This window comes from Ammospiza caudacuta, chromosome 3 (assembly GCF_027887145.1).
Source record: "Ammospiza caudacuta isolate bAmmCau1 chromosome 3, bAmmCau1.pri, whole genome shotgun sequence".
Lineage (NCBI taxonomy): Eukaryota > Metazoa > Chordata > Aves > Passeriformes > Passerellidae > Ammospiza > Ammospiza caudacuta.
In genome coordinates this window covers 9772063-9843602 of record NC_080595.1, presented here as the reverse complement: position 1 = coordinate 9843602, position 71540 = coordinate 9772063, and the positions used below count along the sequence as shown (strand labels likewise).

Here is a 71540-nt window from a genome sequence, read left to right as displayed (position 1 = left end):
CTTTGGTGTGTGACTTTCTCCTTCAGAGCCAGATATTCTAGACAGGGTGGGGTCTTCTCTTCAGTGGTGCCCCAATGACAATCATGAGGCAGATGAGGGAAAATTCGGACAGACTCTCACACACTGCTCGCCACGGTGTCTCTGCTGGGGACAGTGACGCTGCTGTCCCTCCATGGGCCCTGGGGGTGCAGGACAGAGCTGGCAGTGTGAGCCAAGCAGGGCTGCAGCTCCAGTTTTCAATGCAGGCTCTTGAGGTGTTACCAGCACACAAGGGGTTTGCAGGCAGCAAACAAACACGTCCAGTCTTATGTAACCGGTCCTGAGGGGGGCTGCCAAGCAAGCACAGCTTAAAATCAATCAGGCAACAGCATGAAATATTCCTTGGCTGAGTGCTTTCACTTACTCCTGCTCAGCATCCAGGCTGGGACAGACATGGGCCTGTGGGAAGGGTGAGGGAGACTGAGGAGCTGCTCTGGCACAGCCTCCCATGCTTGGCCAGGGCTGTCCCAACTCCAGGGACCCTCAGCTTTCAGCTCAACTTTACCCAGCACTGGGGACAAGTCTGCAGCTCTGACAAACTGCTGTGACTGTGGTTACAGAAGCTGCTGCTTCTCTGAGGCCCTGCATTTCTTGCTGGGAGCTACAGCTCTCAGTGTCCCAGTGGAAACCATCTCCCTGCCTGGAGGGGTTGGTGCCAGCATCCTGCACTCTGCTCAGGGGCCAGATTCCCTCCTGGTGTAATGCCTTTACCTCTGGTGTCCATGGGCAGCATCTCAGCTGGACCTGAAGCTCCTCTGAAGCCTTTCCATATCAAGCCTGTGCTGTCACTGAGGTGATTTTTATTCTCCCTTTGCAGGAAATACAAAGCTCTGAAGAAATCATCTGCCCTAAAAGAAGAGAGATTCTGATTAGGTATAAGGAAGAAATTTTTGATGGTGAAAGTGTTGAACCACTGGAACAGGTTGCTCAGAGAGGTGATAAATGCCCTATCCATGAAAACTTTAGAGGTCAGGTTGGATGGGGCTCTGAGCAACCTGGTCTGGTGGAAGATGTCTCTGCTTACTGCAAGGGGTTGGACTAGATGGCTTTTATGGGTCCCTTCAGAGACCAGCCATTCTGTGATTCTATGATTCCCGGAAATTCTAACTTCAGCCAAGAGCTGGAAATGCTGAAACATGCAGTTAAAAACTCATTTACTTCCCTTGGTGAAGTTTGCTTTGAGACTGAAATGCCAGACGACCAGCTGGGATAGGCTGGAGATGAACCCAATAGTCTTCCCCAATGACTGCATTTGGAGCAAAATTATGCTCAAGGGTCCTTGTGGAGCAAAGTGCCGACCCCCAAGTCCAAGGGAATTAGAGGATTTCATGATCCTTCAATGGGGGAATTATTGTGTCCTACCAAGACAGGAGTGTTAGGAGTGATTTTAGGAGAATACTCCAGATGATGCTTGAGACACTTGGAAAATCTGTGTTTGAAAAAGCCAAGGCACAACGTTGTCTAGCAGAAAAGCAGGGGTGGGAGGAGAAAGGCCAAGGCACACACTCCATCACAGCACCTCAGCAGTTTTAAATTTGCTTTGCAGTGAACATCTTCCTTGAAGGTTCAGATTTCAGGGATCAAAGACAACAATCCCCTCAGGATTTTTCCAAGATGCTTGAATACTTTCTCATCCCACCTGTTTAACTGCCCTAAAAATGAGACATTGGGGTTTCAGTGGAGAGAATTATTCCAGTGAAACTCCTTAACTTCATCCACAAAAATATGAAGCAGTGATAATGATGACAGAAGATGTGTTCAGACAGAGAAGAAAGATGGACCAAACATAAACCCTTACTAAGCCACCTGAAATCACAGCTTCTGCAGCCTGCACCCAAGTCTTCTGGCATATGAAAAACTGAGATTATAGGCACACTTTTGTTTCTGTTAAGTATAGATCCAACTGTTCATGTTTTGTACTTTTGAAAAAGTAGAGTTAGGACAGTAAAACCCATAGGATCCTTAGGGTTTTACCTAACGAATTTCAGTCTAATCACATCAGCCATGCCAATTCACCCCAGCTGAAGCTGGTTTACACAAAATGCAAACATCTCCTTCCTTGCCTTCTCTGTATGCATGTTGTAGCTGGAAATTCCAATGGTTGGTGGTGGCAAAGCTTTAACTGACCACCTCTGAGGTCAGTCCAGAACTGTGCTGGACATGGCAATTCAGGTCCAGTAGCTCTGCCTTGTCCACTATCTTCAGCAGCCTGGACTGATTTCTGCATTTTATATGCTCAGCATCATTTGCTGTAGGTTTTCCTCTTGGTGATCAGTAGACAATTCCCCAGTGGAACCCTGCTCTCTATTTCCCTGGAGAAAATGAAATTTTTGGACTGAAAAGAGGAAGGAAAAGCCACTTTTTCAATATTCTTATCATTTATTAATTATGAACTGCAGTGACTATTGTAAATCCCAAGTCTTAGATTCTCTCTGCCTCCCTTGTGTTACACAGAAATGTAAGAAAGAGGAGGTTTCCTGCCCCAATGATTCCAGTAATTTGTAGAACAGGTAGATTGCAAGAGGTGAGTAAAGCTGGCAGACTAATTGCTTGCAGGTAAGAGGCATTTAAACTGGAGGCAAGTTATTGTGAGAGAGAGAATCTGTACTAATCAAGCAAAGAAAAATTTCCAAGACACTCATAAACACTGGTGTAACATGGTGATATTTTGTCAGTAGAGAAAGAAAAATATTGGCAATGATCTAGCACCAAAAATACAGATATTTGGACTTCAGAAGTATTGGGTTATTCATTCAAAGTATCTTTAATTGGATAGCCTGCTGTGGAATGTGGAAAGAGCTGTGAAATATGGAGAGGTTCTTAATCAGAAGTTGTGATATTTCTTCCAAAAATATGCCCCAAAACAAAACACATCCTTAAACACTGCAGTTCTCTATAAATGAAAAAATGAGGACTTGCAACACCTAAACACTGTGGAGAAAAGTTAAATTTTCATTTTGGAAGTTGCCAAAGCTCCCAGTGAGAACAAAACACCTGCTGAAAAGAAAGAAAGGGAGAACAAAACCACAAAACCCCCCCCAAAACCTCAAAGAATTTCTGCTGAAAAGCAATTTTAATGGAAAAATTCAGGGCCAGATGGTGCCTGTAAAAATCAGCCTTGACTAAAGAAGAGTGTGGAAAGGAAAGGAAAGGAAAGGAAAGGAAAGGAAAGGAAAGGAAAGGAAAGGAAAGGAAAGGAAAGGAAAGGAAAGGAAAGGAAAGGAAAGGAAAGGAAAGGAAAGGAAAGGAAAGGAAAGGAAAGGAAAGGAAAGGAAAGGAAAGGAAAGGAAAGGAAAGGAAAGGAAAGGAAAGGAAAGGAAAGGAAAGGAAAGGAAAGGAAAGGAAAGGAAAGGAAAGGAAAGGAAAGGAAAGGAAAGGAAAGGAAAGGAAAAGGAAAGGAATCCCCCAAAATGCCAAAGAAGTTCATCTGGAAGAGGTGGCTGTTGAACATGTACACATTTTGGATAACCCTAAAATACGATGATGAATGTCTGCTACCTCTGGCATTTTGGGATGCCACAGGAGCTTAAGAATTTGTGTCACACTGAAGGAATGACTCCAAATGTGGCCAGGAAGGCAGGCAGAAAGCTAGAGGGCTTGAAAGGGGAGAACAGGGGGAATGCTAAATCAGTTTTTTTCCTGCCCACATAATGCAGCATTTCTGCCATAACAGATTTGTGAGTATTTCTGGTAGGTTTGGGTATAAAAGGAATAGGATACAGGGTGTGCCAATTTGGAAGAAACCACTAGCATGTTATTAAATATTTAACCTTCCAAATTTAATTCATTAAATCCACTGGGAGCCGTTTCCAGATTGTGCTCTGGGAGAGGTTCCAGGTGAGCACTGATTTCAGCCCTGCTTGCTTACCCTCCCTCTGGGGCAGAAGGGACAACATGGAGTGATGAAGGGTTTGAGCTCTTTTCCAGCTCTCCCTTTTTAGGATGAGTGGCTCTGTTTCCCAACTGGTTGTAAAACCAAGTTTCTGCTCTGATTTACACCAGCTGAAGGCCTGGCCTCCAGTTCAGAGGAAATGGGCTGCCAGTTTAATTATTTCATCCCTGCTATGGTATTCATAATCTGGGAGTAAATTTTATGATGCTAAGTAACAGCAACACTGAAGATTTTGTCACATGCATGACAATTAATGTATGGTGCATGGTATTCCTGTTACCCCTGCGCTCCCTTTTAAATGATGCCCCTTGTGATTTGAATTTCAAAGAGTATTTCTCCCAGTATTTCTTGTTATTGATGGTGACTGCTCTCAGGAGCAGCTCAGTGCTACTTTGTTGGCTCATCAGTTTTGATTCCATGCCCAGATGCTAAGGACAGAAGCATGCAATTAATTTGGAAGCACAACCCTTGACTGATTTCAATTGGGAGATTTTTCTTGAACACCAGAGCTCTGACATGTCCCTGATCACCTTTAGTATTGTCTCTACATGGAAAATGTCTCCCTTTTCCACTACAGATCTCTTTCCTGAGAAGGCACCTCAAAATTCTGCTATATATGCAAATATATATTGTAATATACAAAGAGACCAGGCGAGAATTACAGGCTGTAGGTGATCCCTTCATTGTGGGGAAAAAAAAAAAAAATCTGAATTTTTGGGACTGATGAGTAAGGTGAAAAGGAAAAGGAGTTTGGGATCCAGACCGCTTCCCATGAAGGACAAGAGATAAAAAGCTGCCCTTTTTCCAAGATCATGCTTAAAAAAAAAATAAATTATTTCCCTGGAATGATAAGGGTCTTTGAAACTCCAGACTTGCTGAGGAACTTCCCTGTACTCATCCCAACCCATGCCCTGGTGCTCTGAGCCTGGAAGTTCTGGCTAGGTTAGGACAAGAGGAGCATGCCTGCCTCAAGACATCTCCATAGTCAGAGCAGGATTCCACCTTGGCAGCTAAGGCACTAGGAACACAAACTCCTAGGCTTTCTGCATCACACAGGACATGCAGGGAACCTCCAGAGTACCTCCAGGGTATTTGTTAGGACATCTGCTTTGGGAAAATCCTGTCCTCTCTCTTAAGAAGTTGCTCCATGTGAACAAAACCCCACTCATCATATATTAAAGACAGGTAAGCACAGGGAAATTAATAAGAGAAATAAATTTATGTTCCTCTCTGCAATTCAATCAGTTAATTCAATGAGCATTCCTGGCAGCCAGGTATTTTTCAGCCAGATGGATTCATTCTTTTAGTGGATCTAGTGAAATGTTGTGGGGCCACTGAAGAGTGTTCGAGCCTTTTCTCCTCAGCTACACTCCTTACAAGCCATGATGTCCTATTCTTCTGGCCTGTCTCCTCTCCTTTGCCCTTCCACATGTTTTCATATCAGGATCTTTCTCCTCCCCACCTGGGAAATCTCACTGGTTCTCATGGAGCTGTCTGGAACTTTCCTCAGCTTCTCGCTCTTGTTCTCTCTCAGGTTCAGGACCCTCCCTTGCTGTGCCCAGTGGTTTTCCATGGTCTGTCCACGTAGACAATGCTGAGGCCAGGCCCTAAAACTGCCTCCCTGCCTTAACAGGTCTGCAGGCTCTTGTCAGGCATCCTGAGGAGCAGTGGCAATGTGTCCTTACCCGGGGAGATGCAGCAGGAGACTGGAAGTGGGAATCTGATTTCCCCAGAATTTCTGTTCTTCCAATCCTTCCCTCCTGGGATCCCTGATCCCATTCCCAAACACAAATCCCAAATCCCAATCTTGATCCTGGATCCCAATTCCTGGATCTCAATCCCAGTTCCAGTACTGGACTCGATCTTGTTGACGATGGTGTGGGGGCACTTCAGTTACACCAAAATTCCCCAAATTCCTGATTCCCAGGGATCCAACGCCTCCCTCCTTGGATCCCTGATCCCAGATCCCAGATCCGAATTCCCAGTTCCCAAATCCCAGATCCCAAATCCCAACCCCACTGGTACCAAACTCAATCTCATTGAGGATAGTGTGGGGGCACTTCAGGAACACCAAAATTCCCCAAATTCCTCATTCCCAGGGATCAAACCCCTCCCTCCCTGGATCCCTGATCCTATTCCCAATCCCTGATCCCAAATCCCAAATCCCTTTGCCCAGCCCTATGGCTACCAGATTCGATCCCATTGAGGATGGTGTGGGGGCACTTCAGGAATGGCAAAATTCCTGATTTCCCCAAAATCCCGGTTCTCCCAAACCCTGCTTCCATGGATCCCTGATCCCAAATCCCAAATCCCTTGCGTACCAGCCTCCTCTTTATTTTCACAGCCTGTTAGTGCAGAAAGAAAAAGGAATTTTCTTTTGGTTTTGTCAACACCAAAGCATTTTTCTAATGTTACAGGACAGGCACTGTCTAGTTTGAATCTGAAGGGTGATGGAGAATTTGGAACACATCAAGTCCTTTGTGCACAGCTGCTGTTGAGGCTTCTGAGCTGTGGGGCTTCACCCACACTGTGTAGGCTGCAGGCAGCCAGAAAGAGCTGGCATTCTCCTGAAATCATAGTTGCCAAGGTGGGAATCACACACAGAAGACAGCTCAGCATCCTCCTGCTTCCAGCTGCTGCCCCAGGGTGTAGCATCTCCCACAGACGCCTTGTGCTGAGTCCCTTGGCACTGCCTGGATCATCCAGGCCTTCTCCACATGCCAAGTAATTTCTTTAAGGGGGTGAACCAACTCACTGTGATGATCTGAAGTCCATTTAATTTAACTTTACCCATCAGCAATTAATTTAACCCATCAGCATGTCCAGATATAAATTCAGGTCTGAGATCCCCTACAGGACAGGATGTCTCCAACTCCTGCTTCTACTGTCCTGGCTACAGAAAGCATCAGATTTTTGGGGACTGTCTCTTACTATGTTTATACACAGGTTCCTACACACTGGGTGCCTGAGCAATCCATAATGGGTCAAATTTCATGGAACTCAGCTCCAAAAAAGTGTCTGATTTCAACAAAGCAGTCATGGCTGAAAAGACATTAAAGGTGAGATGCTAGATAACTCAGGAGATCCTTAATTGTGGCACTCGCATTCTCTGAACATGATTCCTTCACCCAGGATTCTTCTCCTGGGAAGCTGAAAGGCAGCGAGAGGCCTCAGAAGAAATAAAAGCAATTCTTATCTCATTTGCTTCTCCTGTGTTGTGCCGCTTTGGAATGTGTTTGGAGATTGTTTACCCACAGGTGATTGTTTCATTGGATTCTGCTGTGATTCTCATTGGCCAACTGGGGCCAAGCTGTGTTGGGACTCTGGAAAGAGTCACGAGTTTTCATTATTATCTTTTTAGCATTCTGTAGGTATCCTTTCTGTATTCTTTAGTATAGTTTAGTATAGTATAATTAATATAATATAATATAATATAATATAATATAATATAATATAATATAATATAATATAATATAATATATTAGCCTTATGATAAGATGGAGTCCTCCTTGTCATTCTCTCCCCTTATCGGGGTTGCCTGAATTTACAATACTTAATAACTTAAATATCTTTATAATCTCAGATATTTGGTTGATATTTGACTCAGTTCGACGTCTGCAGCACCTAAATATCTCACCAGTGGCTGGTTCCTTCCTTTATAAAAAAGTCACAAGGTGGCCCTGGCATGTTTTCTGTCTGACAGATGGCCACATCTCAATTAGCACTAAGCTGTGCCTTTCCTCTCTACCTCCAAAGGCCAGTGCAAGGCAGCACAGAAATGACACAGCTCCCTCTCCCTTGGAAGTGCCCATTCTGGTCAGAGAGCCACCTTTTGGACAGGAAAGCATTGCTGCCAGAACTTGCTGTAAGGCTTCCTGGAAGAGTCCCAAAAAGTTCAAGCAGGAGGGCTGTATGCAGAGAGGCAAGGCACAGATGGCAAAAGAAAAGCAGTGCAGGTTTTTTTTTTTTTCCTGAGCCTCTGAGTCCCCCAGCTCCTGGACAAACGAGAAACTGGGCTGCTTTGGCTGAATTCAAGCAACTTGTCTAAGGCAGAGGAGATGCAGACAACTCTTCCTAGAGACTGGAATATATAAAAGGTTAGTGCTGTCCCACTTTTCCTAACAGGTCCCTCCAAATTAATTTAGCACCAGATGCAAATACCTCCTTCATCCTCCTGGCAGATGATATCTAGCAGCCACTTCTGGTTTAATTAGGCAGACAGTGATTGTGTTGAGATTTTTCCTCTGTTGCAAGTAAGTATGCATATCCAGTTTATAAAGAAGAGTTCAAAGCAATAAAATATTTGATCTTGAGCTAAGCTGCATCATTCACTCAGCCAAAAAATTATATCTTTTGCTTGTCGATTTGCTGTGAATACAGAATAAGAAAAAAACGTGCTCAGCTTGGCTTAATCCAAACTCTCATTTTTATTCGGGTTTCAGAACTACCAGCAAACAAATCAACAAGAACCTCAGCACCCACACAGCCCAGCCACTCCAGCTAACCAATTTTTCTTTCTCAGAAAGTTAAAAGCACTCCTGGCTATGCCTTTGGGGTTGGATCCAATTACATGGATTGGATTCTTTTTGCCTTTGGCAAGAAGAAATTACAGATTTTGGGCTACTTCCTGATTGCTCTGTTCCTTCACTCTGAATTATAATCAAGCTACATATGGTTGAGACCATACCAATAATTCTGGTGCCAGGATTTTTGACTGACAGCATGAGACAAAAGCCCTGCACATCTTGGAGCACAGGGTCCACAGTTGCGCCCTCTGACTGATGAGCAGTTCTTTGGGTATTGTGGACCTAAAGGTCATTATTTTTATTCTGTAAATTCCAGCTCTCAGCCCTTCTCCAAAACCTTCACCTTTCCATCCTATCCATCTCCTTCTGCTAGCTGTGTACCACAGGAAGATTTAGCAGAAGGAGTGCAGTGAAAGATTTAAGCCGGGTTCCTCTGCTAGAAAAAGGAAGTTTCTCTGTGGTGATCCCGAAAATCTGGGCTCCAGTCTCGTACTGAGGACAGGCAGGAGGAGCAGCACCTGGTGTGTCCTCTCTCCTTCCCTCTCTGGTGATAGGTGGTGCTGCTGCTCTTCCTACAGACCACCAACACACTTGCAAGGCTCTGCCTTTCCTCTTTCTCACTCCTGGTGTCCCGAGCATGCATCCTGTCATCCCAGATTCTGCCTTTGGGCAGCTGAGGATCACAGTGAAACATGACTCTCCCATTTTGGCACATCAGTGGGTGCAGCAGTTAATGGTTCTCTGAAATCCTGGAATGGTGGCCTCCACAGAGCTGTTCCTGCAGCACTGGGTGTGTGGCTCCCACACCAGGGCTCTCTGCTGCTCTCACTCTGGGCTGGTTCCCACCTGGTTTGGCCCTGGGGCTTTCAGAGCAGCTCTGTCTCCAAGGACTCTGCCAGGCTGTGGTGCAGGGCACCCAGGGCACCAAAGATCAGGACTGTGTGCTGTTCCTTAGGGTGCTGCCACTGCAGGCAGTGGCCAATTGTTGAGTCAGCACTAGCCCCGTAACAGCCCTGCTCAGGGTGAAATGATTTCCCTGAAGCTATAGTGATATATGCCTGCAAAGTCTCCTCCCTTCTCTGCCTCCTACAAACCTCCATTTCGTAAGAAAAGCTGTTTGTACATCTCTGGTCATTTCTGCTTCCAGGTGGCATTTCCTTTTTGACATCCTGCCTTGATGGCTCCCAAACCCCTAGCTCCTCACAGGCAGAAACTGAAGGACCATGGAGGCTCACAAGCCATCATGAGCGGCCCTGCTCCAACAGCCATCAGACCCAGGGAGGTGAACTTTCTTCCTCCCCACCTTTGCCCCTTTCAGATATCTCTTTTTGTTCCTCTCTGCTGCTTCTGCCTGCACAGCAGCTTTCCTGCATCTCCATCAGCTGTGGAGGAAAACACCTTTAGAAACAAAAATAAAGAGTTAATTACCACTGCTAGACACATGAACCCCCCCAAGTTCTTGCCATGAGAAGCTGTGAAATGTGCTGGCACAATGCATTGAGGATGCATTGCACAACCTGGTGTTGAGGAGCACTCTCAGTGATGCTGCTGCACCTGAAGAGAAACCACCAAAACCACAAACAAGCCTGCTGCAGTTCACCTGCCCCCCCACAAGCCACTTTCTGTTGCTATTTGAAGAATTTTCTCCAAAAATCTGCAGGGTACCAGTGAGCTGCAAATATCAAAATCAAATCAGGTGCAGTCATCAGCTTTCCAGCAAAAGGAGCAGGACAATTTATGGCAAATGTAGTACCATAATTAAAACTAGTTAATTATGAGTTAATTAGTGTATTGGTAAATTCTTTGATGGTTTTGGGCAAGAGAAGAGGTTAACTAAAAGAAAGGGAGAAGTGTACTCTGGTCTGTAGCAATGTTTGCAACCCCTGTCATTGTTGGATTGTGATTGCTCCTCTACTTAGATTTTCTTGGTTCTGCTGAAAAATTCAAGTAAACCAAATGAGACCAGGTTTCCTCATGGACACAAAGTGCCATGGTGTACCCAGACTGAAAGAAGAATGTGCCTAGTTTGATTCAGGGAGAATGGCAAACTCAAAGGAACAGTGTTGGAGGAAATTATTACTTCCCTGATGTCACTGAATCTCACTTTGATAACATTATGGGAAAAACCCCATATTTTGGGATTTTGGCCAGAAGGAAACAAACTGCCTGGAAGCAAGAAAATTTGATTTGATGATCCGGAAATCCCTTCCCCAGTCCATTCTGCATAAATGAAATTTTTTCTTTAAAAAAAAATCCCAACAAATGTTTTTGGATTTCCCCCTATTTCACAAATACATTTGGTCACTGAAAAATGAATTTCAGCAGGAATTCACCATCCATCCAAAGCAGCTGGTACCTCCAATCAGTAGCAGTGATGACTGATGAATTTGCACTGTAGGAGCTGAAATACCTTTGGCTGCAAGCCAACCCCCCTTAAAGCTGTGTCCCTGTACAAATAGGATGGAAAGGCCTAAACGTGTTACTTGATAAAGGCATAATGATGGTGATTTAGAGACTTCTATTCACAAGAAATTAAAGGTGAAAAACACTCTGGAGAATCAGGGTGATCATAATTTGGGGCTATTTCTTTCTGCTGATTATGTATGAATTGTCTCCCAGTGCCTATTATATTAAAGAAGAAACTGTTTTCTCTAAGATACAAAACCTCTCTGCACTCCAGATCAACTCAGGAATGAACAAAGGACCAGATATTTAGAAGGAGAGAAAAATCTTCTGTGAATACCACTAGGATATGCTAAACACAAAGTGAGTTTGGAACACCAATAAAATTTTGTTGAAGAGCAGAAAGCAGGGCTGGAGAAAAACCCTAAGATGGGATCAAGCGAGTTAACTTGTGTTTTGAATCTTGAACATTCTCCTTCAGCAAAGATTTGGCATGCCTGCTTTGGGGACTATGAATAACAAATGATAAATAAGCTGTGAGAAGCAGAAGCCGTATCCCTGAGAGATGGAGGCACCAAAAATGCACCAGGCTTTCCATCCTGGTGTCTCTGTCCCTGTGGAGGCAAAGGGAAGCAGTGATCTAAACGGAGCATGTGATTTCCCAGCAGCGTTTTGAGCCGCGGATGTTGAAGCATCTAGAAAGAAGTGGTGACAGAGAAGCTTTTAGGCAAATGACTTGGCTAGCAGGCCTGCTGGGGATGGAAAGAGGAGTGGATGAGGGATGAGCATGGCTTACCCCTGTCGCGCAGGATTGTTAGGAGAGCGGGGAACACCCCTCGATGCAGCCCAGTGCGCTCGGCATTGCGCTGTAAAAATAAACCACAAACATTTAAAGTTCTCCAGAGCTGCTGGAGCTTCCCCACGGTCCTGGGGAGCTGTGCCCGGGTGCTGGCAGTGCCTGGTGGCTGGGGCAGCAGTGCCGGTGTCCCTGGGCTCCAGGGCAAGGCGTGGGGCAGCGGGGCTGGGGTGAAAGGAGCGGTGCCCGCCAGGGCTCGCTGAGCCCGGGTGTGCGGGGAACAGAGGAGAATGGATGGGAAAAAGGCCTGGAGAGGAGGAGGAGAGAGAGCACAGGGGGGTCGGAGAGGGGAGGGCTTTGCCGTACTCACCCGGGGCGGGGGTTACACACCGAGGGACGGGAGGCTGTTCCTGCTGCGCTGCAGAAGGAAAGTTGGCCGCGCTGCCGCGCAGGGCTCCTTCTCCTCCTGCCTCTCTCCCTCCGCCTGCCTCTCTCTCCCTCTCCCTCCCTCCCTCCCTCCTCCTTTTCCTCCTCCTCCTGCCGAGCGCACAGTGCCGCCGAGGCGGTGCAGGCGGCGCAGCCCCTTCTCGGCGGGCGCTGTGCATCCCCCGGGCCCGGTGCCCGCCGCCGCCCCCGCCGCGGGGATGCTGCCGGGCGGAGCGCCGGGGCGCTGAGCCGCCCCTCCGGGAGCACGGCGCCGCGGTCACCTTGCAGCGAGGTGAGTGACCCCCAGCCCAGCCCACCCTGTCCCATCCCATCTCATCCCATCCCATCTCCTCCGGGCAGCGATGCGCCAAACGCCAGCTCCGCCTCATCCCCCGGAGCATCCATCCCCGGAGCATCCATCCCCGGAGCATCCATCCCCGGAGCATCCATCCCCGGAGCGCGGAGCGGAGGCGGGGGCACCGCGGCTCCCGCAGCCTACGGGGCAGCGCAGGGAAACGCGGGGGCTGAGCGGGGCCGCCCGCAGAGTGCTTCCCCAGTGCCCTGCGGAAAGCCCAAATTACCGTGCCCGGTCTTGCCCGGCGGGGTCTGTGGGGAGAAGAGGCTTTTCCAGTGCGCGGCGAGATTGGGAACATTGGAAGGGAAAGTGCGCGCGGGTTCCTCCTTTTCCCTTCCCTCCTCTTCCCCGAGAGGAATCCCATCTAGCGCACTGTGGCAGCTTTTCCTGCCAGCTCCCGTCCTCCCTGGCAGCCCAGGGAAGGGGGAGAGGGGTTGTGCAGGGGTCTGCGGGGGCAGGCAGAGCTCCGGGGATGCCGAGCTCCTGGCGGCCGCATCTGCCCGCTCCCCTCGCTATCCTGCTCCGGAGAGGCGCCGGACTGAATTTCTTTTCCTTCCCATGGTCTAGTTAGAGAGCAGTGAGAGCTAAGTTGGGGAAAGGGATGGTTGAGGCACGGAGGCAGCAGTGGTCTCTGCCACCGGTGGCAGTGAGGTGACATTGGGGGAGTTCCCCGTACCTGCCCTGTTCTTCTGGATGGAGTACCCGGGTACCACTAAAGCATCCCACAGCGGGGTCAGTTCTGTAGGAAGAGGCTGGCAGTGCACTGAGACCTTTCTGGAACTGACATTCCAGGAGTACAACCCTTCCTGGAGCAGGATGGGCAGCGCTCCCCAGCCAGGAGTGTGCTGCAGGGGGAGAGGTGCAAGGGTCTGTGTGGGACTGGCCGTGGTCGTGGGGCATAACCAACCCCCCCCAGACAGAACAGGGAGCAGGAGTGGCAGGAGTTGCTCCAGAGAGCAATCTGTTGAACTGTGCCTTTAAAATCACTGGAGGGAAACTGTAGCCTCTGATAGAATAAAAAAAAAAAAAAAGTCATCTAAACTGTGCAGATAGATTAAATATTCAAATTACAGTTAATTAGATATTAATCTGGTGTAAACAGAGCATTATCAACAATTAAAAGATGCTTTGATGGTCTTAAACTCAAGATGATGCATTAGCTGGCAGATTGAGGGGGATATTTGGGTATTCTAAAAAGCAGTCAGGACAGAGAGTACACTTTCCTACATTCATGTATTTAAATTACTTAGTTTTAATTATAGTTAATTAACTGTCATCTTTAAAGTAGCTGCAAGTTGATGGTCTGTATTAATTTCAAATTACCTCACTCCTAAGACAATGACTGATTTTACTGGACAAGGTGACATTTTATTGGCAGTTTTGGTAACTACAGATCATGCCAGGGTGTGTGTATGATAAACTCATTTGTAGGAATTAAATGAAGTCTCCTCTCATTAGCTGGGCAGGCAGATGTCTCACACCACTGGTGCCACACTCTGGAATAAATCTCACACACAGAGCAGGGCTCTTCCTTATACAAATGCAGATGTAATGCAGCATTGGTGTACACAGGCACCACCACAACACATTTCACTTGAGGAAAGGATGCTCTCAGGGTTTAAAATGCTTTTTCTTCTGAGAACAGTATTAGAGAAAATGTGCAATGTGTTTGGATAAGGCTTTTTTTTTGTCTTTTTTTTCTCTCTACAGCAAATTTGTATCTGCAGACAGCTGTAAAATGCTTCCAGTAGAGTTATTTAATACTGTCCATGTGGCTGTTAAGATTGCAGATTACATGTGTGGTTATTAAGAGCCCGAATTTTGTTGTCTTCACTTTGGAAACTCGAATTTTCACAGGTTTTGGTTTGTACTGTGAAATTGGAAAAAAAAAAAAAGGAAAATAACTGCAGAGGTGCGCACAGGAGAAAAATACTCAGCGTGTTCATTGGCTTTGCTTTGACAAACATGAAGAGTGGCTGTGTGTAAGTGTCTGAATACACATCCTCCAGCTGTCATGTCAGATGTTTCTGAGTGCCCTTTCTCTGGCAAAAAAAGCTGGAAACTACTTTGAATAATAGGGTCACAGCAAAATGTTCCTCTTTGCATGTAGATGCCTGTGACCCTGAGGTTCACGTGGAACTGCTCTAACCTGTAGCACCTGAGAATCAAAAGATTTTGTGATTTCAGTTTTGGTGCTGTAAAATCAGAAGAGTGACAAACTGGTTGTTTTCACGGCACAAGCAAAGACTGCATTTTGAAGCAGTGGTGCAGAGCGTGAGTGCTGTGAGTCCATGCATGCCTTTAGCGGTGCCAGTTTTATACCTGGCATCCCTATGGATGTGTATTTGTATCTGTGTCCCTATAAAACCTGCATTTGCAAAGTTCCCTCATTTATCAATAACTCTCCAAATCCGTGATGCATTTCTGTCCTTACACTTTGAGGCTGCACAGCGGCACGAGAAGAATGAACCGACTGTTCACACCCAGCTGGCTAATTCTGGCTGAATTTTTATGGGGTTTGTGTGATTTGATTGACTGCTCAGATACCTTAAAAATCCCCAGGCAAAACAAAGAACTCTAAAATGGTATTTGCTAAAGGACAGGATCATAAAATGGTTTGGGTTGCAAGGGATATTAAGGTTATGTAGTTCCAAACCCCTGCCATGGACAGGGATACATTCCACTAGCTCAGGTTGCTCAGGGCCCATCTAACCAGAAAACTTCCAGGGATGGGGCATAATTAAAAAGTTCAGCTACTAGAGAAAGGACCTAGGAACGGCATCCAGCCTGGTGTCAGGTGCTGCAGGGCAGCTGTGCTCAGTGTGCTGCTTCAGGACATCTCCCACAGCAACTGTCCCTTACATGCAGTGATTTATCCAGTCCTCTCCCAGTGGGTGATGTCCCCATGTCACCCACCCACCTTCCAGCTCCTGTCCTGGTGCTCTGTGCAACAGAACAATCTCCCCTCTTCCAGCTGCACGTGGCTCACAGGATCATGGAGGCAAGGTTGTGGCGTGGATATGCTGCCAGCCCAAACCTGTGCCTCCCATACACAAGTCCCTGAGGTCCTATATCCCTTCTCCTCTCAGAGAACAAGGAGGACAGGACTTTGTGTTCAGACAATGCCCTGACTCTAATGGGCACCAGCATTACTCATTTCCATTTTTGTTTCTGCAGGGAGGGGTGAGTGTAGGGTTAATAAAGGTCTGTAAAGGTCAAACTGTGCCCCACTGATGCTGCTGCTTCATTTTCCCCTGCCTGCCCTCTCTGCCTGCAGCTACCACTCTCACCATGGCTAAATCACTTACTCTGTAAGGCTTTTGTCCCATGGTACAGTCCTGGCTCTGCAATTTTTCTGTCTTATGGAGCACAGCTGATTTTATGGCCCCAGAAGCATCTGTTTACTCTAATCATCCTTGCCCAGATGAACTGACTACAGTAATTTTGCAGTGTTTTTCTAGCAAAGTGACTTACAGCCCTGGGGTGCTTTGCTTGGGGCAGGAGGGACAGAAACTTCCATTTTTCACCAAGTCTGCACCAGCACACTGTCTTCCTGTTGTGTCAGCACTTTATTTCCCATCTGTGCTTCAGGAATACCTCAAGCCCAGCCTGGATCACAGCACTGGGGGTTCACATGCAGAGAGAGTGTGGGGCAGTGTCTTACCCTGCTTTGCTCCCTGCCTGCAGGGTGGGAAAGCAAGCAGAGGCAGATGAGCAGGGTGTGTGCAAGAACTGGGCTCTGGGGGCTTGGCTGCCCATCAGGAATGAGGCTGGAGAGAGTTGGCAGGGCCAGTCCTGCATCCACATTGGGTGCTCCTGTCTGTGTCACAAGTTAAACAGGGATTTTAGGTCCAAGGGAGGAACAGGATTCAGCCAGCAGGCAGACCAAGAGGGCCAGGGGATGCTGTGATGTTGGTATTCGTGGGAGAGACTCCCAAATTCTCTTTTGGAAGCTCTTAAAGTAAGAATTGCTCCTCATGGCTCAATCTCTCCAGTTTGAAATGGAGAGTTGGAACAGGATGCTCCTGCTCTGCAGTACTGGGGAACCTCTTGAAAACACAGCAGGAAAAAGACAGCCAGACTTTCTGACTACTTTCACTCTGCAGAGTAATTGCCAGAAGTGGTGCAGGTGTCAAGGTGTTTTTACACCAGTGCCTTCCACAACAGCCAGGGTTATTTACACCAGAGCAAGACACTCTTAGTCAGGCCACTTATTTATTACCTGGAAAGTGCAGTGAATGAAAAAAGTTGTGAGTTCAGACTGAACCCCACTAAGAATTATGGCTGAAAAATTTGAGTTTTGAAGGAGAATTACTGGAAAAGTCTGAATGTGTCTTTTTTTTTTTTTAATTGGAGGCAACTTGAAGCATAATGAATTAAAAGCCAGCTTGTTCAATTAAAAATAAATAAATGAAACACTGCATTTCATTTTAGCTCGGGCAAAATACTTCCATCTGCTCAAAAGGAAATACTTTGTTGCAGGAATAACATTATTATATATTAGGTCAATGCAAAGTAATTCCTCCTTTCTTCCCCACTCCATTCTTTAGTTCAGATACTGAATTAAGCAATCAATTATTCAGGCAGATATGCAGATGGTAATTGTTTTAACATATATCTCTGCACAGGCAATCAAGAGACCTGGATTTTATTTCCAGCTCTGTCTTGACATGACCTTGGGCATTTCACCATTCTCCAGGTTCCTGGTTTTCAGGAGGACAGATCACATCTCACAGCAGATTTGCTGCATATTGGTAATACTAAAATAGCATGGAGGTCTTTTTAATTCCACTGTTAGCAATGAAACATTTAGCTATCACTAATGCATGCATTCCTAATTTTCCCAGTGTAAGTTGCACTGCCTTACAAAACTCCCTGTAGTTTACTTAATAGAGTAAAAGGAATTCCAGCTGCTGAAATACAGCATTCCCTTGAAACAAAATCTACTTTAATAAGCCCAGCTGAATCAAAGAAGGAAAATACAAGTGGGAAAGGGATTTTTCCCCTTCATTTTGTTAAATATTTCACTTTGTAATCAGCACTCCAGATCCATACATTGCCTGTGATTTCTCTCATTCATAAGGTCTGTATTTGTTGTTGCAGTTTCTAAATGTCTGGAATGCCTAGAACCATGCTAAAGCTTATTGCACTGTGCTGTAGAAACCCCCTTTTACCTGAGAGCTCATTGCCAGGGAATCTGCAACTTATGTGGGGCTTGACTGCTCTTCAAGAGAGATTTCTCCCCTCTCCTTCCTCTGCACTGGCAGAGGAGGGGAAACCAGATTCAAACACAGGGGCATTTTGTTCAGTCTGAATTTTTGATAATCCTGGGGCTGAATCACCTTCTGCTGGTGGCACAGAGGGTCACTGTTGCCACTTCTTGCCATTCTGGTGATGTAGCATCACGGAGGGATTTGGGAGCAGTACTTTTGGGGACCATGGGAGACAGGTGGGAATCTGTAAGGATCAGAGGGATTAAAATCATGGCATGATCAAGTGGAAGGACTCTCAGGAGGTCTGTAGCTCTATTTCCTGCTCAGAGAGGTCAGCTCTGGGATCACACCACAATCCTCAGAGCTTCATTCAGTTGGGTCTTCAAAACCTGCAAGGATGGAGATTGAAAATCCTCATTGGGCAGCTTTTTCCCAATGTGCCTGACTGCCTTCATGGGGAAAAGGTCTCTGCTGATATCCAGCAGCCCCGTGCAGGAGCACACGAGTTTTTGATGCTTTTTTCCTGGCTGATGACCTGCCAGATCTGCAGGGAATGGCAGAGGGTACAGCCTCAGGCTTTGACAGCAGATGGGGACTCTGCCTTCAGCCTCACTTGCCTTCATCTTCCAGTTTTCTTGCCAACAAACCAGTCTGCAGGGCTGGTGGTGCTTGGTCTGTGAGGATGAATGTCCTTCTGGTCTGCTCTGAGTAGGTGCCTGGAGCTGCTCAGCCACAGCTCAATGTTCCAACTCTATGGCTTGCTCAGAATTCAGGGGTTTGCATTCAGAGTCTCCCAACTGCTTATTCACACAGGACACTGGGTGCCTGGCAAGGGTCTCCAGAAGGCTGAAGAGCCCTCAAGCTGTGCAAAGTCCCATGGAGAGAGGAGGAAAACAGCATCCTGCCAGGTGCCAAGAGAGCAAAGGAGTTTTGGGATGGTGGGCAGTAACAGAGCTGGCTTCTGCTCAACAGCATTTAGCTGTTCTCTCCCTGCCCTCCCTACACCTGGCATTTCTCAGTCTCACACCCTGTGCTTAATTAGTTTGTCAGGCACTGTCATCATAGCAGGAGGCTGCAGAACACCCAGCAGAGCGTGGCTCTCAGTGCAGCTCCTCATTGTAGCTGGGCTCTGCTGTAACACCACTGATAGCTTAATAAACCACAGCATTGCAGGCTAGAGATCTTGGCACTGCTCGCAGCTCCTTATTAAAATAAGAAAGGAGGAGGGGGAAAATCCAAGAAATTGGAAAAAGTGAAGGTTAAAGTAATTAATGGACTCACTTTTTATAGTAGACTGGGATAAAAATGTCTAACCACCAAGGTAAACATTAGATTGAAGGTTGATATATTGATTATGTATCTATCTGTTAATAACTTGAACTTGGCTTTTCCTTTTGGTTCCAGTCTCAAGTATGAAAATGCAGAATTATTTCTGGTTGGCCTCAGTGCCATTGAATGATTTGTGGGACAATTAAAACCATGCAAAAACAGAAGAAACCTGAATCCAACCAATTAAAATTAACTCTGCATCTTGGAGCAGACTGAAAAGCTTTCTTATTTCAAGAGCTCTGATGAATTTCATTTTCCTGTCAACATAATTCTGAAACCTCACTGTGGTCATAGGTGATGAGAGCTTTTTCTGCTTTGAATGTTGGCTTCCTGCAGAGAAGGCACCCTCCAGTTTCCTCAGGTGGTCTGTCAGGGGTTACCTGCTCTGGCACTGCCATCCAGGGATTCTGGGCTGCAGGGGACCTGGAAACTGGGGCAATCTTAATTTTGGGACAGGCATGTGAGCTTGGCCCAGGCCATGTCCAGGAAAGCCCCTGGTGAATGTGGAGTGGCTGGATCCATGTCCAGGGGTCCCTGCAGGCAGGACAAAGGCTCTGAGCCACTGCAGAGGCACAGGTGCATTTTCCCCTAAGCATCACTCTAAGTGACCATGTGCCATTCTCTGTCACACCCCCATCTCAACCTGGGGGATCCCATTTCAGGAGAAATACTAATATAATTATTTATTTCTCTTTTTTTCCCTCCTCTTAATGTATTATCCTGAAAAGGCCTGAGTCTCATCCGCCTCTTCCCATCAGGCAATACTCTTGCAGGGCCAAGAATGTTGGGTCAGGCTCTGGAAGGGCAGGCAGCCAGCTGCAGATTAAAAAGCACCTGGGGTTAAAGCATTTACCCTGATTACATGCTGCCATCCACATCTCCCTGCAGACCTTCCCTGAGGCACACTGCCTGCCCTGCTATGTGGGACTCCTGTCCTGAGCAATGGACTATCCCTGTTATCAGAGGAGCTCTGTGAGGAAAGGATGCTCCCTGTCTTATCCTCACCTCCTTTTGGATGTTTTTTCCCACTTTTTGCCCGTTACCAAGGGGGAAGTGTCAGTCAGAATCTGCAATATTGGTTTACAAGACTGGTTGAAATGCACAGAAGGTAAGGACCTGCCATATAGATGTTTAGATCCATGGTAGGGCTGAGAAACAATTCAGCTTCAAGGCATGTAATAAAACTGCCCTGAAATGGCATTTTCCTGAGTGCTACTTAAGCCAGACTGCTGAAATGAGGTGACCACAGGCAGGTGCTAGGCCTGGCCCAAGTTTTCCAGCCACTGATGCAGTGACAAAGTGTTGACCTCTTCATACATCTCTCTAGGAGATGATTTGTCTGATTTGTGAGTCTTCCTCCAATTTCTGCTACATCTGTGGCATATTCCTCCTGACCACTTCACTTTGCTTGTCAGGTGGCAGGGATAGGAGTGTTTGCAAGACGGTTTGCAGTTTTTGGGTGAAATCCTTTCAACTTCAGTAGAATTGATGCCTGATGTTACACATTAGGGGGCCTCTTACATTTTCCAAGCCAGCTTGGGAGAAACTGAACATAGTCTGAGAATTTATTCTTTAATTGATGAGTGTTTCTCATATTCTGCCCATGGGGATGTACTTTCATACATTTTCTTTGGGAGGAGGAAGTGGAATGTTTGTGGTCAGGCAGCTGGAGGCCCAGCAGGATGATCCTGCTACCTGCATTGCACATGGAACTTCCATGGGATCCCACCATGGTGGATTTTCTCTTCTGTAGCTTTCCTGCTGGTTCACTTATGAGAAGCACTGAAATACTTGACAACACAATAAAAATGGGGCTTCTGCATGTTAAACCAAGCGCCGTGAATGTGAACATGTCAGCACTCTGGGTCAAGCTCTTGTGCATGTTAAACAAGTTTCTTGCTTAATTGGTGGTGTTAGAACAGCTCTTAGCAGTGGTTTGAATACCTCTTGCATCCAAAAGAGAGACTGAAGGTGTTTCGAGTCTGGAGTTAAGAGGAAATAATACTGGGCTTTTGCTAAACATTGCTCTGTTAGAGGTTGTCTGACATTAAAGGGAAATAGAAAGCATTGAGTAAAAAAATTAGGTATGTTTATGTGTTTGTGTACTTAATTCTTGGTTTCCTCCAGACAGCACAATGGGGACAGGACAGGTAATCCTGCATTAATAACTTAGTCTTAGAGGATCTAATATGAAGAACTTTGAAGCCAGTAGTACGTCTTTAATTTTTATGCTCATGCCCAGAAACAAGCTCCTGAATTTACAGTTCCTGTGGCCAATACATTAGTATTTCAAAAGGCATTTGCTTTTGGCTACACCTGAGAAAAATGAGCAGCCTGGTGAGAAAGTGTTTGGGCTGGAAAAAAATGGGTTTTCAAAGGATAGTAAAGCTCTTGCCAAGGGCAAAGGGTGGCTGCAGATACTGGCAGGTGAACACAGCACCTGCCCATCTTTTGCAGTTGCAGGTTTCTGAGAACTGAAAATGATTCTTTTGGGAGATATTTTTTGTTGTTGTTTTGATCTTTTTTGGTTTTTTTCCCCATCTCTTATACAAAGTGTTTAGAGGAAATGGATGTTGTTTCCAGGATGACAGCTGTGTACCTGTGGGAGGCTGGAGCAGGTGCCATAACCATTCTTTGATGGGGCCCATCACCACCAAGACATTTCACCTCATCTGCTTCCTTGCATCCCATGGATGTGGGGGGGGGTGTTCTTTGCCTCCTTGAGTGGAGCTATATTTGGAGAACTAAATGAGGGTGTGCACATATATGGGGCTCTGTTTTCTCTTGAGACTGTATGGAAGACAAGCTGACTTGAGTCCTTCAATTCATTGCCTTTGACCTCATTGTTGTCATCTTGTTGCAGGGGTTCCATACTGTTGTCTCCTATCACAAAAGTTTAATTTCTTCTTGTTTCTCGTGGGCAGCTCCTCAGAGCACTGACTCTTTCTTCTTCACAAAGCAGCCAACTGACACCAGTTCCCTTCTCAACCAGCCACCCCACTTTTTTTATAGCACTTTTTTTCTCATTGGTTACACTGTGGCCTGTTAAAGCCAGGCCTGCTCCTAATCTTTGATAATTGGCCCAGCTGCAACTCCCTTAGGGGTAAGATTACTTTCTACACTATCTTTATTTTCTTATATTCTATCCCCCTACACCTCACCTTTGTTTTTGTTCCCTTTCTTCATCAGGAAAATGGGAGCCACTCACCCGGTGTGAGCTCTAGGGCACGGCAAAAGAAAGGCCTCGGGTGACACCTCCCAGTATGGATGGCTTGGTTGAGCAGAACAGCGTGCTGATGCACAGTAAGATCACTGAGGCTGGGAAAAGGAATGGTTTAATCAACACAAGGAACTTGGTGGCCGAGAGCCGGGATGGCCTGGTCTCTGTGTACCCCACCCCTCAGTACCAGAGCCACCGGGCAGGCGGCCTGTCCTCTCCAAGGCGCCCTGAGAATGGCAGGAGCGACCCCGTGCAGCAGCTGCTGGACCCCAGCATGCTGCAGCAGACAGTGGAGTCCCACTACAGGCCCAACATCATCCTCTACTCCGAGAACGTGCTGCGCTCGTGGGGCGAGGGCCTGGGCTCGGAGTGCTGCGAGACCACCTTCATCGAGGAGCGCTCGCCCGCCAAGGACAGCCTGGAGTACCCCGACAGCAAATTCATCGACCTCTCTGCCGACGACATCAAGATCCACACCCTCTCCTATGAGGTGGAGGAAGAGGAGGATTTCCAGGAATTAGAGGTCAGATGTCACTTGGGATATGTGGGGAAGGCTGGGAGGAGGAGGGTGTGTTTGAAATTAAAGTGTACAACCCCCTAGAGCCGGACAGCAGGGGATCAGCTGCTTTTTGGGTCAGCTGTATCACTTTCTCCTCCAACTAGGACAATGAATTTGCTCATCTTTATTTGTTGGGTAAGGTCTCAGATCTGTGGATACAGATGGCAAAATTCCCACTGGCCCTAATGGAGATCAGCATTTCCCTGTTGCCTCTGAAGGGGCTGGTTAGAAACAGAGGAAAACCCATGTGCTTAAATGCTGTGTATTGTTGGGGCTGGGAGCATCTGTCTATCTGCATGGAGCCCATCTTACTCAGCAGGCCAACATCATCTCTTGCCTTCACCTGACTTGAGCAGAATGTTTTAAATTATTGGCTCAGGCACAACACATTTCTGTCTCGGAATGAATGCAGGAACAGAAGTCTTTGGGTTTCAAGCTGCAGTGGATTCATATCTCTGAAATAAATGATATTTTTCTGATGGAGCTAAAACACTTTTTAGACCCAAATACAATGTTTTCTTCAGTAATCCCATGCCTCATTGATTGCTCGCTGTAAAGTAACAGGGAAGGCTATGGAAACAACTATGTTCTTTCTTAAATTATGCAATTCTTTTTTTATATATATTAGCCAGAGGCCCAAGTGTGACAGGGATTTGTGTTTGCCAGTTTTTGTGGGAATGGAGGGCGAACATAATGTTGGTGATCTGAAAACTTCCTCCACCACTGGTCAGAGACTACTAGCCTAGCAAAGACCCTCTGGCTGTCTAGAGCAAACATGAATGTCACAGCTGATATAGGGACACTGGTCGTGTTTCTCTGTTGCTGTGATTTTAGGTTAGGACCAAGATCTAACAAGCCCTAAAATTTCTATTTTTGCCTCCTGTAATACCAGTGTCTCACCCTGTGATCAGCACAGGGGAAATCCAGCAAGACCCTGACTTCCCTTTTATTCTTTTTTCTCTCTGTATTGATAAGGTGGGAAGAGGGAAGTGTTTTTCGCAGTGCGTGCCATTAATGCAGTATTCAATGCCTCCACAGGGAGACAGAAATCTTCTCTCTGAAGCATGTGAGAATATTAGCTCAAATCACACCCTTCCACAGAATTTCAGAATTGACTGTGGGAAGTATAATTTCCTTAATCAAAACAAAATTCCTGGTTGCTGTCTTTTTGCCCCAGTTTCTCTCATGAAGTAGTGACACAAGTGACTGCGGCACACATGGTGTTATTGACACATCTGGCCTGATATTCAGGGAGCAAAAAAAAATCTCACTCTCATCAATTCAAGTCAAGAAGACATTCTTGAGTCAACTTTTGGAGAATGAGATAAAAAAAGGCTGGGAAAATGAGCAGCATAAGGCAAAAACCTCTTCAAAGTGGTACTGGAGGAACTTGATCAGCTTTTCACAGAGAGCTTTGTGTCTTAGAAACCAGCTGTAGAACTTCATCCTCCCCTGATCTTCAGGGGAGAAATGAGACAGTAAATTTTGGTAACATGCTCTGACAGTGTGTGCATCCTTTTCCCTGGCTCCTTCTTCTTTCTGACCTGTTTCTCTGGAAACAGACCTCCTGAGATGAAATGTGGCAGTTCTTGAATGAGAATAGAGCATCTGGAATCACAGATTCCCTGTCTCATTTGACCCTTTGGGGTGACACTGTGCTAACAAACACGGGTGTATGCACAACCATCTTGACCTTTGTGTCAAGGTGCTGACAAAGTGCTCCGAATAAGACATTCACAAAGTACACACCACCTCATGGGCTGTCGTCTCCATCAAAAATTCTCCTTCACTAGAAATAGGAGAGGAGAAATCCAGGCATGGTTTGGATAAGGACCTGGTTAGCTGGAAACACTTGCTTTGCTAGAAGCCTCTGCTTTGATGCCAGGGTCTGTCTCCATTGCTGCACTGAGATTTTCACACTCTTACATGAACTTTTCCCTGATCCCAAAGGACCAACCTGCTGAGCAGCTATTTGCAGCAGAAGTAGCTCAGCATGGCAAGTAGCTTCCATTCTAGGAAGGTCCAAATTCTGCAGATGCATCTGATCATGCAGGAGAGGAGAGAGGAATTTGACAGCACCAGACCAGAAAAAACATGTCTGCTGTGTTGTGGTCTTCTGGTTCACAGGGGCTGTGTCTGTGTGGCCAGGTGCATGAGATCCTCCTGGGCTTGGCCAAAGCACAGCTTCATTAGAGACCTAAATTCATGTGTGAAGACTCTGGGAATGGAAGAGCACTACTTAAGGACAAACAGTCACTGAGTAAGGTGATGAACCATGCCAGATGGTTAGCTACACAAAACCAGCACCCGAATCACACAGCACAAGTGTGTCAGTATAGAAAGAATTTTTTTCCTGCCAGTCACTGACAAGAAGCAAACGCTTTTTTAGGGTACTAATAGATGGGATGGGAGAGCGTGAGCAGCAGGACTGGGAGCAGAAGTTAGGAGGAAGAGAGTGACACAACAGAGATGCAAATTTTTCTTCCCCCTTGTGAGAGTCCTAAAGGGTTTGAGTCTGCACTGAGAGTGGCACAGGATATTGTTGTGTATCTTGTCATGTTGATTGTCAAGCCACAGCTCATCAAGGCATGGACGCTGAAGAGCGTCACAGCAGACCAAGGCTCATGTCTGCTTTGGCACTTCTTTCTGGGAGAAAACTCTATAAACTAGCCCCTTTTTGGAAACATTGGCAAAGATGGCAGCTTTGTGCAGAAGAGCTCTTTTCTCTTGAAAACTGAGGGCTACCTCCTGTTCTCCACCTGTCAGGGGAGTCCCAGCTTGAAAATCTCTGTAAAATGCCTTCTGGAAGACACACCAGCCATGGGCTTGTGAGTCATTGTTGTTTCTCCATGTCTCCCTGGCACTGCCTGTTTTATACCAGAGTTCCTGCCTAGGGTTTTTGAGGATGGATATTTAATTTTATAGAAATGCCAAAAAATCAATCTCCTGCATTTGTAGTGTAGTCCCCCCCCACCTCAATGCAACATTCTCAGGAGCGATACATGCAGAAAATAATTTTATTGCAGGTCAGACTGCTTCTAACATGATTGCCTATTTGAAAAGAGTTGGGGTCTTGATAACCAGAAAGGTTGCTCTTCTCTGGCAGAAAACTTTGCAGTAGAGAAAGGTTCTGGACAAAAAGCACAGCCATTTTGGTAAATTTGGTTTTGGTTTGAAGAATTGACCAAGCCAAGATGCAGGGTTTGCTTCTCTGTTAGCTGTCAGCCATCCTCAGGATGGGTCTATCCAGCTCAGCATGTCTTGGACAAGTTGCTGGGAAGGAGACACCTTCTTGCCTTCCCAAGCCCAGGGACTCTGAAGAACATGAGACATGAGGCAGAGGAGCAGGAGACATCCTGATCATGCGTTGTACCTTGCAGTAACATTTCACAACTTATTAGTAGGGATTTTTTACTAGCAGTGTTTCTCAGGTCCTGATGGAGTGTTGTTCAGTCTCCCTAAGAAAATTGTAATTGTCTGAAGGGAAAAACCTCTCAGAAACAGCTCTCATTAGCATATAGAGCCCAGCTCTGCTCCAGCAGTTTCCAGGCATGAAAACAGAAGGCTGCACATTCTGTCAGGGATTTAAACTTCTCTTTTCCATGCCCATCCCTGAAATCAAATGATTCCCTATTTAGGTATCTCTGTAAAATTTATAAATATCTTATGAGTTCTTTACACTGCAACTAATAGACAGACAACTTGTCAAATGTGGCGGCTGTGAAATATGAAATGAGTTACAAGATGAAATACCCTCCTGTTAGAGTTCATGTGCCATCTTTTATCCAAAAATAGCATTTGTCATATTATACTCCTGCTAGTTTCCCTCCTAGCCACTAGGTAGATTGCTTATTTAGAGAAACCCAAGCTATTCATGGCAGCAAATTAAATTATTCATCTACATCACATCAAAGAATACCTTGGAGCTGTCTCTTAAAAACCTCTTACTTTTTCCCAGCAATGTCTGAAACAATCTCTAAAAGCAAATTAAATAGAATGTTCTGGGATTGAAAGAAGAAAAGAAATGCAGTGCTTTCAAGGTATACATTTCTTCTTTTTTTTCCCACTAGAAGTTGCTGGATTCTGTGGTGAAAACTCATCCTGAGCATGAAATTGTAGAGATAGAATTTGGATCCTGTTCCATCCAACCACTCTTCTTACCATTCCCAAGCATTTCCTGAGACATTTTTTTGCAGCATGAAGAGAAGACCCTGAGGAAATTGATGCCCATCAAGCCCCATGAAATCACACATGCTTTCTGTCAATGCTTCCAGCCTGTGTTCCTGCACTGGGCTGTGTCCTCAGCCTCCCCTGGCTGTAGGCATCCAGAAGGCATGTATGAGCACTCCTCGGGGGCTGTGCATGGCAGAGTTCCCTTTTCAGAGAGCTCTGCAACCCAAAGACAGGCCCTTGCAGCCTGGTTTTACTGATGAGTTCACTGGCTGTCGCAGCTCTCCTCTGAACTGGGTGTACAGCATTTTTCCTGTTCTGCACCTGGGCAATGGAGGAAAACAGTGCCATAAAAACCTTGCCCAAGCTCATCTAGGGCTGTGTTGAGATTATGGGAATGTAATTTTCAGTGGTTTTGTCCCATGGCATATGCTCAGAAGAGCACAGGTGTGCTGTCAGAGGTGTGGTGCCCTGGCATGAGCTCCTAAGAGGAGTGGCACTCAGGTATGCAGTCACAGCACTGACTCATCCTACCCACAGGACACACTTTATATCTCTGAGCCCCTTCAAAGGCACTTTGTTAACAGGTTACAAGAGTGATTACACTTTGCATTTGACTTATTTTTCTCCTTCTTCTTGAGGAGAAGCCACTCAAGTCTGGAGATACTGAGCCCTGCCAAGGGATATTAACCTCTATTAACCAGCTCCAGATGAGGGGAGCACGGCTGGGAAGTCACCTTCAGCAGTGCCCAAGTGCCCTCCTATGAATCTTGTTAATGGTAGCAATTCCCTTTCCCATCATCACTTCCCTGAGTTTCCAGGCTGAAGCTCTGCAGGCATGTCTCTGGGATGCAGCCTGGGATGTGAGTGGCAGGAGCCCTGGATGAGCTGCTTGCTGTCATTTGCAAAGGGTGGATATTTGGCACACGTCTTTGAGGACTGCTGTGTCAGCTGAGAAGCAAAAAGGGGACAATCATGAAGGGTCACAGCACTTGTCCCAGCTTGTTTTAGTGCAGGTTGTTAATCGCTGTCTGCAGTGATCCCCTTCCAGTGGCAACGTGCTGGATGCCAGATCCTGAGGAGCAGCCTGGCTGTGGGGGTCCAGAAAACATCACAAGGGAGGTGATCAGAGTCCAGGGATCAAGGAGGAAGAATAGACCTGGGCAACTACATCCAGAGGGGTTTTGCCTGTTGAGTTTTGGTGTTGCCAAGTTACATGGGAAAAGTTTTCCAAGCAAGGAGAGACCTCTGTGAGCCCATTCTGAAGGCTGGCTGCCTGACTGACAGGGCAATTTTTACACTGGGAGTTGGGGAAACAAGAGGAGCTGCAGCAGGTCAGGGTTAGGGGATTGTGGCTCCTTTAAATGCCTTTAAAACTGAAAGGCAATCAACTGCAAAAGTCAAAGTTGTATAGAGAAATAAATAGGCATAATTAAATAAATAGCAGGCTTTAGAGACATCACCTCTTAAGAAGTTATCAGCAAGATAATTGCTATAGTAAATAATAAATAAAGATAATAAATAATCATCCCCCTGCTGCTCAGGGATGAGTGAGTGTGTGGAGGCAGAGCATGACAAACTACATACAGCCTTTGACAGAAGAGCCTTCATCCAGCTGCTGCCTTCAGCATCTGCTGCATGGAGGTGAGCTCAGAACACTTGCAGGAGAGCAGAAGGATGCAGAGGGCTGGTCAGAACAGGCCATCCTGCTTAACTACATTACTGGAGCAGGCATTGTGTGGAGGGAAACAGAGCACATATTAACTTGGATTGTGTTGGTCTTTGTCAAACCAGACCACTGGACCATCTGGATTTGAAGGCAGATCCCACAGGGCCACACAAGGAATTAGTTTTGTATGCATTGTGTGCATGTTGCTGAATTGGTTGCTTTGAAGGAAAAGAGTAAAAGGGCTGCTTCCTGAATATCCATCAGAGGCTGCTGGCACCTGTAGCTCAGAGCAGACCCTGTTGTCTGACATCTCCAGTGTGCTTGGCAGGCTGTCTGCAGAGCAATTGTAATGTCTCAGTTGAGGTAAAGCTCATAGCTTTTAGGGGTAGCCAGCCTTGATTTAAGAAAAGGTTTTGTTTTTTTGGTTTTTTTTTTTTTTTTTTTTTTTTTAATAGAAAATCCATTACAACTGCAGAAAAGGGTTCATCACCATCTCTGTTAAAAAATCTGCACCTTGTGTCTGCTTTCCTCTATTCTTCTTTCAGTCACTTCAGCTTTTCTACAGAATGAAAGAGCTGCCTCTGATCAGAAATTATCTGCTCAGGCTTATATCTGCTTCATCACTTACAGACTGTGATGAAGCTGCATCTTAAATGCACCTTACAAATGGAGTTGGCTTCCCTTCTTTGTTCCTTCCTGTGTAGATGTTTTCTGTGGCATTCTGCCTTCCAATGCCTGATTTCTGCAACAAACTCAGGAAATGGTGCCAGGGAAGGGAAGGGAAGGGAAGGGAAGGGAAGGGAAGGGAAGGGAAGGGAAGGGAAGGGAAGGGAAGGGAAGGGAAGGGAAGGGAAGGGAAGGGAAGGGAAGGGAAGGGAAGGGAAGGGAAGGGAAGGGAAGGGAAGGGAAGGGAAGGGAAGGGAAGGGAAGGGAAGGGAAGGGAACCCTAACTGACGAATATAATTCTGACTTCTCAACAAGACTAATATCAAGCTTCTTCAGTGTTGGGGTGCAGACCTTGCAGATTAGGGAATAAGTGAAGACAGAGAGCTAGGTAGCCAAATTATCAATAATCCCAATGTCAGGGGGAGCTCTGAATGGAGGAGATTCTTGGTAAGCTCAGGATGCGGTGTCCTGTTGTAAGAGAGAATGCTGGGAAGGAAGGTTTGCTTGGGGAAAGGAGTGTTTATTTGGAAGAGTTGAGATACCTTTTGCTGTTGATTTCTTTCTGGATTTTTAAACATTTTTTTCATCCTTCTGGTTTACAGTTGGTCTGCATGGTCTGGACTTTATGATTAGAATTATTTTCTCACCCTTGGTAACTCATTGGTGAGTCAACTTGGCCTTTGGGAAGCAGCATAACTGATAATTTTGTGATTGAGCACATGGCCAAAGTTACCTGTGAAATCTCTTCCCCATTTCATCTTTATGTGAAAGAAAAGGCAATTTGAAATTTCAGAAAAGTGGCCTCCACAGATACTATGCCAGCACACAAAAACCTGAAAATCAAAAACCTGAAAAATCAAAAGCATTTTTTGATTTTGTATCTCCCCTGTTCAGGTGAGTGCACAATTTCAAGGAATGGTTTCAGCAATACTGTGGATTTTCTCCCTCTCTCTCTCCTCCTTTATTTTTAAAAGGAAATATTCACCCTGGTTCATCTGACTAGAGAGCCCCTTCCTTTAATGGGCTACCTTTTCAGCTGCCTGCAGTGATATCTTTACATTTGTCTTTTCTTGCTTTCAAGCTCATGCAACAGTGATAAAATCTGTGACACAGTGGGTGAGGAAGAAGAGGAGAAATGGTCAAATGATGAGGGAACTGGCTGATGGCAGAGGAAGAGCAATAATGTCATTAACCAGCCCATCTGTGTTTCTCTCTTTTGCCTCTGCAGAGCGATTACTCGAGTGACACCGAGAGCGAAGACAACTTCCTGATGATGCCACCAAGGGATCATCTTGGCCTCACTGTGTTCTCCATGCTCTGCTGCTTCTGGCCACTGGGAATTGCTGCCTTTTACCTGTCCCATGAGGTAAAGTTAAACCATCTCCTGCCAGACATTCTCTAGGGCAGTGGAAGGTGGTTCAAGGGGTGGCATCTTCCCCACCTGGACGTGTGTCTGTGGTAGTGGTGGCTGCCTTTTGAGATACTTTGCTGAGGGAGGTGTCTACAAATTATTTTAGCTTTTAGTTGGTCGGGTCCATGTCAGGTTACATGTCCAGCTAAGAATCCTCTGTGGACTTGGCTTTTGTACAGAAAACACCCTTGATAGCTCAAACACTTGGCTTTCCCATTGGGAAAACAGATCTATTTGTCCCAAGCTGATAAGCTAGAATAACCTTCCAAGATTATAAAAATAATTTCTGTTCTGCAGATGTGAATTTGCTTTCCAGAAACCATTTCCTTTCCCACAGAAAAAAATTGCTCAGTCAGTTCTTCCTTTCAAATTTTAATATGCAAATATCTTTTTTTTTTTACCAAAGAAGTGACTATGTTTTGGTTTTTCTTCACGAGGCAGTCTTAACATTTCTTAACTCGCAATCACCTCGTGCCCATCATTTGTTTCGACAAGTATGTCTCCATAAGTGTCTGCAGTGTAATTACTGAGTTTCCCAGCAGGGCAGATAATGTGAGGTGACAGAGAAGGAGTCACACTGGCAGCCTCATCAGCGACTGCGAGGAAACATTTGATTATATTTCTCTCTAGTGCCTATTGCAAACTACAGTCTCTGCTCCACAGCACCCTTCACATTCACCCTCTCAGCTGTCTTTCTAATCTGCCTGCACTAAACATCTACCAGCCCTGCTGATTTGTCAAACCAGAGAAGGCTCTTCAGATCTGAAGAATCCTACTCTTCAAAATCAAAACAAAAAACCTCAAAAAGAGATAGAGAACTATTTTTTTTTTACTTCAAATGAACAGTCTGTCTTTGCTCAGAGAAGCCTCTGAGACAATTAGTGTTTGTCCTGTGGAAAATAACAAGTTTTGATTGTTTGAGTTTTGATTGTTTGTGAGATCGTTTTATCTGAGCAAAGAAAGCACAGCATGATCCAATAAATACAAAACCCCCCAATGTGATTAATACTAAAAAGCAATATGGCTGAGGAGTTAAATGTGCTGAGAACCAGTGTGCAAAGGCCAGGCCATCCAGCTGTGAAGGATCCCAGGAGCCAGCATGAGTCCATAGGAACCTCTGTCTTCCATGGGAGAATACAGAAGGTGGGAAAAGCATGAATACAGGGAAAAATGCTGGTACTATGCTGAAGGATTTTGGCATCTGAAAACCAAAACTTGGGTGTTTTTTGGTTTAGTAAAATGATGAAGAACAGCTGAATGTGGCTGCCTAAATGCAATTTTTAAATCTCTTGTAGAAAAATAGTCCAGTTTGTTCCAGTCCAGCAAAATCACATCTCTCTGTCCTCTCCCCAAGCTCCCAGGGAGCTCCTTTCTCTCCCTGCCTTCCCACTCAGCAGGTCCATCACAGTCCTGGGAAAACACATGGAAAAAGTGAGTCTTCTGCAGAACCCCACATCCAACAAACTGGCATTTTCTGGGGGAAAAATGAAACCATCATTAAGTCCAAACTTCCTGTGGCTGAGAGCTTGCTGAGATAGTTGGTACAAACCAGCAAAACCCTGCACCTTGCTAAGCTGGTATTGACAGTGATATCAACTCATACTTGGACACATAAACCATATATGTGATTCATGTTTATATAGCTCATTCAACTTAAACTCCTTCATAACATTTCAGATCACTTGTTAATTCAAAACAATAGTCCAGCTTTCCCCCTTCTTTATCACAAGCCAGAGGTATAGCTAAAGATCATGATCAAACCTCTTTTTCTGCAGTCGCTTGAGCTTCTGAAAATTCAGTGTTTCCCAAAGTTTCCTGAGCAGTTGTAGCAAAAAGGCCATCTGGGAATAAATCATAGCACGTAGGAAACTCAGAGATGGGGGATGGCTTTTTTGATGCAGTATACTGCACTGGCAGCGAATTTTGTTTTAAAAATCTGGTCATTTGGAGATGAAGCCTCTGTTTGCAGCAGGTGCATCTGCAGTACAGCTCATTCCACAGGCATAGGTGCTCTGTTTATTCTTGCATCACCTGCCAGCACATTTATGATGTTTACACCTGTGTCACACTGCAAAACAATGACACAAGGTTGGATGCTGTAAGACAGCAGAGGTGCTCCTCACCAACAGAATGATTGAATTTTGGGGGGTTTGTGCTCCATGAAAGCCAGGTTGCTCCTGCAGGTGGTGTTTCTGCTCTCTGTGTGGGATTTATTGTCTCCACCAAGGCTCTTGCCAGTGTGCTGCTGACCTGGGGCTTCTTGCAGAGCCTCTGTATTGAGGGATGCAGCTGTGCAGGGTCTGCCTCTGTGGTGGCAATGAAGGTGTGCATCCACAGGTGAGCCAGCAGGGAGGAGCAGTGGATTCAGAAATGCAATTTATGAAAGCTCAACATGTTTTTTTTTTCCCCACTGGGATATCCACTTTTCCAAGCAGGATGTCACCTGGTGATCTTATCCCAAGCAAAGCTGAGACTTGCTGCTTTTCATCTTCCCTCAGAAAAACAAAGAGCTTTGAGGCCACCACTGTGCTGCCCACTTGTCCAGTTATTTCCTTCTGGTTTTATTTGTGTTTTCCTTCCCACAAGAGTCTGTTCCCACCTCCTGTAGCTGCCCAGTCCTGTGCTCCTCTCAGCTCCACTCTCAGGCAGGTGTCCTGTCTTCTCTCACATCTGCTTCTCCACAATGAGGCTTGTGAGTTTTTAGGTTTGCCATTGTTTGGATTGCCTCATTAGTCAATAGCTGAAGAGCTCAATCAAAGGAGTTTTTGTGCATTTTGCAAGGAAACCTTTGGAAAGAGGAAAGTAAATTATGTCTTTCACCAAAACTTCTTCCCCACAAGCAGTGTGTGATCAAAAACCCACCTCATTATGTTTATTTTTTCATAAATCACCACCCTCTGGAGTCTTGAGGGTTCCTCAGTTTTTATTTCCAAAGATATTTTTAGCTTTGTAGATTGTAGGTAAGTGTGAAGCCTCATAAATCAAAGAAAGAACTTTAAAAATATATCTTTTTTGTCATGTCAAGTTTACCATTGAACTTGTCAGATGATTTCTCAGGGGCTGTCAAGCTTTTGCTTGGGCTGGGGGGTGGTGGTAACAATCTTGAAAGGTCTTTTTTGCATGAATCCTCTTTTCCTCCCTGCTTTTATTTTTAGGAACGAGAGCAATACCATGTCACACATTTCCCTCCCTACTGTAAACAGAGATTCGTTATGAGAGAGCTGAGCCTTTGATGCTGTGAATGAGCTTCACTTTGTGCCTGCTCCCTTGCAGGCAGAAACAAGAGCGTGCACAACACCTCCACCCAACTCTGACCTGGACACACACCTGGAAAAAACCCCTCTGCACACTTCTCCATGTGTTAAGGTTCTCAAATATCCACCCCACCCTCCCTGGCAGCAGAGTGCCCTGGGAGCACAGGGGAGCAATCCCTGCCTGTGTGTTGCTCTGGCTCCCTGCTGTAATTACCTCCCTGGCAGGGGCATGCAGGGATGCAAAGCTTTGTAATTATTTGCTCTCCTTGTCTCACTGGGTAAAGGATTTTCTACAGTTTTCACAGGGAAACAAAGCCTATGTGAGCAGAAAAAAAAGAATAGCTTGTCTTTCTTCATGATAACTTCTGAAATATTTGGTTACATTTCATCGACTCTTCAGAGACAAGGGCTTTAGGAAAATATCTGTATTTTGACATATTTCAGTAGTCACTGGGGAGAAGGAAAGAATGTTCATGTTTCCACTGGAAGGTAGAAAATAATATGAATTCTAGCTTTTTCCAGAGTTTCAGTGCTCAGCACACATGGATTTCATGGTCCTTGCTTTTCTGGCATAGGGTTTTGACATCCAACTTCAAAAGAAGAGGACAGAGAAATAACAGCCAGGTGCTATCTGCTGTTTGTTCCTTAGAAAGGTGGCTCATAGTCCCTGCATCAACAGGGAAAACAATGAGACAGAACAGCAGAATGATGTGCCACACTCCACCAGCCTGGCTGGTGATGCCCTGCTCTTATCCATCCACCCTGCTTTGTTTCTTATCTGTCCCACTTTACTCCATAAAAAAATGGATATGGTCTCTTATAAAGAGCTTGACACACAGCCAGGAGCGTGTGTTTGTACAAGGGATGCAGCAACCTCTTATATCAAGAAGAAAAGGCAAAAGAAGAACAAAAAATGTGGTATTTTTCTTTCCTTGGCAGTGACAGGCCAAGATCTATACTTGCAGGATATGCTGGTCAGCATTGCTGAAGCAATGCTAGCAAAGCAGGCAGGAGGCTTTTGCATTTTCAAGAGATTTTTCCACACTGCATTATTTCTTGATCCAAGTAATGCTTGAACAAAAGAGCTGTCTAAAGATGATGAGCTTAAATGGAAATAAAAGGCCTTTGTTTTGCTGTCCTGGACCAGATACCAAGTCTCACAATTCTTTTGCTTAAGCAGGGCTGTTGCTTTGAGCATAGAGATTGGGTAAATGGCATTGGGTGTACTCTGGGGCTGCCCAGCCCAGTATCTGCTGGCTGCCACACAAAGGTTTGAGCTCTCTGTGCTGCTCACTCAGAAAGCAAATCCCTGAGCTCTTTCTCCAGCTCTCTGCATGTGAGTACAGGCACACCCAGATGCCCTCTTACCCTTCTGAACTGTTGCAGTTTTGCTGCTGCAAAAGGTGATGTGTAAAACAATTAAATCCATTTGTGCTAGGAATGAGTGAAAATAGTTTAAAATTAGTTCCTCCTCACAAGGAACTGCAAAGGAACTCCTCTAGTTGTCCTAGAGGAGCTCAGTGCTGCTGTCTTGCTGAGATGGCACAGTGCTGATGGTGTGGCCACTGCACTCACATGAGAGCCCTGGCCCTGGGAGGCCACCAGGCCATGGGCTTCTTTCAGGTCACAGCTGGCTGCTGTGACACTCCTCCCCTTACTCCCATCACAAATCTGTGACAGATCTGCCAGGCAGAGGGGAATAAAATAGCAAGGCTTCTCTTCCCAGCCACAACACAGAGAGAAGCTGCCTGCTGAAGGAGCCAGGTACACATGTCACCATCAGAGAGTGCTGGCTTTCCTGTGCTTGGAAAAGTAGCTCAGAAATATATGACCCTGGCCCTGGTGACATGGGACATTTGGGTGACATCCTTTGCCTCTGCAAAAAGCTTGTGGTGTGGCTTAATGCATTCAAGAAGTTTTTTGCAACTTCTGGTCCTTTGGGAGAAGAGAGGAAAGCTTCACCCTGGATTGGGTAGAAGAGGATCTCTTTCCCTCTTCCTTCCCCCAGGCAGATCTGCAGACAAAGAGAGCTGCTCTGAAGTGGGGCTGATGAATTCCCAGCATCTCCAGTTCTCATCTGTCCAAGTGGGAGCTGGCTGCCAGCCAGTGCTTTGCGTGTGCAGGGACGTTGCTCCTGCCAACTCTTCCCTTTGGGAAGATGTCTCCAGAGAAGTGTTTGTCTGCCAAGAAAATGGCCATTTAGAGTGTGTTGTGGACCAGCAGAGACTGTGCATCCTGGCTGAGGTCATGGGCCAGGGAACTTTGTAAGTGTCTTGTATAATTTCCTCTTCATTCGTCTTTGTCCTTTTGATCTTGTAGTTTCATTTCCAAGTCACGGAGTATGGCTACAAAAAGGAATTAAATTAATGAATGACCTGATTGCTTTAGCCCTTAAGCTAATTTTAAATAATTGAAAAAGTAGCTGGCAAATAACATTCCCTGGAGAGTTTAATTCATTATGCAGGTGTTTAATTACAAGGAAGTTTTGAGATAGGAGAGAGACCAACTTGAAGCATTTGAGGAGATGAGGGATCTTTTTTTTTTTTATTTTCAAGAGCATCCTGCAAGATAGCAAGTATTGTACATGAATTTTTCTTTGCCAGTTATTTATGCCTCACACATTTTGCTAAGCCAGATACAGCCCCAGAGACTTGTCAATATAGTCATACTGCAAGGGTATAAAATATCCTGATGCCAATAGGGCACCCTCTTCATCCTGCTGTTACTTTTTGTTGCCTTGCAATTGACTTGTTATGTCACAGTTTTATGAGAATGTGAGGATTGTTCCAGTCCACAGCTGCCACTAAGCTGGAAGTGCCTGTAGTATTCACAAATTCACTCAGAAGCCTCTCTGGTGGAGTCATCAGAACAGTAGGGCAATAAATATCCCACAGGAGTTGATCAGTGTTCAGTCTCCCTGACTTTTAGTCAATTCTAAGTTTAAGGAACTTTTTAGTCTTAGGCAGTGGGGTTTTAGTATTTTGCATTTTTTTTTAATTTAGCGAGCGGGGATGCTGTTAGCAGGATTATGGAAATGGATTTGGGGCTTTTGTTAGTAATCCTCACTTAGCTAAATACTTCCATTTTTTTCCATCTCCAAAGGTAGATTTTCCAGGAAGAATTATATTTCAGGAGAGGAAACAGAAGGAGCATGTTCACAGTCTGAGGGCAGAAACAGGGCACATAATTTTGCACCTCCCATTGTCTGCCCTGCTGAAAGAGGCTTGAGAAAAAAAAAAGAAGAGACCTTTTTGCATTCCTGGGAATGGAACATGGTCCCTTCCTTCTGGCCATCCCTATGCCCGTTTCCATTGTCAAGGAAGACCAAAATGCTTTGTGATGTGCTGAAGGTCTTCACATGCAAGGTGGTGAATGATCTGCTTTGAAGTCTGCTGTGGCAAGGAGAGCAGCACCCTCATCTAGAGCAGTTCTTTGGGTGCTGTTTATCAGCCCTTTCTTTCATCTCTTGCTGTGGCAGCACCCTCTAAAAAACAAGACCAGTGAAAAGAGGCCCCTCTCACTTGAAGTTCAATGTAGGCAGCAGTAAATGGATAAGGGTGTTTTCGAGGCTTGAGGTTAATATTTTATCAGTCTGCAACATACACAGAGTTTTTTAATATTCTTATCAAAGATTAACATCATGTACCAGAGACTCAGGGCTATATTCTAATCTTGAATATACAGCTTGCTATCTCTCAGCATCTCTTTTGGTGAAGACTTCTGAATTATTACTTTGTTTGAATGCACAGCAGAGGAAATTGATCACTTCTGATTTCAATCTACACATCTCTTTCAAACAGGCTGCAGAGTATCTCTCTGAAGATTTGAATCTAGTGAGCTAGGCACCCAAAGATGCCTCCCAGACAATGGTGATTCTTCATTGAACTGATTGACTTCCCAGCAGTAGGAAAGAGATCAAGTTTTTTTATATATTTATTTTGGGACAAGCTACAAGAACCAGCTAAAAAGAAATGGACTAGGATCTACCTGCATCTGTGCAGTTTGCATTTAAAACATTCAAATATACCTATCAAGACCTTTTTTGTCATGTTGGCAATGAAAGTATTACTCTTGGTAATAAAACCAGTTTGCAATTTTATCTGCTTGGGGTGGGAAAAACATCAGCTTTTTCATGTTGGAAAACCTTCCCCCATGCCAATTTGGTATTAAATAGACTCATTATGGGTTGTGATGAACAAGAAGTTATCAATGACATTTCCACATGCAGCATTCTTGCCATTTCTTGCATTATTTCTGAGTGGTGTGGAAGAGTCAGGGTGATCTTGCCAGCCCACACGTGTTTGCAGGAGGACTCAACTTCCTCCAAGAGGATGGGCAAGACCAGGGGCAAGAGAAGATGTCTTAGAGCATCCTCTGGGAAAGATGGGCTTGGCAGTCTCTGCTTGACCCCTTTCTTCATCCTGCTACCATCATGAAGTCCAGGAGAAAGTGTGCAATTCCAACCAGACATCACCTGGAATCCCCATTCCCAATGGTGGCCAGTGGGTGTTTCTGTCTGTCCCAGAATTATGAGGTGTACCACCATGAGGGATCTTTACTTACAACTCCTGTCTCCACCAGGAGGGTAGAAATGTGGTGGTGGGAGCAAGAAGGGCAATTTTTCTTCCCAGTTTTGTTCAGAGAGCCTTGTCTGGCTTGCATTTGGACTTTTTGTGGCTCATTCATCTGATGAGCAATCTGCAGAAGGAATTGTGGAGAATTCATTTTCCACAGATCCAGACCAAGTGGCTTCTCCCAGCATTTCCCTTTGCTCTGACAAGGATGTGCTGCAGAAGCTGGCAGTGGTCCTTGGGCTGATAATGGCACTCCAATCCTCCCAGGTGTGAGAACCCTGGAAGTGGGATTTGCTCCAGAGACACGTGGGACTTGGTACTAATTTAAATAGTAACTGTCCCAGCCTGACGTTTCTGAATTTAATTCAAGACACCACACTCAGTCATTGTTCCAAAAGTGTCCTCATTCCTTGACCTTGTTGCACAGATGGCTTTGTTCTGAGCAGGTTTCTACAGGCTGCAACTAATTAAGCAATTAATTAGGAGCCCTGTTTTATACAGAAGCCATTGAAAAGCAGGAACTTCTGTGACCTCATGGGATCTTGTCAAAGTGCTGGTCCCAAGACTGTCCAAATTATCTGTGCTAAAGATTCAGGTGTTCAACCAGCCTCAGTTTGACTGACCTGAGCATCGCCTGGGCCTTTCCTGATGTGTCCTCAGGATGTCACACATATTTGAAAGATTCACTTTGTTAAATGTGGTGCAGACCATGTTGTCCTGTGACATTTAGTGGCTCTTTTTAGTGTGCTCTCTAGTTGAGAGCACAAATTTCTTGTTTCCCAGCACATTCAGTACCCTCCACAGTCAAAATCCATATTTAAATCTCAAGAGCATTGTCTCTTATTTTTACCAAATCTGACTTTGTTCTGTTGAAACTTGAGCAATTTTTCCTCAATCAACCTTGTTCCAAAGCTTCAAATATTGTGATCCTAATTGTGTCAAGTAAGATTGTTCTTCCTAGCAAGTTGCAGCCTGAGGATCAATGGTAAAATATAGAAATACCACCACTTGTAAATTCTGGCAAGGTGGCTTTCTATTTATTCTTTTCACCACATGCATAGCAGCATCATGTAGTCTCTTTTAGGAGAAAAGAGAGGAGAAAAATCAAAAGTGGAAAAAGGAGAGACCTGCAGGGAGGGGGCTTGAACCTTGTCTGTGTAACCCTCCCAAATCATAGGGAGTCCTTTAATCAGCTCAAGGCCCCTTTGGTGAATCCTGTAAAACTGTGTCACTGTGAGTTAGGATGTCTCAGGGAAAATCCTGACTTTAAACCCAGCCAGACACAGCAGTGCTCTGAAAGGCATAAACAGCTGTGCCCAGGGAATCTCACCAGGGCATTTCTGCCAGCCCAGATGGAAAAGATGCTCAGTTAAGCAGCCAGAACAAGAACTGCTGCTAAAGGCTGCAGTTAAGTATTTTAGTTGGTGTTTGGATGTAGCTGTGGTGGGGCTGCTGCTTATTTGTTTTTCATGATGGAAGATCTATAAGTGGTTCAAGGACCACATTGTTCTGCTTTGCATGTGCAGGAGAAAGCCTCTCACTTTTCTCTGGTGAATTGATTTAAGAGAGAGGGGCATCTATTTATTGGGAAGCACATTAAAGGGGTTTTTTGTTAATGATAAATGGCTGAGGTTAATTTAATTTACTACTAATTCCAAAGAGAGCAAAGACAGCCATGATGTCATGTCTTTCTAGCCCCATTCAAATGTTTCATTACCTCTTTTTCTGACTGAAATGACTCACAAAATCATAGACACTGCACATGGCAAGGACTTTTAAGTTCATCTTGTCCATCTGTCTGTCACCACTGTGTTCTTATTCAGAATGGTAAATGGGGAAACTGTGTTAGAGACAGACACAGTGTCCTCTTAAAGAATGGGGAATACTAAAAGATTCTTTACTCATTTTTGTACATCACCTGGTGTGAAAGCAGAGCCCATGAAGTGGATGTGAATTAATTCAATGCCACCTAGCACCAAGTAAAGGCTTACATCACTTCTCACAACTGCTTTGTCATGTGCTGTTTTGCTGATTTCCTTTTGCATTCAGTGGGCTACTTTTCAAAGCTAACGGCTTTCATGAGTCACTGTGAACAATAAAGACCTAGAGCATCCCTGATGGGTGACATCTGTGACTGGGGACATCAGGTTGGAGGGTAACAAATAAAGCTGCAGGAAAAAGAGGTGATCAGCTGGAAATTCAGAACATGAAAGGCAGGCCTTAGAACAAAACTGGTGGAAGAGAAAGGGTCTGTTATCACATTCTTTTACAGAACTTGGCATCCTCTGACCCTGAAGCCGCTAGGAAAAGGCTGAGAGACACACACCAGTGACTGCTCAGGAGCTGCACTCACACACAAGCCAGCCTGCCTCTCTGCCTCCTTGCACATTCATTACTGCTGTTGTGACGTCTCTGTTGACTGGAAACCCTGTGTGTTCTGTCAGAGCTGGCAGTGCAGCTCTGCATGAGCAAACACCATCACCTACACTGCTGGACAGCTCCTTTTTCATCTTGTTTTATGGCACCTGTGTTCTCTAACATTGTGAGAACCCACAGGAAATCGTTATCCTCAGGGCCGCACGTGGAAACCCAATCCATCTCCCATGGCATCTGCCTGCTCCGCTCCCAGCAATGCTCTCACTGGGGCCTCAGCAGCTCAGGGCATGGGCTAATCCTTCCCTCTGGAGCAGAAGGGACTGGGACAGATGCTCCCCCTCCACATGGATCCCCTGATCTCGGGTTGCTGTTGATAATTGCTGCCCCAAGATGCTCTGGATGTCTCTGCTTCGGCCCACGCAACTGAGGAACGAGTCTGGACTCTTCACTTTTCAGTCTTGAGGTTGTTTATTAATTCTTATCTATAAAATTTTCTTTCTGCTCAGCCAAGGTCCGCTCTGCAGGGCAGCCACAGGCACTCTGACCACCCCTGAGGTGGTGTGGCCTTTTTATACTACAAACTATGTATAACATATTTGCACTTAATTCCCAAAGCCTATCACCTGTGTTAGACAGTGCACTTCTACTCTAAACCAATCCCAAAGTGCCAACATCACTGCAGAAAATGGAGAACAAGAAGAAGAAGAAGAAGGAAGGCTGGACACGCCCTGACTCCTCCATCTTGTCCCCATTACCCCCATACCCAAAATCCTAAAATCCACATTTTCACCCTGTGATTATTTTGTTATTACACCTTTCAAACCTGTGTGACTCTCTCATCCTCATACAAAGCTGGCAACTTGCTCCAGGGGTCAAAATCAAATCTCCAGGTGCTCTGGGCAGCATGCCAGGGTCTCTGAGTCCCCTGATGGGGTTCTCAGCAACTCTGGACACCTGGAGGGATGCACTGAGTTCTGACACCCTGACTTCCCTGATGAGCTGTCTGTGGCAGGGATCTCTGGGAGAGCTGGCTGCCTCTGAGCCCCAGCAAGGAGGGATCAGTAGCCTGCAGCCTGTCTGCCTGTGGAAAATATCTCCATACCTACCAGCAAAGGACAACCACATCAGCACCCAGTTGGACTCCATTAATATGGCTGTCAGGAGGCAAATGTCTCTTGACATGAAATTATGTGCCACTGATCATTTCAGCTGCCAGGGCTGCTCATTAGCTCACAAAACAGGTTTTTTTTTTTTTTTTTTTTTTTTTCCCTAAAGAAACATCTTCAAACAGCATCTTTCACAGGCATTGCATCTGCTTCCTTGAGTGTCAGGATGTATGTGGAAGGGGCATTTTGGCACAGTTAGGAGCAGGGATCTCATTTCTGGTGCAAAATCCCAGCTAGGAGTAAAGGTCTTGAGGTCTTAAACCCATTTTGTCATGACCTCATTAAATTTCTTGAGTAAATCTCCTTATATTTGGGATATATTGGTCTTGTATTGGGAATCCCCAGTACCTTTGGCCCCTTGCACCAGCTGTGCCCCCTCTTCATTCTTCTCTTATCTCTGCAAACAGAAACATGCTACCAACATCAATAATGTGCCCCCCTGTCTTTGGCAGGGCTGAGGGTGCTGGATCACCACGAGGGAATATCAGATGGCTTTATATTTGTGATTTATACAGACTGCACTGGATGGGTTTACAGCCTATCTGTGCACTCGCTGCTCTGCTGGGAGCTGTAAAGAAGAAAATCATATAATAAAAACCCTTCTGGTCCTGATGTAAAATTCAGCACAATGCATCTCTGCCTGTGCCAACTCTTCCCTCTTTCTTTTGCCTGCACTTCTATTGTGTGGCACAGTTACCAGGATCATTAAATTCAATGTCTGAAGGGCAGCTAAGGCTCCTCAATGCTGCAGAGCAGAGCAGGGGAAAAGGCTGGAGAAGAGATGGAGAAAAATCAGGAATGCTCTCCAAGCATGGGAAAGGCAGGAAGTATTTATATTCTTCTCCACACACTCTTCAGGATGACTAAAACACTCTCAGTCCAGTGAGATGGGTTTGATCTCAGAAAAAGCTTTCTGGAGGTAAAGAGGGTGAAATGCAGGATCATTTCACCTGGGCAGAGATGGGCAAAAGGTTTAGATGAGCAGCCAGGAATGGCTTTGCAGCTTTTATAGACACAAATGAAGATCTCTACAAGCTTTTAATTACTTTTCCTTATGCCTGTTTGCTACGCACCAGAACTGATTTATTAACATGCCTCTCCTCTGTGACTAATTTCAGTGGGGAAAAAAAAGCATAGTAATTTTTAATTTCACACAGCAGCAATCAATCTCCTTCTTAAATTAGTTTACTGGCTACTTTGATATCTGGTGCATTTGCAGTCTTTTCCCAGTGATCTTATTTACAGACCTTGGGGTTGGTGAGTACTTCTTGTCTGTGTCTCCAAGCCAACTTCATTAAGAAAGGAAAATTCTTTCAAGGCATAGAGGCAGGTGAGTGGGCATGACTTTGAGCTGCTTTGAAAGGTAGCTCATTTCTTGAAAGAGCAGAAAGGTGTTGGCAGCAAATACCTGGAGCCTCTTTTCTCCCACTATTCATTTCTCCTTCAACAGGAGAAAAAAAAGCAACAAACAAACAAAAAAAACAAACAACAAAAAACCCACCACCAACAAGAAAAAACCCAACAAAAAAACCCACCCAAAACCCCAACAAAATAAAACAAACAAACAAAAACCACAAAACCAAAACTCACTAATTTTTCAACCTAAGAAGTCTTTCCAGACTTCAAAAATCTTCCTCAGGATCAAATTCCAGTTCTGACATTTCTAGGCTTTTTCATGAAGAAATGGGAGGGAGGTGGGACTGATGATTAGAAATCACTTTGCAGCTCTGGAAAACCTGCATCATGAGATAAGAGGTCTCCATTTCCCATAAATGGGTGCATTTGAGGCTCTAGGATTTAATTTTCTACTTAAGGCCTATACTTTGTTTCTGAGTAATGGGACAGATCAGGACTCCAGGCTGTTTCCTTCTGAATTATTCTTGATATCCATGAAACATCGTATGCTTCCTTTGCTTTCAGGTATAATGTCCATTTTGTATGATTTCTCACTTTTTCATGCAACTTTTGTGTCCTTCAGCTGGTGAAGTCACATGAGATCCCCGTCACAGCAATTTGTGTTGTGTTTGTGTTCACTTGGTCTGATGTCATGTTTATAATATTTTGGTGAGTTTCCTGGATGGTGACCCCACTGCTTTTCAGGATTGCAGAGATCAAGTCTGCATATTTTTAGACTAAAATTGAGTTATTTTCTGTTTATTTTGTTAACTCTCCTACACTCTGAAAATAGTCGGTAGTCTCCTCCAGCAGGAAGACTTTCAGTGTTTTTTTTAATACTCAGGAAACCTGAAGTGATTATCTAAGAATAGTAACATTTTTTTATAGTTACATTTATCTAAGAATAGCTACAAATTCAGTCTAAGAGGCTGTGCTGATACATTTCTGGCCATCAAAAAGGGGTTGACAGCTGGTCCAAAAGCAGAATGTTTCCTTTTATTTCCCCTCCCTGCCAGAAAAAAGAACTTAAACCCCACACACAGAATTGTTACCCTGGTTTTTATTTGTGTTCTTTAGTGGTGGTAGGAGTCCCTGCAGGAACACCCTGGAGCTTCCTGGGCATGGAGCATCCTGGTGGAGCTGGAATTGGAACCAAAATATTTCCCTTTTCTCAGAACAGTTTTGCATTTCCCCAAGAAAATTTTCACAGGGACTGTCCCATTCTGTCAAATATCACAGTACAGGGAAACAAACATAAAACACATGGAAAAAAATTCCCAGCCAGGACCTGCTGGTTGTTTCTGTAAACCTCAGGTTCTGCCTTGCAGGTTTACTGGTGAAGAAAGGGCTGTGAAAAATTCCCCCTGGGTTCAGTATTCCTGGGATGCTGGGGCTCAATGTCTGTGTCAGCTGACAGCTATTTCCTCCATTGAAACTTATCCACTTAGAGCAGGAGCACTTTTAGTCCGTGCTCTGCCAGCAGTCACAGCTATTTTAATCAGCCTCTTTTGCCAATTCTGGATCCTGCACATCGTTCTGACATCCTCTTCACCCAGACCATGCAAGCAAGCAGCTGCTTTCAGAGCACGCCTCTCTGGAAGGCTGCTCCAAGCTGCAGAAGGCAGATCTGTTTGTGAATATTTAAGATCTGTCACTGGCTGTGCCAGCCAGCCTGCTGGTTCTGCTGGGATCGTCGCTGCACAAAGGAATGAACAAAGTAACAAAACAAACAAAAGGGATCTGAGATCTCTAAATTGTTCTTTTTCCATGGCAACCTCCCTTGAAGACTAGAAGGCTGTTTAGGGGAGATAGCTGAGTGTACTTTCCCAGCCTTTTTAATACTTCCCAGGGTATGTTTCCCACTGATGAAAGCTTACTGTCCCTTCCAGTGTCCATTCTTTGATGTTATGCAAGCTCAGCTGCATTTGTGCAGCCTCAGACTTGCTGAGGAGCAGCAGTCCTGCTAATGGAGCAAGAAGTGATCTCCAGCCTTTTTGGATCCCAAAGAGTGGATCTCCTCCAAGCCTGGCAGCATTAGAGATGAGATTTCCGAGGATTCATAGCAAGACATCTGTCATGAGAATACTCTAGTCAGTCTTCAGTACCAACAAAGTAGCATGAGAACTGGATTTTGTTTCATGAAACAGAACCACAGAAACAAACTTGTCTGGAGGTGTTGGACACCCCAAGTCTGTCCCATTGAGGTCTGGAACATCTGCCTTCCCATCCTCTTCCTCAAACTTCTTGCTATTTTTTGTTATCCCACAAGGATATCTCACTTCTGCTGTCTCTCAGAAGGGTCTGCAATGGGGAATTCTGTGGGTTTTTTGAGCCACAATTATCCAGACCTCTTCAAGGAGTTGGTGCACATTGGTCCTGCCTGTCCCTTTGTCTGCTGTGGGAGGATGTCCTCACCTCTGTGTTCATGGGAGGAACTTGAGAACCTCTCTCCATGCCACTGCACACTAAGGACATGGACAAAGCCCAGTGCAGGTTAGGCTGGTGCTTTCCCACATCTGTATCCTCTCCCAGCTTGTGTGCCTGAGCAGTTGTGCCTCATCACCAAGTATCCTTGCTCTGAAGAGCTTCATTTGCACCCATTTATGGTGGAATACCAACCACAGGATGAGCAGGTCACCCAGGCTCGACTCTTGGCCCTACTGTGTGACCTGAGATCTTGCTTTGCCCCTGAGATGATGGATGCCAAGGGCTGATTGTGTCCTTTGAAGACCCCTGACAAAGCATGGAAGTGTTCTTGCAGTTGTGGAGGGGAAGGTGTGGAGGAGAGGTGGTGCAGGCACTGAGAGGTGCCTCAGATCTGGCTGCTGTCGCTACCTGTGTGTCTTCCTAGCAGGAAAATGTTGCTAAGTTCCCCGTGCAGCCCTGGGAGCATGTCATTCTGTGCGTGGGTGTGTGTAAAAAAGCTGTTGCAGAAAGTTTCAAAAGCAGCTTAGCAGTGAGAAGAGCTGCAGCTCGGGCCCATTTGCAAAACACGAACGCCACCTCCGCTCCGCACGGGGATCAGCTGACACTGGAGGAGCAGTGCCACTTCTTCTACTGCTCTTGCAATTTGTTCAGTGCTTCACAGAAATTATTTAGTTCAAAATATAGGTAAATTAATCAGTATCAAGGCAAGGGCAGGAAACACATCTACCACTGGCCCCTGGCGCTGCAGAGAAAGGCTCAGTGCTGGCATTCCCGTGGGTTGCTGTAGAACAGGGTACAAGTCAGGTCTGACCAAGTTTTCAATTATTTTCTGAATCAAAGCACCCTTGCCAGCCCGCTCTGTGCTGTGAAGACCTTCACATTGTGTTGAATTTGCCAAGAGGAGATTTTTGAATAAAACATACAAATGACAATAAATTTCAAATTGCACAGAAGTTAAAGGCCACTAAAGATTGCTGCTTGAGTTCTCCAGCTATTTATTCTTGACTCTTACCTTTCTCCTTATCAACACCTTTCCCCTTCCCAGTGCTCCTTGGCATGTTGCCTAACACTGAGCTGGAGAAGGAAGTTTCACTCCTTCCCAAGAGGGCAGATGGCACAGAGGAGAGATGAAGCACCACCTCCAGCCCACTCTGGACTCCCACACAGAACTTCAGTGTCCACCATTCCAACCTGCCCTGCTGCCCAGGGCTGCCAAAATCACCAGCAGCAGCTGTGGCTGTTCCACACCATCTCCCAAGGGATGTCAGGAGGCCTTCTGGCTTCAAAACTTCCCATTTCCTGGAACTCCCCTCCTTCCCCATCATCCCAGATGTCTCTGGACATTTGAAGGCCCTCTTACTGGCTGGTGATTGTCTGTGGGATGTATTTGCTGACATTCCCTGAAAGGGTATCATCAAATGGACACTTTTATTCAGCCCCCTGCACGCAGACACCACAGAGCACATCTTAAATCTGTCTCAGCAGCAGGTTGGAAATGTCACTGAGACATTTGCTGAGGGGGTCAGGGACAGAGTCCTGCAGCACTGCTGCCATCAGGAGTGGCAGAGCTGTGCCCTGGGACAGTGTCTCTGCACGTTGTACTTATGATGCTGCTGTTGGCACAATAAACCAAGGAATCACTCTGGTGAGCAGGAATAACTACTTTTGTAACAAGGAAATATCTCCTCCAGCAGCAGACAGCTTTTCTGTAGAGGGAGATAGAAATGTAATTACAAGTGCAATATCTCTTTACCTTTGATGCTTTTGGGGTTGGGATCCTTGCCACTGTGAGAACCTCCTCTCTGAACTGAAGGTCCCCAAAAGGCCACAGTGTAATAGCATTTGTGTCCTGTTCCAAGAAGTGTTGGGGCCTTCTGCTGTTTCCCAATGAAAGAGAGAAGTGTGGACAGTTGTCTTCATGTCACTAAGATGTTCTTGATTACATCTGTGTCTCTTTTACTGCCACCAGCACTTGTCCAGGAAAAGGGTCCCTATTTTCCTAGGAGTTCTACAAATCAAAGACCTTGGAAATATTAAGAAAAATGCTTCAGCCCATCCCTGAGGACTTACAGTTTAAAAAAAGTAAGACACAGAGAGGGAGAAGAAGGCAACAATGGGAAAGTGCTGGTCACCAAGGCAGACAGCTGTTTTAGGCCTCTGGCAGAGTAGCTGCCATGAAGTCATTAAGCACTGAGCAAATAATTAAAATTGTTGTTCATGAATATTTCAGTGGAATATTTTCAGAGAGGATGTATTTCAGTCATGAAACATGTATTAGCCCAGTGAGGTGGAGACATGACAGAGAAAGACAGAGGGAAGGGGAAGGAGAAGCAAACAAGAAAACTCTGAAATAATTAATCATCAAATCCTTTTCCACTTGCATGAATTCCTGCTAAAATCCTCTAATGGACAAATGAAACAGTTACATTGGACCAGGACAGGGTTTGGGCCTCACTGAGTAGCTCTCCTTCTGTAGCTCCACATCTGCACTGTGGAAGGTCAAGCATCCACACTCTTGATATCTTTGCAACCAGCTTGACTTGCTGCCACCTGTGGATGGGGCCCACCATATTCCACAGCCTTTTGTGTAAAACTGCAGCTGAGTGAATCAGACAGGTCTGTTCATCTCCACAAGAGGTAAGAATTACTCTGAACAACTTCTGTTCACAGAGGCAGAGCAGATCTTCCTTCAGTACTCTGCTCTTACTTAGGAGCCCACACAGGAGGTGGATTTTAAAAGCAGCTTGGCACTGAGTGCCCCTTCCATCTGTTCCCAGCTGGCTGAGGTCTTGGGAAAACCCTGGCACAAGCAAATCCAAGATATGGATCCTGTGAGCTGTCAGATCCGAAGGCACAGTGGTCCCTAGCCTTCTTCAGGCTGAGGAGAAGCCCATGGCTTGTGCACTTTCAGTGTCTCAGCTGACAGATGGACATTTTTGCTGTGGCAGTGTGGCATGTGATCCCTGCCAGGAAAAGAGACATTCAGTATTTAACAAGGAAGGAGAGGCTTCAGCTGGGCTTTGCAGGAAAAGCAAACTTGAAGCACTCATCTTCCTGCCTGTACATGATGGAGTGATCTTGGACATGAGATAGCCCAAATAAAGGGACTTCCATGTGGAAGGATATTTCCTTCCTAGATGCTGCCATCCTGCCAGATGCCCAGGGTAGTACACCCTGCTCCCCACACCTTAAAAGAAGGGGATGGGATAACAAGAAGCAAAATCCTTTCACCATGAGGACAGGGCCTGCACTGATTGCTGAGCTTTGCATTTGTCAGGATGAGTCCTCTGCTCAGCCAGGGTGTCCTGCAGAGGCTTTTATCCCTCCTCACACCGCGCACCATATGGATAGGCTGCTCCTGCAGGGAATGTGTTTGTGCATCCCTGCCTCTCCCCAGCCATCCCCTCCATGCAGGGACACAGACAAACAGCTCTGCACACAGGGAGCTGCAGCAGCTGCTGCTCAGGCTTGGTCCACCTGCTGCTAGACAAGCCAAACAGGCTGGAGAGCAGAGCTCTCTATTCCTGTTACTCATTCCTTTTGGCATAAACAGCCAGGTCAATTAAATCACAGATGAGGAGACACTTCCTATATGTATACAAAAGAATGAGAGGAAAAGAGAAAATAAGCAGACTTCATGGTTTTGTTTGTATACACTGGAATAATTTTATATTAAAAAACTTGAACAGGTTGTTGATGACTACTGAGAGGCATGAAGAAAGATCCTTGTTAGCAATCTCTGCCCTCCCTGTTGGCCAATGAGGACTTATGTTTGTGTGCTAACGGGTTTCCACTGAGGAAAAACCCTGCTGCTGTGGAGCAGTTTGTTAAAGGGAGAAGAGACCCCCGGGGTGGACCCTTTCTCTAACCAGCAATGATCAAAGCAGCAAATATTCTGACTTGGGGCCCTGGAAAACAAAAATGAAGTGTGCCAGCATAGAAAATGCTGCAGCACTGCTTCATCCTACTGCTTTCTCTAAGTACAGCAAGAGGAGATTCAGGGAGCAAGGCTGCATGGAGAAAACAATACCATGAGGTGGTCATAACAGGCATTGCTGACGTGCTGGACAAAAAGAGCACCAGAGTTAGAGAATCCTTGGAGATCCATGCCTCAAGGCAGTTTGCTTTCTTCCTGAGGTCAAGAATAGAAGCTGACTCAGGCACGATGGAGGCAGAGGAAGAGTAAGCCTAGATTAAGGTCATTAGAAAGATGTTCTTGAAATCATGGAACTTAAACCAGCAGCTCTGTGCTACAAGACCTGCAAGGTTCCCCCATTTACTCTTTTTCTTATTGCCCTGCAGTTGAGTGGGGGTCTCTCTGCTCTCCCTGTGATGCAGGCAGATAAACTGCTGGGAGAAGCTGCTCTTTGTGCTCGGGCAGGTGACTCACTCTTTAGCAGCCTCGTTTCTGGAGCACTGCCCTGATTTATCACCAGCTTCTTGCCCTGCTCGCTGTGCAGTGGAAGGATGAGCAAAACCCTCCTGGCTGGCTCTTGGTGCTACTGGGCTCCTTGCAGCTGCTCACCTGACTGTCCTCTGCACACCTACAGCTCAGCTCTTCTGTGGGGGAAGAGAGAAATCTCCTTGAATGACACCCACACTCGTGCAAACCCTGCCCATTGAGACCCAGCAGAGCCTCTGAGTGCTGCAGTTGTAGGAGGGAGGGCTTTTGTTTACAAGAGATTAGGGGCTGGTGTCTGCTGGCATGACAACTCTGGGATGTGCTTCTGCTGGGGAACGTGGAGTTCTTGTCTTGCAGTTGCTGAGTCATAGAAAAGGCAGAGCAGTAATTTCAGGGTGCTGGCAGCTTCACACAAGGTTGGACCTCCCATTCCCATGCCAACAGCGGTGGTGATGCACAGCAGGGAATTGCTCCAGGTCAGCTGGTGAAGTTTTCCCATTGTGAGAAAGGGGATCTTGTTGAGTCTTCCTGTACTGAGAGTTGAACCTAGAGATTCCAGAACACGTGCTCCAGTTTGTGCAGCCCATGCTGCTGGCACTGGGAGGTGCTTCTCGGGGTCTCTTGCTGGTCAGAGTGACCCTGAGATGTGTTAGAAAGTCTCTTTTCCCAGCCCAGGGTTGAAGAAGGAGTCAGAACTCTTCATTTCTCAGTCTCAAGGTTGTTTATTGTATCTTATCTGTAAAATTCTTTCTCCTGTCCCACTGAGGTCTGCTCAGCAAGACAGTCCAGGCACTCTGCCTGTCCCAGGGGCAGTGTTATCATTTTATACTAAAAACTACATGTGCATTATTTACAATTATTTCCCAATACCTATCACCTAGGTTAGACAGTGAGCTTCTACCTTAAACCAATCCAAAAATGCCAGCATCACAGCAGAAGATGAAAGCCAAGACGAAGAAGGAGAAAACCTGGACATGCCCAGATTCCTCCATCTTACCCTCTGAACCCCCTTTCTAAAAACCCCCAAAAAAATATTTTTCACCCTGTGATAAATTCACTGTCACTCTACTTAGAGTTTTGTGGCTTGTAATTCTTCATATAAGGTTGGTAATTGTTTTTTCCAAGGGCCAAATCAAAGGCACAGGGGTCCTGGGCTCTGTGCCAAGGTCTCTAAGTCCCCCGGACAGGGTCTGGATCCCTCCAGGGCAGCCAGAGGAATTCCCTGGGTTCCAACAGGTGCTGATGGGTGTTTTGGTAGGGTGCCTCTCTTACAGAACATTTTTTTCTCCTAATTCTTTCCTTCCTCCTCCAAGGATGCTTTTGCAAGGAAGGATGCCAGATATTATCTTTGTGCTGCAGTGATCACACTAAGTAATGCAATTTCCAGGTCTGCCCCACAGAATGAGATCCTGGACAGGAGTCATTTCCTTAGTGTCTCCTTCTCAGCTCTGTGTTTTCCAAAGTACACCCCCAAGTCTGCAGTCAGCAGCAGAGACAAAATATCCCCTAGGTCCAGAACATCTCTTCCCAGGAGTTTATTCACTTAAACCTCCCAGCCTCAACAAGAGGAGTTGATTCCTCAGTAGGATCACATTTATGCAGAAGAAAAATGTGTTGACTACTGAAAAGCAATTAAAAATGGAATGCTTAAACACCCAAATAGGAATTTATGCACCAACTTCTTGTTGATTTGTTAAGACTTTGTGTGCATAAATATATATATTTATAAATATATATACAGCATTTCAGAAAAGAGTTTCTTTGAGAAATTTATTGTATCAGAAGGTGTCCTAAAATATTTTGTAAATATTTTATCATATCCTATCAATACATTTTCAAACAGAACAAAAAGAATGCTTTTTTTTCAATTGGAAAGAAACTTGTCATCTGCAAGGTTTAGTTAATATATATATATATATATATATATATATATATATATATATATATATATGCACAAACACCCAGAAAAGCTCAGTAGCAGCTGAAATTTTGAAATAGTTCAAAATTATGTGTAGAAACTCCTAAAATTAATTTCCATAATTTAAAAAGAATTCTGATGGCATGCATTTGTGTTCAACATATTTTTTACAGTGTTTTCTGCTCTTGGTCAGAAAGAAATGAAAATTTTCATCTCAGCTCCTTGCCTTTATCTCTGATTAATCTTCAATAGAGTTAGACTTAAAAAATTATTAAAATATCTCCCTCTTCTTCTCCTCTAGAACTTTTAAAACTTTCCTTCTGGGTTTTTAATCTTATGGAATGTCACAGTTGTATTTTTAATGCATTTAAATTAATTGACAAAATCCAGACATTTTGTTTTATATGGGAAGGAAACATTAATCATTTTAATCAGAAGAAAAAGATAACACATTAAATTTTTAAAATAAAAAAACCTCAACCACCTAAGTGTCTGCAAGAAGGAGACAGATTTGTCCAGGGTTGTTTCTGTCGCTGCTCAGGAGGAATCCCAGAGCTCGGAGACACCTGAAACCCGGATTTCCAGACACTCAGCTGTGTTTGCTGCTGCTGTCTGGCTGGGAGCCAAAGCCAGGAGGCAGGAAAATGCTGACTCTGGGAGCAGGCAGGTGCTGCTCCTGTTAGGGAATGGCTGTGGATATGCACAGAAGGAACTGAAGCTCCTGGGTGAAGGATAGATGGGGGGTAGCACGGTCAGGACGGATGGAGACGAGAGATCTTTGAAGCCAGGGCTTGGAACTTGGGTTTATTGCAAAGGGCCTGGGTGCAGGGCCCTGCTGGGATTTGGGGTTTATTGCAGAGGGCCTGGGTGCAGGGCCCTGCTGGAATTTGGGGTTTATTGCAAAGGCCCTGGGTGCAGGGCCCTGCTGGGATTTGGGGTTTATTGCAAAGGCCCTGGGTGCAGGGCCCTGCTGGGATTTGGGGTTTACTGCAAAGGCCCTGGGTGCAGGGCCCTGCTGGGATTTGGGGTTTATTGCAAAGGCCCTGGGTGCAGGGCCCTGCTGGGATTTGGGGTTTACTGCAAAGGCCCTGGGTGCAGGGCCCTGCTGGGATTTGGGGTTTACTGCAAAGGCCCTGGGTGCAGGGCCCTGCTGGGATTTGGGGTTTATTGCAAAGGCCCTGGGTGCAGGGCCCTATTGGGATTTGGGGTTTATTGCAAAGGCCCTGGGTGCAGGGCCCTGCTGGGAGCTGCCAGCCACAGCTGGAGCAGTCCCGAGAGAAGAGAGGGGGAGAGAGGATGAGGGGTTAAGTGCATAAAAGCATAGGAAAGTAAAAGGGGTAAGAGCATAGAAAAGTAAGAGTTAAGAGGCAAGAGCTAAGAGACAAGAAGTAAGAGTGCGAAGTTCCCATTACAATACAATAAATCATCTTCTGTGTCGAATATTCTAATTCTCACTAACCAATCTAGTACAATATACAAATCCTATAGCATTTCCATACAGCCTACAAGAATCACTACAGTACCATACTGTGCTACATTTTAAACCCTAAAAACTACTCTTTAGACCCCTTCTGCCAAGCTAGCAAGGTCTGCTCAGACCCTTAGACCTGCCTGCAAGCAGAGGGTCTTGTTTCATCAAAAAGAGATTACCTTCAGCCAGCCACACTGTTGTTTTCCCATTGTTCAGTAACTAAAGAATCTCAAAGCTTGCTTTCATTTCCATCTCGCTTATAGTTTCCATATTCTCAAAATCCTTTGCCAAGCAATCATATTTATAAGGCTTTCCTGTTTCATTTTCCCCAACACCTGGGATCCTTCTTTTTTTGTGGGCTGGGCTTTGTGGTGCCAAGCTTGGCACTTCCTGCTTGCCACTTCAGACCACCAAGTTTTCTGAGGTTGAATTTAGGGCTTCCTGCTGTTTATCTGTCTCCTCTCTGTCATCATCTATCTTCAGTGTTTCCTGCTATGTCAAATGCATCCTTCCAACACCAGATCCAGATTGACTAAGTCACTTTCTTCTTGACACACATTAGAAAAGCTCCTTGCATCTTTTCAAAACCAGAGTCTTTCTTTGCAAGGAAAAAGAGCCTTGTTCATACCCTGCAAAGTGATGTATTGCAGAGCTGGCTGATAAAAAGAGCTCAGTGCAAACTGATTTGCATCTTAAAGCAATACAATTAAACCAGCACATATTCTGTGTAGACACTTTCTGTATCCTAGTGACCCTGTGATTAAGTTAGATTTCTCTCTAATTGCTGTTAAAATAGAAGTTTAGTGGAATCCACATACATTGCAGAAGCCTGAGTTTGTTGAAGCCTCCACCTTTCCTTGCAGGATTTTTCCAGTGAGAAATGTGTAAAAGACACACATCTCTAGAGTATCTTGCAAGCTCAGAAACAATGTGATTTTGAGCCCTATTTTGTAGCCACTTTGAAAAAACCATTAATTCTTCCATTGTATCCAAAAAAGATGTTAGTCTCAGATCTTTGGAGAAAGTTTCCAGCTTTTCCAACTGTTGTGATCCAGTGGGTGAGAGATGCCCCTGCTTGAGTTAATGTGCAGATAATACCACATACCAAAGTCAATAATACAGATTTTTATTAATAGTAAATGTGGGTAGAGAGACAGAAAGAAATAGAAAATATGGGGGGGTGAGAGAGATCAAGCAAAAGGTAATCATCACCTGTGGACCCAGAAACATCCTGTTGGTCCTTCACCCTTCTTGGGAGGGGGGGAGGCCCCAGAGAGTTGTTTTTCTGGGGATTCCACCTTTGTGCACTCCAAGTTCTGTGTATCCATGGAACACAGATGCCATTCCCATCCTTTAGGGTGATGTGTGCACCAGCAAGTGCTCCCTTGCTCTCATCATGCCACAAGGGGAAATTTTGTCCTAATCAAACACACCCTCAGGCCTGGAATTAGCACCTTTCTGTGACAAATTTCTGCCACCTGTGCTTATTTCAAGTTGCCACTGTGGTGACTTATCTTATGGCAAGTTCCTTCTGTGGCCTTGACAGTGTTGGGAGGCAGGGAATTGTGACGGTGCTCACAGGGGTCTCAAGATGAGGGAAGAGACGAAGATCTGACTCCATGTTTCAGAAGGCTTGATTTATTATTTTATGATATATATTACATTAAAACTATAATAAAAGAATAGAAGAATGAATTTCATCAGAAGGCCAGCTAAGCAAAGAATAGAATCAGAAAGAATGATAACAAAGGCAGCTGTCTCAGACTCTCTGTCCAAGCCAACTGACTGTGATTGGCCATTAATTATAAACATCCACATGAGACCAATCACAGATGCACCTGTTGCATTCCACAGCAGCAGATAATCAATGTTTACATTTTGTTCCTGTGGCCTCTCAGCTTCTCAGGAGGAAAAATCCTAAGGAAAGGATTTTCATGAAAAGATGTCTGCAACTGGGAATTGTGTTCTGTCCTTACACCTGGCCACAGGGAGAATGGAGGCAGCCTGGTAATGTCAATTCAGACAGGAGCCTGAGTGGGATGTATCCCTACTCAAGTTGTTTGCCTGGCAAGAGTGTTGCAGGATCATCAGCCTCTTAATTAGCTGGTGCTCTCTCCAAATGTAAAGCAAATTGTCTAAACATTCTGGCCTAGTGAAGAGATGGTTAAAACACTCACAGCCTGTGGCTCTCTTTGCCCTTAGAATTTTTTCTGATGGATTAACAGTGCTGGGAACCCAAGAACAACTTTTTCCTCAATATTTCATTGTCAGGCATTTTTTCTCATATCCCACTCCACACAATCCATGAAGTATGGTTATTGTTCCCTGTTATGAAGCTCCTTGTGCCTGCCTGCTAAAGCCAGTTGCATCACTTGTGCTGTGTCTCCAGGAGAGAGGGAGAAAAGAGGATTAAGTTTTAAAGAAGACAAAAATGTAATGCAAGGGAAAAAAAAGATTTGTGTTTTTTTTCCCCATTGTTGGGGTTTTTTTGTGAACTTTGAGAAAGTAGAGGAATGGAAAGGGGAAAAAAAGCTTTCCTATGAAAGAAATAATCTTCATCATTCAATCTTTGGTGACTCTTTTGAAAAGCTGAGTTCATACAAGGTAAACAGAAGGGAAGATGAATAAGTTACCTCACAGTCATGGTCAGGTGCTGCAGAGTCCACAGTGCCTGGTAACTTCTTACCCTTTTAGTTAACATATTGAATTACAAAATGTTTCCCAGGAAATAGCTCAGGATGGATCTCCTTGCTAGAAAAATGAAACCACATTGGTGAGGATCACAGGAACTGCAGATTTTGCAGGCTGCTCTAGCAGGAATTCCCAGGAACAGCCCTCTGTTGGGATCTCTCGCTGGTCAGAGTGACCCCAAGAAAAGTTCCAAAGTCTCTTTTCCCAGCCTGGCGCTTGAAGAAGGAGTCAGAGCTCTTAATTTCTCAGTCTCAAGGTTGTTTATTTTATCTTATCTATAAAAATTTTCTCCTGGCCTGTCAAGGCCAGCTCAGCAAGACAGGCCAGGCACTCTGCCTGCCCCCAGGGTAGTGTTATATCTTTATTCTAAAAACTACATATACAATGTTTACACTTTCCAATACCGATCACCTATGTTAGACAGTGAGCTTCTACTCCAAACCAATCTGTAAGTGCCAACATCACAGCAGAAGGTGGAGGCCAAGAAGAAGGAGAAAGCCTGGACACGCCCAGTTCCCTCCATTTTGCCTCCTGAACCCCCATATCAAAAACCCCAAAATCTACTTTTCCACCCTGTGATAACTTCACTGTTATTCTACCTAAAATGTTGTGGCCTGCTGATCTTCATACAAGGTTGGTAACTTGCTCCACGGGTCATAATCAAAACCACAGGGGCATTTTGGGCTCTGTGCCAGGGTCTCTGAGCCCCCTGGCAGGGCTCTTGGCTGCTCAGGACAGCCAGAGGGATGTCCTGGATTCTGACAGCCCTCCAGGGAAAATCCCATATAACTCGTGTGGCACTCACCACTTGTGCTGGCAAAAAACAAACTCTCCTAGGGAAATCAGGCTCTGCCAATAACAGTTGAGAATGTGCAGCTCTGAAAGCCCTCAATACATGAAATTGGAAGTAGATAAACAGTGTGACACAGAATACACACAGGGAAACCATGGGTGGTTGTAATGCCAAAAAAAGTAGCTGGGAAAGGTACTGTGATCAACAAATGAGTGAACCTTACCTCCAGAGTTCTTAGCCTTATCTCAAAAATCATTAATATGCTAGGGGACTTTATAATTCACAGAGATTTAGTTTCAGCTCTGGAGGGACGCCTGTGGGTGAGGAAATTGATAAACTAATTCTCTGATCAAATCTCTTCCTGTCAGGAGCAGAAACCACCTCAGAGACAGTTTTAAAACTGTGCCTGATGTCTTTCCCTTGCTCTCCCCAAAATGTGGCTCAGGGTGCCCAAGGCAGAAATTCCCATCATCCTTGCCTGTTCCAAGGGTGGGAGGTGAGGACTGAGGACTGAGATCTTCTCTGGCAGCACTGAGCAGCATCCTCCACCCCTTCCCGTGCTGTGTGACTCATGCTGGGGGGAAGAGACATTGTTATGAATGTAAAGCACACACTGGCATCACAAAGGAGGAAAAGGACCAGAGACAGATAGAAGGAACCACAGGAAAAAGAAAAAAAAATAAAAAGAAGAAGAAAAAACCATAACCAAAAAACTCCCCAAACAACAACAACAACAACAACAAAAAACCCAACAAAACTAAAAAAAATCCAAAAAACCAAAACCTAAAGCAAACAAACAAAACGCAAAAAACTAGCCAAAAAACCAACCAAACAAGCAAAAAACCCCACAGGGCAGGTTCCCTCTTCTTTGGTACTGTGGACATACTGCAGAAAGGAGCAGCAGGTTTGGATCAGGAAAAAGAGAATCTGCTCTCTCCACCAACCTTACATAAGAAGTTAAAGGTACAAAGAGATGAATGCAGCTTTCTCCAGAACCTCCCTCTAGCAGGGCCCTCAGCAGGGCCCTAAAAAAATCATCACAGGGTTCTAAAAGCTCTGATTTTCCTTGTGAAATGGAGAGGAGACTTTCTCCAGGCGTGTTTGTGTATAAGCACTTTGTGAATAACACCTTGCAAAACTTTGTACAACGGCAAGGACTTGTAAGTCTCTGAATTTTTGTGTGTAAACTGGGCTTCCCACCTGTCATCTTTTGCAAATTTTCTTCTCTTTCATCACAAAACATCTGCTTGGGGGTTAGAAGGAAAGTGGAAAGGCAAAATCATGTTCTTTACCATAAACATCTAAATTCCTGTGTATGCCAGGAAAAAGAGAACTGCCTTTGTGTCTCAGGCTGAGATCTCATTCTCTCCAGTGCAATCAAATGAACAGCTGTTGCTGTGGAGCTTGTCTAAAAACATCTCTCTGCATTCTGCTCACTCAGGTCTTTTATTCCTGCTGTTCCCAACATTTGTAGTTTTATCTCTACCCAGAGACATAATCAAATGCCACAGGCAACACCAGCCAGGGGCTGAATCATATCTTTGCCTATGCCATATTTTCAAATTCCAGCAGAATTCTTTGATACCAAAATGGTGCAATGGCTGAAACACAGATTTTATGAAAGTTGAACATGAAAAAGAGACAGACTCATGCTGGTCTTCATTTTCACCCTCATTCCCTCATTCACACTCTATTCTCTTGAACCTTTTATGGATTTCCAGAGATAAATATTGCTCCCAGTGTGTCTCCTTCTACCAACTCAGCATCATTTAATTTGGTGGCAGTAGCAGCACCATTTCTCAGGCCACTGCTTTTCACCTGCCACATCACTGTTCAGGATCTTGGCAGGAAAATGTAAAGGCTGGAAGTTAACATGGTATTGCAGGGAAAAGAGGGAGGTGCTCACAATGCAGGAAATGCCACTTGAAAGGTTGAATGAACAAAGGTCAAATTAAACTACAGAGGGACTGAAACTGTTTGGATCTGTTTGGAAGTGCCTGCATTTCAGGTGACACCTGCTCCCCATTGTTTCCTTAGTAATTTCCAGAAGGAGAAGGTCTGTGACGGTGTTCACTGGGGTCTCAGGTTGAGGGAAGAGACGAGGATCTGATTCCATGTTTCAGAAGGCTTGATTTATTATTTTATGGTATATATTATATTAAAACTATACTAAAAGAATAGAAGAATGAATTTCATCAGAAGGCTAGCTAAGAATAGAAAGGAAAGAATGATAACAAAGGTTTGTGGCTCAGGCTCAGCTCTCTGTCCGAGCCAGCCGGGCTGTGATTGGCCATTAATTATAAACAACCAACATGGGCCAATCACAGATGCACCTGTTGCATTCCACAGCAGCAGATAATCAATGTTTACATTTTGTTCCTGTGGCCTCTCAGCTTCTCAGGAGGAAAAATCCTAAGGAAAGGATTTTCATAAAAAATGTCTGCGACAAACGTCTGTTTGAGCCTCATGTCCATTCCCTGGGCCATCCTTACAGCTGAAATTACAGAAACATCTGGAAGAGCTCTTTGCCACCACAGGCTGAACTTTCCATTGGAATTTCCAAATACCTGGCAGAGCAAAGGACAATTTGTCCTTTATTTAGTTCATAATTTCTGCCTGTGGAGCTGTTTGGACTGCATAGACTCTTTGATGCTCTCCTCAGGACTGAAACCCATGCTGCCATGTCCCAATCCCTGTGCTGTCTGTCAGCCCCATGCTTTTCCGGCTGACTGGCACCTCCCTGCTGGCATTGTCGAGGTCCAGAGCCAGATCCTGACTTCACCCTTTACCCATCCATGTCTTTAGCAAAGACACTGGAGTCTTTTTCTCACCATCAGTGGAAATAACTGATGTAAACCTGAAGGCGGGATTACTGCCCAAAAATTGGAGATTAGCAAAAGTACAAGTTTAGGCAAGTTAAAAAAAAGAGACAGAGTGTTTGACTAGAAGAAAGATAGAAGATACAGGAGCAGAAGCATCATCTGTATGAGCTACTCGTCATTCTGTGCAAATTTTTTTTTGCATGTCACTTGAAGAAGTAAAACTCAGAATCTGGCCAGTGCCTGCATGGAGCCTGTGCATCCCTGGCCTTTCTGGCTCTTTGCTCCCATGAAGTGAAAAGAAATCCTTTCCCCATCTGACCAAAGGGGTCAGGATAATCTCTTCTCCTCCTGCATGGAGCCAATCCTGCTCTCCAGCCCCGGGGAGAAGAGGCAGGATTAATGACTGTGATCAGTGTGTTTCTTGTTTGCAGATACTGTGCACCAGGAGGTATTTTGAGAGTATGATATATGAGTCACTGTGGGATGCAGCAGAATGTTTTAGCCTTGCAGCTTGGAGGTACATTATTCATCTTGTCTGGGCCTGTAAAACCTGCAGCCCAGAGACACCCTGAATGTGGTCTGCAGAAGCTCAACTTGAACCTCCAGGGAAGTTCCTTGAAAGTGTTTCTTAAAAAGACATTCATTATTTTAGTTTTAAAAAAAAGAAGATAATACCTCCAGATCTCCTTACCCTTTCTTCCCCCACCCCTCCTCACTTTTCTGGCTTACTTTCAAAGCCTCTAAAGAGAAGGTTGATTGGTGGCTGGTATTTGCAAAAATCCCTTTTTTCAGCCTTGTAGCACCCAACCTTTATCACAGCTTGTGCCCCCTGCTCCTATCCAAAAGCTGCTTTAAATTGTTATATCCACATTCTGCCAGCCACAGCCTTGCCAGGGAAGGGAAGAAGTTAGCGCACAGAAGCACTGTAAAACTCCACAGATAACACAGTTTTGTTCAGGAAGAACACTAAATTTGCAGCAAATTTCAAATGCATTAGAAAAGGTTGAGACACCTGGAGTAGCTTGATGAGTCTGTAGTGAATCAAACTCTTGTTGGTAGAGCATTTGGGTCTTCATCCTTGCACCAGTCCTGGCTACACTGTTCTCTGAAACAGCTATGGAAAAGGTGGGTGTGATTTAGCTGTCTGATCTACACAAGACATTTCTTGACCTCGTGGATTTTGCCAAAGAACAGACATCTCTCATGGAAAACTCAGCAGGATGTAATTGCTCTGCGTCAGGTATGAAAAGGGATGGTTGGACTCATCCCAAAGCCAAAGGACTTTCTCAAAGTGACCAAAACCACCAAAGAGCTGATCCCTGTTAAAAAAAGAAAAAAAAAAAGATAAAAGAAAAATCAAGAAAAACTGTTCATTATTTGCTAGACACTAAACTATTACTTTTGGCCTTAGCTGCATTTTGTTTGGTAAGTATTTTCAGATCCTTTTAGCTTAAACCTGCAGAAATGCTGCCATTTTCATATAATGACGTTTAGTAGTAATGTGAAGGTTTTGCTAATTAGGAAATAGCATCAAAGAATTTTCCTATTACTAAGCAAATTCCTTCAGATTACTGTTTCACAGACAAAAGCTGGTTTCTGTGTGGTTGGTTTCTCCATCTCAATGTAAATCTTTTTTACCAGAATAAAGGAGAACTATAAGATTTGTCCTTCCCATAGGCCCTTACCAATGCAGTCTACAGTTAAAATTCCATTCAGGAGGGATTTAAGTCTCCTAAATTACAAAATATGCCTTCAGTTAAGAAGAAAAAATGCACTCAGATTAGGTAATTTGTTGGAAACTAGAAATTCTGTGAAGGCGCGGGTGTGTTCCCCAAGAAAAATCACTTTTTATCATCATGTCTGGAGCTGCATAATTCAAAAAATTCATGGCAGCACATGACAAATACAACATATCTGGTTTTGGCTGGGTGAACATTTTAACAAGAAACTGGTTTTTCACCATAGATCCAATCCTTTCACAAAGGTCAGGGCTGTCCTCAAAGAGTTCATCAAGGGGAAAAACCCTGTTCTTTTTGAGCAAGGTTGTTGCTACACTGAAGATCTTATCAGGAAAAAGGCTACTACTATTTGAAAAATCAACCTTCTGAATACTTTTTGATCTTTCAACTCATTATTTTTGGTAAATCCAACCTCTTCTACTGAAACAATCAAGATATACTGTCAAGTTTTCAGATTATTTGACATTTTGACTAATGGTTTCTTTTCCCTTTGACTTCCCACCTATTTTTAGGTGAAGAAATGCTGGTTTAAAACTTTACAAAGTTTCATTTAAAAGAGGTCAACCCAAGTGTTGCAGATTTTTCCATTACATAAAGTGACATTTCAGAAATTCCAATTTCAAAATGTTTTGTCATTTTTAAACTTTCCCTTCATTCTGGGGGGTCCAACCTCGGTTTATCCAGAAGTTCTGTTATGTTCATTGCTGGGCATTTACCTCAGTCCAACTTCAGTAAACAGGAACCTTCCAGACTGGTCTGTGGTGGGCAGCAGGAGCATGAGGAAAGTCTCTGAGGGGAGCTGAAGGACCAGCTCTTTCAAAAGCTTTCTCTGCTTTCCTTGCCCACACTTTTTTGAGTTGATGATGACTAACATGATCCCAAAAGACCCTGGCATTTTTTTAAAAAGGAATATTCTTTTGAGTCTTTGGTGGCTCCAGACAAGAAGATCATGAAATCTTTGGTTACCTACCCTGCTGAGAGGCTTTGTGGAGTGAGTAGGATGCCTTACCCACCTAAACCAAAGGGCACAACAGCAGGTGTGTAAACCTGTGTTATTTCTATCTTGCTGCTTTGAAACAGCTCCCTCCAGCCCGCAGATTCGCCTGTATTGTTTGATATTGCTTCTGCCTGAAATATTCATAAAGCATTATGCTTAAAAAATTAGGTTGATGAATGAGAAGAGACAGTTCTCCTAATAAAGTCATTGACAGAAGGGCCGAAGAGGTTTTTCGGGGGCTTTTTTAATGTGTGGAAGCTTGTCATTTGGCTGCTGCAGATTGGTCTGAGGAGCAAAAAAATAAAATGAAAAAACCCAAACAAACAAACAAACAAAAAACCAAACAAAAACCAAATTAAAAAATCAAACAAACAACAAAGACCAAAATAGAGTAGTATATGGCTCTGAAGAAGAAAGTGTCCCAGCACATCGATCATTTGTGGAGACACAATTAAAACATTGAGGATTCCTCACTCGTTGTAATGAGGAAACAAAGAATGTCTCAGAACTTAAGGAGCTCATTTGCTTATACAGGACCTGTCTTGTAGCTGACAGATCTCTTACTGGTGTCCCTGCTTGATACCACACCATGGACTGTAAAAAATAATGGTTCCATCACCATCTAAATTGTGCAGACGACCTCATTTGACTAAAAAATGTCTGATTGCCCACCCAGGATCCTGTTTCAGCCAAGAAATTAGAGTGTCACCTTTGTTTCACCAGGTAAAACAAATAAATCTATGGCATTGTTGTTGTTGTATCTCTTGCAGACAAACAAAGCAGTGGCCAAGGGGGATTTCCACCACGCGAGCTCCAGCTCCCGGCGAGCTCTCTTCCTGGCTGTCCTGTCCATCACAATTGGAACTGGCATCTACGTCGGGGTAGCTGTGGCTCTTATTGCCTACCTGTCAAAAAACAACCATCTATGAGCCTCAGGAAAGGGGGAAGAACCAGCCAAGCCAGCTCCTGCACGGCAGGAGTCCCCAGCACATCGGACTGAGCAGTTTTCCAAAAACAAACAGAAACTTTTGGGGGCAGGTACAGGATGAAATGGGCTTGTGCATTGCTGTAGGGTGGGAAGCTGGAGGGGCTGGGGGGAGTTTCACCATTTGTGATGCACAAGTCTTGCTTATCTTCATCAACCCCTGTACAAAAAAGGGAAAGAAAGAGCAAAACAGAGACAAAGAATGAAAAGAAGAAAAAAATAAAAGGAAGGAAAACGGGGAAAGTGTGGAGAAGGGTGTTTTGCCTTTGCCTTCTTTTCAATATGGTGTTTACAAGCATCTGGCAAACTGACCTGTTCTCTTATTACCTTCTTGGTCACCTGAACTTTGCAGCCAGCATGAGCTTGTGCTTAATTTGCTTGTTAAGCACGGCACTGAGGTCTGGGAAAGCACGGACAGCGACTGGTTCTCTGAAAGAGCAATATAAAAACAAGAGGAAGGACATGGCTTGTTTTGTCTCTTGAGTGCAGGACTCGTTTGCCTAAGAGGGAATCAGACACCTCAGTGTAGAGTGGTATTGCTTACTCTTTTTGTTGGGGGTAGGTTTCCATGGAAGGAGAAAAGGGAATTAAAAACATTTTTACTTCCTTTCCTTGTTTTTGGATCAAGGTGTGCCCCACAGGCCCACTCAGTGAGGAACAGCTGAGGTTACCACTGCATGACTCGGCTCTGCAGACTGAGTACAATTTCGAAGTAATGTGAGACCCGTTGTAAAATTAATTCCTCCATCCAGTCACATTGTGATAACAGCACTTTACTGTGGCATTATTGCTCATCTGGGCTGCTCCACCTTGCTGTGGAGACCTGCACAGCAGTCAGTGCAAGAAACCTGGGGAAAAAACGCAAACTGAAATACTAATAAGTTTTTAATTAAGAAAAAAAAAATCACGGTGTAGCATGGGAATTAACCAGAGAAAGGAATGCTTCATACATTTCTGGGGTCCTGCTCATACACAGACCAGTGAATACCACTCAGATCAGAAGCTCACAGCTCAGCTGTGCATCAGGGACACGGCATAGCCATGGAGAGACAAGTCTGTTCCCCAAAAAGCAGAGCAGTGGTGAATTGTAGGGGAATTGAACCTTGTCTTTCCTTCACTGACTGAAATGATACATTTATTTTCTTCTTTACTTTCTCCCCACACTCAGCTGTTTTTTTGTCTTACAGATTTCCCTGCATTCGACTATATTTTTTGTCTAACCATTTTGTCCCACCCCAGGGTGTAACAGCATCGACATATATATGTAGCTACATATATATTTACACAGAGAAGGGAAAACCAATCAAATCAATTCCCATTTTATTATTCAACTGCCTCGTGTTTTACAAACATGGTTTCTTTAAACAAGGATGTCATCAAAGATGTTTCCCTCCAACTCTGTATTGTGTGCCATCTTTGCTCTGGGACAGTTTTTTTTCCTCTTGTTTTAGGTTTCCATTATTTTGGTTTGAATTTGACTTCTTTTGGTTTTGGGGAAGGGAGAACAAACACATGCAATCCTATTTTTCTGGTAGCTATACGGTTTATTAAAACACATGGTATACAGCTACTGGTGCTCTGTGTGACACTTTTTTTGGGGGGTGGATGTGAAGCTTCAGACTGAGTGAAACTTGGCCCAGCTACCTTGAGAGGTGCTTGTATGGACCCTCTCATGCTGCCCCTGGGCCCAAAACCTCTTGGAGTCACTGACAGGTTTTTTGGCATTCAATTCACAGATCCATAGAATGACTTCAGTGGGGTGGGAACTTAAAAATCATTTAGATCTAACCCCCCTGCCACGGACAGGGATGCCATCCACATTAGATGGCAAACTGTTGGGCTACAAGCTAAGCCTGGAGACTGGCAATGTTCTCCCTGTCCCTTCTGCATATGTATTATGCATGATTTGTGGGAAATCAGTCAGTTTTTCTCATAAAGCCTGAGCTTTGGAGTACATGGTATTGAATTAAAAAACACTGATTATTCCCTTAAAGGGAAAGGAACTAGTATTTCCTAGCCTTGATTTGAAGTATACATGGAGCTCCAAAAAATTAGAAAGCAAATACAGGTACTGTAAGGTCATTAAGCAAGCCTAACAACTACAGCAACAACAACAACAACAACAACAATAATAATAATAATGCCATTTTAAAACCAGTCTTATGGTTGAGGACTCTGCCTTATGATCTTTGGTGATTGTGCTGGCTGAATATTAACCTGAGAGGCAAAAGCCAGCTCTGGAGCTAGGAAAAACATTCCCACAAGGGCAGCCTTAAAAATACCACAGGGGCCCTTGCACCCAGCTTTAAAAAGAGCATTCCAAACACAGGGAGTTCAGCTTTCCATGTCCCCATGGCCCCCCAGTGAACAGCAAGCAGGACCAGCAGCACTCTGTGAAAGATCTGCATTGCAGGAGCACCCCTGGAAACATCGCCTGGCTGGAAGCTGGTGTTCTTGTGCTCCACATGCTGAAGCAACCCACGGTGTGACATGGAGCTGGCACTTGGAAGGGCAGTCCAGGGTGAAGAGCAAGGAAGCTAAAGAGGGTTTGCATGCTGGGGAGGTGGACCTGGGCCCCACTGCAGATGGGAGTGGGGATAAAGCTCCCAGGGATTGTTTTTGTGCCTTAGTAGGGTCCAGTTTGCTGATTGTCTGAGCTGTGGGTCACTGAGGAGCTGAACAGGCACCTGTGTCTTCCTAAGAAAAGTGATGCTGTCATGGCCTGCTGCAACATCTCTGGTTGGCAGAGCAGATACAATCATCTAAACATCTAAAATCCTCTAAGTCTGCGGCATGAAGACCAGAAACTCCACCAACACCACTTTACTCCATGTGGTCATTCTCTCATCCTTGGAGAAGAGCAGGAATGGTCCATGTGCAGTGAGCTCCTATGTTTGGATATAGGGACATCTTTAGTTTACAATAGATCTCTTCCACCCCAGAGAGGGAGGAGAGAAGCCTTTCTGAACTGAGACCTTTTTGGTCTCAATGAGGAGGTGTTAAAGAAATGGCACGGGTGTCTTTAACCAGATGATAAAGATCAGCTGCAAGGAAAAATCCCAAACTGTTAACTCCAGGGTCAGAAAGCTCCAACTTAATTGTATAATGTAGGATGTCATTGTGGATTAACCTCAAAAGATACATGAGGAGTGCTGGAGATTCACTGAGAGGGAAGAAAAAAAAATCCTTCTTTCTGAAAGTCTCACAGTTCAAGGGAACAGAAATACTCAGCAAATAATTTGCTGGGTCAGAGACTAATATTGCATCTGTCATCTGACAGGATTTCATAATTCCCTGCTACCTCCATTGATTTTTTTTTTTTTTTTTGCCTTCATTTGGGAATCTCCTAGCCTTGAGCATTTTTATAGCTCAGTCTGAAATTAATTCCTCCCATCATCCAGGCAATTCCCACCACAGAGCCAGCTTGCAAGAGCTCCCTGCTGAGGAAACAAGAGGGCAATGCTTGGGAACATCACTGTACACCAAGGAGAGAGCAGCAGAGGAAGTGACAGCCACCTTCTCTGGGCTGGCTGCCACGCATCTCTCACAATTTGGGAAATGCCACCTGCTGACTCGCAAAGGAAATTCAAAGGCAGCCAAAAATGTAATGCAGTTAAGTGTCTATGAACTTCACTGTAAGGAGGATATGAGAAAGGGCACAAAGAGAGAGTGGCCTGTGTTTTACACATCAGAGAACACTGCTGAAAGCCCCAGTCAGTGCTGGACCCTCAGACAGAGGGTCTGCCAAGTCTGCAGAGAAAGTGGCTCCAATCTCAGAGATCATTACACTTGTCTGAGTAAGGCAAGACCACAGGAGAGAATCTGCAGAAGGGCTGCACCTGAGAGATTTCTTCAGGGCAAGATGTAATCTAAATATCTATCCTTGGCTCAGAGAGCTTCAAATCCAAGAAAGGAGGCAGAGGTGGAGATGAGTGACAAGAACAATGTCAGTTTTCTCAATTAAATCAATCCAGCCCATTTCAGCCCCCTGCACCAGCATCTCTCTCTGCCAGCCAGCACAAAGGATGCTCTGTGCTGGCTTCATGCCTTTGCTCACAGATGCTGCTGTAGTGACACACTCAACAAAGCATGGTCAGGCAGCCAGGTCACCAGAGCACACGGTCCTGCTACCCTTGTGAGCAAAAGAGCACTGGGCTTTGCTCCAGACATGGTGGCATGACTCAGTGCTGCAGACATCAGGATCACAGCAGTGCCAAAGGAAGGGGAGCAGGAGCTGCCAGCACTGTTACAAGCTTAAGGATGTGTGGTGAGCACAACATATGTCTGCTGTTCACTAATCATGAGGCAGCTCTGGGGAACTGGCTCCAAGCAGCTGTCAGAAGGTGGGTGGCTCTCCCTTGTGCCACCAATTTCCCTCCTTGGACATGTCCAAGTGTCCTTATAACCAGGTGAGCTACACTGCAGGATCTGCAGGAGGAAGCAAAGTGGGGGGGAAGGCTCTGTGAGTGAGATGCTGAGAGGTGGGAGGTAGGAGAGAATCTGTAATTTGCTACATCCAGTTTCTGAATGCACACAGCCAGAGTGCCATGTGGCTGGGAGGAAAGCCACCCTCTCTTGGCTGATAGCTCAGTGTTGCTTTGGTCAAAACCCTCCCTCTGAAGAATTTCCTTGCAAGCAACAGACTGAGCTTGAGCAGAGGAAAAGCATCTGAAGTGATACACCAGATGGATGACAGCAGCCCTGCCTCCCCAAAACAAGGTCAGGTGTTTGCATACACATTCCATTTGTCCTTCCAAAGCGCTCAGTGGTGTCTCAGACTCCTCTTTCAGACTCCTGCTTTCTCAGTGCTCTACAGGTGCAGATACACATTTATATACATATATATGGGTACCTCTACACATAACACATCCACACTCACATACAGGCATGTGAGAAATACTGAAAGAGAAAGGGAAATCAATTTTGTTCTCAATCAAGGAGCAGGCTGCAACTTCAGCAATAAAAATAACAGCAATGCTGCTCAATAATCACCTGCAGAGGGGACAGCAGGCTGTCAGAGCTGGACATTCCCTGCTGTATTTTTGAGTCAGCTGTTTGCTGCTTCTTTTCTTCCTTCCACCTTTGCCCAGTGCATCTTTTGCTGCCACTAAGTGGGGTCAAACTGGTGGCTGTGAATGGGAGTGGTAATAGCACATCGTCAGCAGCATCCCCTCATTGTTTTGTGTGACCATGTTCACAGGGGTTCTTGGATGAGGGAAGGGATGAGGATCTGACTCCATGTTTCAGAAGGCTTGATTTATTATTTTATCATATATATTACATTAAAACTATACTAAAAGAATAGAAGAAAGGATTTCATCAGAAGGCCAGCCAAGAATAGAAAGGAAAGAATGATAACAAAGGTTTGTGGCTTGGGCTCTCTGTCCGAGCCAGCTGGGCTGTGATTGGCCATTAATTACAAACATCCACATGAAAACAATCACAGATCCACCTGTTGAAAACAGCAGCAGATAATCAATGTTTACATTTTGGTTTTGAGGCCTCCCAGCTTCTCAGGAGGAAAAAATCCTAAGGAAAGGATTTTTCAGAAAAGATATCTGCAACAGTTTTGCAATGGAAAGGACACAGCTCTAGGAGGGCAGGCCTTGATCTGGTTTGGATTTAATCTCTGTCTTTTGCTAAGCCTTCAGAGCTCATCTAAGTTATCTAGACCTCTCTGGAGTCATCCTGCCATCCAGAATCTCCAGGATATTAAAGATTGTGTTCTGTATATAGGACCTTAGAGTACCTGGGGCTGCATTTCATTGTTCCATCCAAGAACAGATTATCCATCATGTTTTTAGAAGACTTGCCATAGTCCTGGTGTATTCATTATTTTCTACTCATTTGAGACATACTCAAGAAGCAAGACAGATTACAACAAATAAATAAATGCTCAAAGGAGCCAATATAGCCTAGCTAGTATAGATTTGCTTTCAAAAACAGTTTCATGAACCAACAGCTTGTATTATTACTAAATTGTTGGTAACCAGTGGCAACCCACAAAACTGAATCACAAGTAAGTAACACAAAACATCTCACTGAGGGCTGAACATGCAAGAGGAAGACTTTTAAGATAACACCTAACAGAGGCACTTCTGAAAGCAGTGTGAAATGTGAACTCCCACCAGTAACTTTCAAGCAGCCAGTGGCTTGTTGAAGCATCAAATTGAAAAAAACCTAAAAGCCTGAGCAACCACATGTTGAGTCAAGCACACAGAAACTTGGGATAAAATAAACCTTCTTGGTGGCATTCAGAGCTCTGAGGGACTGGGTGCAGACAGACATTATTTCCATTTATTATCAATGCAGCACTATGAGTTTGGTCCTGTTCAACAAGACAGATTCATGAATAGTGTGATTTACTGATACCAGAGGTCTGGCTGAATTCAGTAAGAACATCCAGAACCCAGATTCACAAATAGTGTAGTTTATTGATGCAAAGGGAAAGCAGTCTGAGGTTGCTGGTGATAAATACACAAACTACAGAGTGTGGCTGGACAGAAGGTATAGTAACAGAGATTTATTAGATATATACATTGAAATATGTCTGGGTCTGTTCCAATGCAGTTGGAGGCAAAAATATCATGTAAAAGTGAGAGGAAGAGAGAAAAAGTCCATCAACTAATCCTGAGCAAGCAGAGGTGGTTTTCTCCTGTTTTATTCTTTCTTTTTTCTCTTCCTTTTTTTTTTCCTGTGAAAGTCCTTTTTTATACAAAAAATTTTAGTCCTTCCCAAAGAGAATGACAACTGTATGTCATAGGGTGGGTGTTGGTGACAGAGGTCATACAGGTAAGGAATATCATCTTTTCTCTTCATTTGCATTCTAAGGGGTGAGACTGCAAATAACACTTAATGAGGGTCTTGGTTACTTTTGGTCAGCATTTATGGTTGACACAAAGGTTAAACAATCACTTTGGTTCACCCCAGACATCATTTTGTTGTTAGTCCTTGCTCAAGACAGGTGCAGGATCAGCAGGAAACCCTGATCAGGCTTTTCATTAATTCATCACTGACTTCAACCAACTCTGTAGCAAGTGTGACAATTTACCACTCCTCTATTTTCCTGCTGCCCTCGAAGAGAGGAACCTGTTGGCATTAACCTGGCACACAGCAGCAATTGTTTTGTGTTTGATAAGAACATCTTTCATCACAAAATAACATTTAAACACAGAGAAGTTTGCCTGCAGGAAAGTGTTCATTTCAAGGACATTTTACAATTGAGAAAATAAAAAGCAAAACCCTTTCACAATCACAGAATATTTCACACTGATGTTTTGGAGATGCAATGCCAGGTACTTTCTTTAGAAATTATTTGTCTGAAATATTTGGTACTGGTCCAAGTGCAGTTTGGGTGGCAAGAGCACATCTTGAATTTCCTAACCGACTTTTTTTTGCCAGATCCAAACTGAAATTGTTGTAAACACTTTGTTTGTTTACTTTTTTATAGATAACAGGGAAAGCACAATATTTTTCTGGTTTGAGCCAAGAAAAACTGTTCAGATTGCAGTATTAACCTCTCAGCTAGGAAGTGCCATTCACAGATTTTTATATTTCATTTTTCTGTAGAGAAATTGTCCCTGGCCCTGTGTTATCTGTCCTAAGCCCCCTTGCAGTTTCTTGGAGATAATGGGAGCAGCTCAGTGGGAACCCATTCCTAAACTCCCAGGCCAGGGTGCCACAGGCATTTTGAGGAAGACTCTGGTGTGCCATCATCCCTTGTCATCCCCAAGGAGCTCTCAGCTGAGGAATGTCCTGATGGCTGAAGGTGCCCTGTGCCTGATTTGGACTGGCCCTTCTTCCACTCCAGCTCCAAAACATCATTGAAGGCATCTGGGAGGGACTCAGGGCAGGGT

General features: G+C 44.8%; 1 protein-coding gene across 1 annotated transcript; it reads left to right on the top strand.

Moving 5' to 3' along the window:
- Positions 1-12233: 12233 nt before the first annotated feature.
- SYNDIG1 (synapse differentiation inducing 1) lies at positions 12234-63696 on the top strand. The gene is made up of 4 exons (XM_058802682.1): positions 12234-12374; positions 22169-22722; positions 30492-30629; positions 63470-63696. The coding sequence occupies exons 2-4, from the start codon at positions 22243-22245 to the stop codon at positions 63626-63628; spliced, it is 777 nt and encodes a 258-aa protein (XP_058658665.1). The 5' UTR covers positions 12234-12374; positions 22169-22242; the 3' UTR covers positions 63629-63696.
- The last annotated feature ends 7844 nt before the right edge of the window (positions 63697-71540 follow it).

Excerpts from the sequence above, each read along its gene's own strand:
- SYNDIG1 (XM_058802682.1), top strand. The coding sequence starts at position 22,243 with ATGGATGGCTTGGTTGAGCAGAACAGCGTGCTGATGCACAGTAAGATC. Across the intron at positions 22,723-30,491 it reads AGGATTTCCAGGAATTAGAG|AGCGATTACTCGAGTGACAC; the intron begins GTCAGATGTCAC and ends TTGCCTCTGCAG. Across the intron at positions 30,630-63,469 it reads CCTTTTACCTGTCCCATGAG|ACAAACAAAGCAGTGGCCAA; the intron begins GTAAAGTTAAAC and ends TATCTCTTGCAG.